At 33.5% G+C, this 72089-nt stretch overlaps 1 protein-coding gene across 1 annotated transcript; it reads left to right on the forward strand.

The window, feature by feature from the left end:
- The first annotated feature begins 4952 nt into the window (after positions 1 to 4952).
- Positions 4953 to 54799, forward strand: LOC113393282 (cardioacceleratory peptide receptor-like). Its single transcript, XM_026630091.2, has 10 exons — positions 4953 to 5093; positions 15546 to 15681; positions 38508 to 38611; positions 39568 to 39661; positions 42580 to 42675; positions 47994 to 48197; positions 50626 to 50727; positions 53142 to 53322; positions 53757 to 53901; positions 54448 to 54799. The coding sequence occupies exons 1-10, from the start codon at positions 4962 to 4964 to the stop codon at positions 54535 to 54537; spliced, it is 1284 nt and encodes a 427-aa protein (XP_026485876.1). The 5' UTR covers positions 4953 to 4961; the 3' UTR covers positions 54538 to 54799.
- The last annotated feature ends 17290 nt before the right edge of the window (positions 54800 to 72089 follow it).

Genomic DNA, 72089 nt, shown 5'->3' on the forward strand with positions numbered 1-72089 from the left:
AATCGATAGCACGTAAGAATAAAGAAAAACAAATCTTAGATTTACGCATTTCATCCTAATTATTTGCTATAGCTCAGCTATATTGTGCACTACTGAGAGTTTTTGATTAACAAATCTTTATTTATAATACAACACTATTACCCTTTAATACTTATATCAACTTTAATTTTACACCCAAAGTTTTTTTTTTATGGTTTGGGTTGGCGGACGAGCATATGGGCCTGATGGCAAGTGCTCACCATCGCCCTTATAATAAGCTCGAAAGAAATATTGAACAGTCCTTACATCGCCAATGCGCCACCAACCTTGAGAACTAAGATGGTTTGTCCCTTGTGACTGTAGTTACACTGGCTCACTCACCCTTCAAACTGGAATACAACAATAATGAGTACTGTTTTTGGCGTAAGAATATCTGATGCGTGGATGGACAGTTTAAACAGTGGAACAGTTTCATCGATGTTCAAAACGCTATTATTTTCGCAAATCCATAATGAAAATCATATATTTTGTATTGTTATGGTTGAAATAGACTATGTATATATATATATATATATGTACATACTATCATTTGTAATATAAAAATTTCATTCAGTGAGTCTTGAGTCTTAATCGTTGTTTAAATACGTATGTATAACATAATAACAATTCTTCGTGTTATGTGACGTCAGTTTGACGAAATTTCAGTGATCTTATATAAAACTAACTGTGCCCGCGACCTCGCGTGCGTTTGAATTTAACAAAGTAGTTATTGATTATTGATATTAATAGAGATTAGCCGGAACAAATAGACAACCAAACAAAAATTGAAAGATATGTTATTTTGGTATATGTACCGTGTATACATACATATGCATTTAGTAAAAAACGGTTACTTTATTATTACAAGCAGACACTCCAATATATATAGATCGTTACAAATACATTTATAAGAATAATATTTAAAACAAATAGAGCAATTATATATTTTTAATATATTAATTACAAAGAACAACCGACGACTTAATTAAGTCCCAACGGTATTTACATTTACAATGAGTACCTTATACCTTATTATATATACAAGTGGCTCGTCCGTCTAATGGTCAGTATATAGCCCTGCAGAGTTAGTAGTCTCGGAACAAACAATATTAATAAATATTTGGTTTTTGAGTGGAGACATTTTCAGTAGCAGTTCGGAGTCTTTTCAATCAAGATGTACCGATAGAAAGTGTCGTGATTGCTCAGTGGTCACAAGACGGAATTTTAAATGATGATTCTGAGTTCGAGTGAGTTTCCGACAAGCAAATTCTGAATTCATGTTCGCGGTGAAGGAAACCAGCGAGAGGAAACCTGCACAGTGTATAAGAACCTGTCACGTGTACCCACTTTAGAGCAGCGTGGTGCTTTAAACCTTCTCCACAATAGAAGAAGATGATTTTCCAAGCAATGGTACATCAATAGTGTGTTACTTTTTTACTGCTGATTTTAAAGAAATACGGGAAGAAATTCTCGTTTCTGTTTGAGATGTGTTCAAGCTCACATCGCCTTGAAACTAACCACAATCAACTTGGGACACATCTGTGTTCAATTTACCTTGAAACTCAAACTTGAGAACTATTCCAGAGAAACTCGAACTATTGCGGAAGTGTAGTGCTAATAATTATATTTTACATTTTGCAGATACTTAAATATAAAAAATCCTCGGTATTTTGCTTCCTTGGTAGGAATGACAAAATTCGTTTTGATTCGCGATTTGTGGATATATTCATATAGAGGCCTTTCTGGTATACTATGGTTACTTCCATAGTATGTATACTTCTATATATGTATATATACATTAGGACACTTCAGTTGATATCAATTGCAATTGTCTTGTATAAGAGGATTCGCGCAATTTATAACTATAACTTTAAAACATTTAGACTCCCAATCTTAATATATTATATATTAATGAACTTATATTTTCGAGTTAATGAGAGAAATGTTCAATTTATCAAAACATTTAAGAATCGTTTACGTGGAAAGGAACGACTTTATAAATTATATAAATCTTTGGAATCGATCGATCGACTCCAGGTCATTAGGTACGTTTTCTGTACTGACAACGTGTAGGCAAAATATCATGATGATCAGTTGAATTGTTATGATACAAAAGCATAGCATATAATCAAACTCGCTTTAGCATTTGACATAATATATATTAGGTATAAAATATAGAATTATATGTTTAATCGAGCTTTCATTAACAATGGAACGTGAAGTCAATTAATAATATGATGCTTATTAAAATGATCAAATTTAAATAGTATTTCAATGAATTTGTTTTCGTATAAAATGCAGCTCAAAAAATAATTGTTACTAATATTTAGTTCACTTTGTTGATCTTGTTGTATATATTTACATTGCGCCCAAATATTTTTCAAATTATTTGACAAATATAGAATTTGACACATATTGTTACGGACAAATATTTCTCTGTCATTCCGATCTATATCTATGTATATCTGTACTAATATTATAAATACTAAAGTAATTCTGTCTGTCTGTCACGCTTAAACCGCTAAACAAATTTACATGAAATTTGGTCTTGAGACAGTTATAGTATATATATCGTTAGTCATAGGACATAGTCTAGGACTTTTTAAGTCACTCCTTGGGGGGATAAATAGGGGGGACTAAAAAAAATTCTATAAATTTAGCTTGGGTAAAGCCGCAGGTTCAGCTTGAATGTGAATAAGTGTCATTGATTATTAATTATAATATCTTGCAAAATCAACGTCATTAGTTCTGAAATCATTAATTTCTGAGTATATACGAACGCAGTGTGTTCTCACTGGCGTCTAATTCTTATTCTATGAAAAAGTTTATTTCATCCGTTTCAAATTATTTCGCAATCAGTATCCCGGTTCATAATAATATGTTTTATGAGCTGCCAAGAATAAAATAAACATAATTTTTCATTTCGTAAACTGTAATGTATAATTTTACAGATAACAGTTTGCTGTTAAATAATCTTAGAGATATTATAAACGCGGAAGTTTATGCGACTCGATAGATTATTATTGGTATAGAAGTCGATTACGTAGTGCTTACACAAGTACCTTGAAAAAATAATAATATTGCAGGAAGTTTCAGTCTACACGAAGATTTTAGCAAATTTTTTATAGTGGAATATTACAGTATGTAATAAATCGATTTCATTTACATTACATTACATTAGCAGCCTGTAAATTTCCCACTGCCGGGCTAAGGCCTCCTCTCCCTTCGAGGCGAATGTTTGAAGCATATTCCACCACGCTGCTCCAATCCGGCTTGGTGGAATACACATGTGGCAGAATTTCGTTGAAATTAGACACATGCAGGTTTCCTCACGATGTTTTCCTTCACCGCTGAGCACGAGATGAATTATAAACACAAATTAAGCACATGAAAATTCAATGGTGCCTGCCTGGGTTTGAACCCGAAATCATCGGTTAAGATGATCCTTTAATTAAATAGCTATTGTACTAATAATATAATAATCACGAATGCATGAAGAGCAAGAAGGCTAGATACTATTTTAGCATTAAATCGCAGTTGAGATTGTGGCCAGTGGTTCTTAAACTTTAATTGGTGAGGGACCATTTGACATATTTTTTGTATTGCCATGGGCCACACATAGTTTGAAGGTAAATAGGGATTGTTTTATCTAGAAATAAAATAAGAAACTATGTAAAGTAAAATATTTTAATTTTTTAGACGAAAATTTAACACGATTTTTGTGATGGCATCAGATGTGACTCTTTACTGATTTCTGAAACCTTGGTTCAGTGCAGTATCCGCTACTTCACTCGGTATTCGCGTCGCGGGTCGTTGTGTCGATGCATTGTCACTTTTTTCCAAAGGTTTCGCGGATCAATTCGGGTGCTAGCGGGGACCAATAGTGGTCCGCGGACCACGGTTTATGTCATTATTTAAGGATGGTTGCTGTTGTTTGGACTAATTATTAATTCTTACATGATATAATTTTTCTGCCCTATGATTTTTTTTTATATCATAATTATAAAGATGCTTCTATGAATAAGCGTTACGTTATATGTAGTTCACGTTGACGTTTATTGCTTTATTTTTGTAGGATGGACGGAAATAACTTTTGTGTTGCAATTTTGTAACTTGAAACGGTGAAATCAACATGTCGTAGGATGTAATAAAGTATCTGTGATATATATTTAACTATTTATTTGCATATGAAAATTTGGTAAGATAATTTTTCACTCCATTTATTATCGGTAGGGTACAAATGAAAGAAGTACCTACACGGTGTTCTGAGATTTTTTTTAGCATTTTTCGGGTACCGCCATTGTGCTATTGGCTGTCTGAATGTACAATATAAAAGTTTATTTAACTAGTTTTTTTTTATTAACACATTAATTTTGATCTATTTAAAGTTCAAAGTCTTAAATTATAACTTTAAATACCTTTTTATAAACAAGAAAATAACGTTTTTTAAAATAATTGATAATTAACCATCTGTCTTCATAATAAAAAATAACAATCAACAATTACTTTTTCTCTTTTTTTTATGTAATACGTAAGAATACTTAATTATCACCGGTCATAAGAAAAAATAACTTATTTAAAGGATAGACAAAATTAATTAATAACAAAAACCAACTAAATTGATTTTTTTTTAATTCAGAAATTGTAAGTCCGTATCAACTTCGCACCAAAAACGTAAACCCACGCCCTTGGGCTCTGTGACAGCCGATCGCGCGTTCTTTTTTTTTTAAATACATAACGCTACAAGGAATTTATGCTTTAGGCGATAAGAATATTGAAGAAAAAGTTTGTGTATAGTTTTAAATCAATCGGTTTGTTGGAACTGGTTTAATATTTAATTGGAAAATTGCCTCAAACACTAAGAAGTTAAATTAAACAAATCATTTTTGGTAGTCATATCCGGAAATAAATTTAAATTGAAATGCTTCTATTGTTACAGAATCATGGATCCAGATCTCATGGTAGAAGAGATGGGGGATGTGACCACCACATCCCCGTACACCGTATTCCCATCGAACCATAGCTTCTGGAAGAATGGCACTGAAAGTAACCTCAACATATACTATTTTTATGACGTAAGTACTCAATGTAACAATAGTAATACTATAGGCAATACTATCGCTTAAAACTAATTGAAAGATTACAGCATCACTTAACTGGTAATTAATTAATGAAACAACAAAAAAGTTAATGACGTTAGCTTAGAATTCTTTGGTGGCTTTTGGTTTGGGCCACGTATTCTAGGCCAGTCTTCCTCCTTATTTGAGTCAACTAAGCAATGAATAAAAAATAGTAATAAGGATGAATTAAAAAAAGCTTAAGAGACGCTCAACGGAATTGAATCTGCCATTGTATGTAAAATTGAATTTATCTAAGCAAAGTATAATTATATTTATAATATAATTAATGACACGATAAAGAAGTTCAGATTTCCTTGCCGATTCCTCTTGAATCTACATTCCGTTACATTAAAATGAATCTTGTAAAATAACGATTCAAAAGTGCTTGTAAGAGCCTACTTGAATAGGATCTAATTTGATTTAATATTTAAGATATTTTTTTGATGTTATTTTATGATATAGGTAGGTGGACGAGCAGAGGGACCACCTGATTGTAAGTGGTCACCACCGCCCATAGACAATTTATTATAACAAATGACATGACAATAAATTTAATAGAAAATCTCCTAAGCTAGAGCCTTCTCAGTAAAGCTTATCTTAGATACATAAATGTTGCGAAAAAATATAATACCTGATAGATTTATAGTTGAAACTGATTTTACCACTACATCAATGTCAAAGAGGTGTGTTAACGCTTCTTTTGTACGACGTTTTATGATAAGATATAATATAAGCTTTAATAATATAATGATATACATTCGGATTCATATTTATGTTGCACATGAATATTTTGATACAAAAGATTTTTAATCCATATACATAAATTGTGACTCTGTCCGGTGAAAAACTTTGCAGGCACACTAAGATAAAAAATACAAACTAAAAATAAGATGCCAAAGCCACGGATGAGATATTATATGTATATATTGTCACGGGGACAAAAAAAAATTGTTGGTTGATTTGTTCTTTATCAAAAATATATATATTCATGAAATAATTCCATTAAAATAATTATTCTAAATTACACAAAAAAAAAAATCAGGGGAATGGGCCGTTGACGGTATCTGGTCATGAAAGGTAAGGTACTAACTAAGTAAAGTATCAATACACAATGTAATGTATATCAACCATTATTGCTTAGCAGAATGTACTATTTTAATTAAGCATTTAAATAATTAGGCATTAAGAAGACGAAGCAAACGAGATGAGTAATAGTATGAGTTGGCGTTCGTTTTATATTTCGAATTTAAAAAAATAAGCAGGACAGTGCAAACCCTGAACGCAGAGTCCAGAAATGAATTGAAACTGTTGTTTCAATTCAAGAACAAAAGCAGTGCAAAGCGGCAATCAATGACAGCAGCAGCAGCAGAAGCAGCGGCAGCAGCACTGGACAAGCAGCAATTCCTCCACAAAACAGCAGCTTCAACTCAGCAATACTCTTCAGTTGAGTCCACCAAGCAATATTATTATACTTTGGAATATAATTTAAAAGTACATATATATAAAAATAAAACACTCCCTGTGAACAAAACAACTTATTAATATCTTGCGTAAGCACTAAGAAGGTCCTAAGAATGCACTAGACACAGGTACAAGCAAAAATAAGTTATTAAAATTGAATAAAAACTCATAAGATTGAGGTTATTAAATTGGATATTTAAAGTGCCAAAATATGGGATATTATTGCTTAATTGGCAATAATACAATATAGAAAAGTAAGAACTATATTTATATTGACGTAATCATGCCTTTAAACGATTTAAATCACTATAGGATTCGACTTAGGTCACCCAGTACATGGACACGATCTATGTTCAGTTTTTGAGTAAAATATGAGAAAATGAACATAAATTATTACTGATCCATGTAGGACATTGATTATCAAAGGTAATTAATGCATGAACTCACCTCAGGAGTATTTAAATAAATGAAAAGATATTGCACGTGGCCGGTTTTTGTACAAAGACTGGAATTAAACGAAAAACTAATTAAATATCACTCTAAACACAATTAATCTGCCTCGATTAAACGAATATAAATTGTTTTACTCACGGTTTAGTAACCTGAACCTCTCAAAATTGGAAACATATGATGATGACGAAGGTAACCCTCCGTTAACATATAATTCGTGTATAATTAGAAACGAATGTAAAAACCAATATATGAAATGTAGAAACAATACATTAAATGCCAATATTCTGGAATATTCACTGAATATACTCAAGAAAGTATAAATTATTTTATCGTTTTAAACTGACAAGCGTCAGTAGGTGACCGGCGCCTGCACAACGATAAAATGAACGACGTAATTTGAATTTAATTCAAATTTGAATTGGCAATTAAATACATCAAATAAACCAAGAGAAATTTCTGAGTGTGCAATGACATTTAAACTACACGACGGAATTGCTCGCTAAGCTGCTAATGAAGTGGCAAGTCGCTCAAAATAGACAACTTCAATTGTATCCACGTAAAATATTCAAATAAAGAAATATAAGTGTACAGGAAATTACGCTGAATATTTCAGAAGATACGGAACGAGAATAAGCTGGATTATTTTGTCCTTTCAATTATTTTTAAGCGATTTGAACATTATTTTCTTAGATCTGTGTATTGATGAATGTAGTAAAAAACTTGTAATGCGAAGCGTAAGAATAATTATATTTTAAATGTGAAACGTTGATAACCGACTTACGATTAAACGCTATTTTGATTTTTTTTTATGGCATTGGTTGGCGGACGTGCGTATGGGCTACCTCATGGTAAGTGGTCACCACCGCCCATAGACAAAGGCGCTGTAAGAAATATTAACCATTCCTTACATCAGCTATGCGCCACCAACCTTGGGAACTAAGATGTTATGTCCCTTGTGCCTGTGATTACACTGGCTCACTCACCCTTCCAACCGGAACACAACAATACAGAGTACTGTTATTTGGCGGTAGAATATCTGATGAGTGGGTGGGACCTACCCAGACGGGCTTGCACAAAGCCCTACCACCAAGTAAAAAAAGATACGTGTAGCCTTTAAATGCTACAATAATTACAGTGAATATCGTATATCACGTTATACGAATATATTCTATGATGAGTTTTGAGTTTTTTCTGATATCTCTAGGGATGTTACATTTTATAAATAACATATTACTCAATACAAAATTATGTAACCTAATGATAAAAAATCGTGAACTTAGTCTTTGTCTATTTCCAAGCAGGATATACATATATAGTATATTTTATTGTACTATATTGATAAAAACTCTATAATCAAAATGATAGAAAAGACTAACTACCGAATTACGTGCCGATTCTTCTCGGTAGAATTTAGATTACGAACCGGTGGTAGTTTTACTTAATATATATTTTACTTAATATAGTTCTGTAAAATTACGATTCAAAAGTGCTTTTAAAAGCCTGGAATAAGGTATACCTATTTTAATTAAATTATTCATACAAAAAAACTTCACGGTGTGCATTTATAGTTCTATTTTCATTAGCACCAAGTTTGCTCACTAAACCCAGAGTTTTTATGAAATTTCATTTTTTTTTGTTTTATTTCATTTCTGATACCACGCACAATTTCATTAGTTTGCATTTCAGCGTAAAACTTTTGGGTACACGTGCTTATTAAGGCCCGGAAAAGCATTTTATGACCGTAAGGTATAATAATTTCATATTTAATGTTTGTATTTTCGTTGTATTAGGTCAATCAGGTACGTTATAAACTTTATAATTTATTCGCGCAAAGCAAATTTAAGTGAGAAACACAAATACAGGACATTAATAGATTATAAACATACCACTGTAGGGCTTCTTTCTCCCTTTGAGGAGAATGCTTGGAGCTAGTGTGGAATGAAGCCGGATTGGTTGACAAGAGGCAATAATTAAACAATACACCTGCTGTCAAGCGAAACCCACAAGTTCTATCTTGACCTCTCAGGTTAATGTCGTTTCCACTTCTACCTCTTATGTAAATATTTACCAAATAGAAAAAATAAATGAAAATAAAAAAAAACAAATATGCAAATTATTAAAAAAATAAACAAATGAAAATGATCATATAGAATTAAAAGTAAAATAAAAGTTATGTCTTGCAATATTGTTATGAGACGTTTGAATTGATGTGCACCTTTTTTCATTAAAAATTAACAAGGATGTGTATTTTAATTAAAAACACAGAGGTAAGCCCAGAGACCGAGTTTTTAATCCCAAACATAATCTCATTTGGACCGTAATAACTTTTTAAATCTCATGTAAGAAAATCTCGTAGCCCTTTGTATTCATTTAGATAATTCTAGAGAAATACTAGCAGCTCGTCCCGACTTTGTACGGGTGAAATAAGAAATTTATTTATTTTATTAAAAATGAATTCATGGAACATGGTCGCAGCGATCGATCGGGCTAATCACTCAAATACATTGGAAAAACATCATCGAATTATATTTATATAAATACGAACAAGGATAAATTCAAATATTTACTTGATTTTAATGAAAGTTATATTTCTTTTGTAACTTTATCGAAAAATCACAAAATTTATTCTTTATGATGCGTGCACAGGGTGGTGCTACAAAACATACTCATCCTCCTGCCCTTATCCCAATTTTACTTGGGGTCGGCGCAGCATGTCTTCTTCCATACTTCTTTGTCGGACGTCATCTCACAAGTAACATTCTTTCTAACCATATCGTCTTTCACACAATCCATCCATCGTTTCTTGGGTCGTCCCCTACCTCTACATCCATCCACATCCATTCTCAAAACCTTTCTCACAAAATGGTCCTCATTCCTCCGCATAACATGCCCATACCAAGACAGCCGGTTTCCGGATAGCTTCTCGGTTACCGGTGCCACTTTCAAACTTCCTCTTATGTACTCATTCCTTACTCTATCCATTCGCGTAACACCACACATTCCTCTCAGCATTCTCATCTCCGCCACATGCAATTGTCTTTCAGTCATCCCTTTTATAGCCCAACACTCTGATCCATATAGAACAGCAGGTCTGACGGGGAATACGGGGTCACAAATTGTTCCCGTAACCTGCCGCCATTTCATCCACCCTGTGGTAATCCTGTGCTTCACCGTTCGATCTATTTCGCCATCGCCTTGAATGAGTGAACCGAGATACCGGAAGTCGGAGCAGACTGCTACAAAACATACTATAAAGAAATAATTTCCGTCCAAGTCTTTACAAAAACAGTCAAGAAATTCGTAAATACTTTACATATGTATAAATGATCGTTAAACTTATTCAAAATAATAAAAGAAAAAACTGATTTCATCGTACAAAATGGCGGTCGATACTCGTTATAACTATTTTAATATTGATAGATTTAAAATTCAAAGCATTTGAAAATAATATACAATAATATAGTTATGTACTCTAATTACTTTTAAATCCTCCGCATGCCTAGAAAGCGTAAAAAATAAATCAAATGTATGGATAATGTTTGGTGAGTCAGTCAAAAATTAAAAGTAACATTTTCAATATCTGTAATCAAAACGCGTGAAGTCAATGGTTGCCGCCCACATGTTTATGGGGATTAGGGACCATAAAAACACTGAAAGGTTTCAATCGTGTAATGGACGTTACGCAGGTGTTGATAAGCTTATCAGCTTACACTGATACCGAATAATTATGTTGCGTACTTTTAATAAAGTACACTGATTGATGTACACTGATCAGATAACGTTTCTTTTAATTAGCTATTTTTGTATCATTTCAAATTCGATGAATTCGACGAAAATCGAAGGAAATGAAATACCTCGACTTGAGCCAAACCGCTGAATGTACCTTCATCGGTTTTGACGTCAAATTTGACGATTACTTTCAATTTTCATAGTACCTCCGGTTTGGAAATAAAATATCTAGAACCGTTCCGAGGGATTGCTTGGATTAATCCCGGCCGCTGAATTTCACCTTCACACTTCCAAATTTTGTCCGCACTACCTAGATGTCCGGAAATCCATAACTGCGCGATTTTTAATGCATTTTTTGCCTCTTCATTGGTTGTGCGCAGTTGAACCAGCTTTCACCGCCGGTTTTTCCGAATCGATAAAGGAAAGTCTGGCAACGGGTCCGAAGGCCTTACAGTGTGACAGATGACCATGGGTTGAGGTAGTCATCTTCCATCAGATGAGGCCCTTGCTAGTTTGCCACATACGTCATAAAAAAAATCTGGTGATTGTTTATCAGCAAATTTCTACTTGTCCATGTCGTATTCCACACATTAAAAATTCTCATAATAGTAACGCAATTCTTAGAATAATTTGCAAATTATCAATGTCTTAAAGGAACGCTCTTTCGCATTTGATAGACATTCTTCGATCTTCATACATTCGCATAAAAAATCATAAAAAATAAACAAGTATGTAGTATGTAATTTATATGTGTTCCGCCTTCAATTACGGAGGAACAAATTATTTAACATTAACAAATAAACAATTGATGTTTGAAAGAGAAAAAAAAACCACTTAATATTATACATGCACTCCCTTCAGTTTAATTCTCATACACAATAAATGTTACATCAATCTCCTTGGGACTCATCGTTACCTGGTACAAAAAGTTTGGTACTAAATTTTTTTCAGGGTATGAGCAATAACCATTACGAGTTGTAATAAAAAACATGCGTGTAATGCTCGTTCAGATGGACAAGAAAGAGAGAAATATAAATAAAAACTGGTCCAGTTTGATTTGGTTCGTTAAATATAACAATTTACCATTAAAACCCTGAGAGGTAATAAGAATTATTACAATAAAAACATCACTGCGTTTGAGTTTAGTCGTCAATACAGACCCTATTCTTCGACCGTCAAATAGTGAAACTTTAATAATTTGCGTTCCAGTACGAGAAATTGCTTTTACGAGAAATTATAATTACGAAGAAATAATGATTACGAGAAATATCCTGCTTAGAAATGATATACTAAGTCTATGCATTTATCTTTAATATAATCTTGTATTGAGTAATATGCTTTAAATAACAATATTGTTTTGAACTGTTTGTAATATTTGACCCAGGAAAGATGTATTAAGTTTGCGAATTTGGAAACTAAGTGTTACTAGTATTCCTTTTCGTGTCTATACAATGACACAAAGATTAACAAGAAAGAGTATACGTTTATACGTCTCACAAGGAGTAAGGTATTTGTAAAAAAATAACCAATGATTACAATGAAAATTCATTCACTAAGAGTTTCAAGACTACTCTTTTAAAACATGCATGAATGCCTAATGAATTTGTTATTCTGAACAGACTAATAGCATACGCAGATGTGCACTTTGCTGTGAGAATTCAAAATAATTAATTATAGGCTGTTACAGAGAAATCTTACAATAGATTTCGAACAATCGCCGTGAAGTTATAGGCTGAGGCTACGAATTCGACTTTACTTCGACAGTTCAAACGGGGATTCGGGGGAAACGGGGATTACTTCGGTCGGATTTTGGAAAGTTTTATAAAAAAATGACTCATAAAAATAAGATCAGATTTTTTATTTAAGATTAACGATTATATATAAAGCTTTTAAATTAACATGGTTATTTTTATTACTAACAGTATTTAAAACGGGATATTTACCATGTTTTTTATTTTTATTTGGTGGAGCTCGATATTTCGACATTATCTACGAATGTCTTGTTCACGAGAAAAAACATGGTAAATATCCCGTTTTAAATACTGTTAGTTATATATAAAGCCTTTAAAAATAGCTTCGTAATATTATATTTTGGACGACTACAATGTTATAATGGAATGAACACGTGAATTATAATCTAATGATAGATTTAACTGCACATTACGCATTTTTGATTTGTTAATATCTGAAAATTCTACAAATTTTCCAATCTCTGTCTTTATGTTTTATGTTGGACCGATTATGATGTTTTTTTTTGTGTGATCGAGATTCCTGGATTTAGCTTTAGCTAGTAGTTGACGCTAAAATCGAGTTCTATGGTTTTTATCACTATTTTAACCTTACATAGCTGGGACGAGCAGACGAGTTAATTAAATCAAATTAATTTGTCGGAGGTTGGAATCGGGAAATAAAAGTAATAAATCAGTTCATTATGTTCCTAGCTTATGTATTGTGAAATATTTGGCAGCCGTAAATAATGTTATATGAAGTTACTGTCAATATATTTTAAAAGGTATTACGTCGAGACATGTCATTTATCTTCGCGTAAATCGATGTGAAGTAAACAACAGTAAATGCTTATTTTCTTCAAATATTATTGACGCCGTCAGTTTATACTTGTTTATTAACAAACGAATTTTATCGAGAAATATCCTGGAGCAAAACTGGTCGTCGCGCGTGGCTTCGCTCCCGTTTAAGGGGTTAGTTGTCAGGTGTTCTTACTACAAACGAAATTTAATCAAATTTCGTTTACGGGTTTGGTAGTGAAAGAATTATAGACAGACAAACTAAATGACTTGCTTTCGCATTTATAATACTAGTATAGGGAGTATAGATACATACAAAATTAAAAACGTATATTTTTTTTACAAATGATTAAGTATCGAATTGCTAATGTAATTGCATTTCCCTGTTAAATCGCATCTGATTCGCTGGGCGGAAGATGAACCAGCTCTCTTTTAACCAGTGATGTCGCACTGGTTAAAGTAGGAAATACTGTTAAATTTGACGTTTATTTTTTTAACTATGAAAATAAACTTATTTAAAAAAAAAAAACTTTTAATAAATAATAATAGTGATTTTTGTTCAAATAATTATAATTAAGTAAATTATAACATACTTACATAAAGACTCAATGAGATCTCATTGAAATTGTACTTGATATTTTTATGACTAAGATGTTTGTAAAGTTGTGGATTTTTTATCATACGATAAAACCTAATGAGATTGTGTTTTGTTTTTTAACCGACACCAAAAATAGTTAACAATTTTTTTTTAATCGTAATCCGTTCAATAGTTGTTTATTATAATGCAGCTTAAATAATCTCACACTTGCAAACGTTCTCCTATTTCTCATGAACATTAAGTCAATTCTAAGCGTTTTTTGAAAATAAAAATTAAAATTTACATGATACTCATACTATAAGATATATAATACAGTGCATCTAGTAACGAATAAGAAATGAAAATGAAAACGAGTAATGACGTTAACTGTTTAATTTACTTGGTGGTAGGGCTTTGTGCAAGCCCGTCTGGGTAGGTTGTGTTCCGGTTGGAGGAGTGAATGAGACAGCGTAACAGACACAAAGGACATATCATCTTAGTTCTCATGGTTGGTAGTGCTTTGGTTTGATATAAGAATTTTTTATTATTCCATACAGTGCCACTGTCTATGGGCGGTGGTGACCACTTACCATCAGGTGGTCCATTTGCCCGATCTACCTATGACACAAAAAAGTAGGACAATTAGAACTTTTTTATTGATTCATTATATATTTAAATATTTTTTACTAGTGTAGGATTAGAATTATTAATATGTTTCAACGTGAGATCATATATTATTTAAAAAATCCATACAAACATTACTTACGGTACGAAAACACAGAAGTTGAACTGAGAATAAATTGCCGTGGGAAAGCTAAAGTATTTCTATGGATTTTAGCCAAATTGGTTTTCAATATGATTGCACTTACTAGCTGGTCAATTAGTTTCTGACAAGTGTGACTATCGAATTTATTACTAGAATGTATTTGTGTGAATTTTCCAACATATATAATTTTCCTAGTAAAATAGTATACTCTAGCATCCGCAGTTTTCCATTTGAGAGTTACTAGATATTCAAATTTAGAACAAAAATTATTCGAAATGTGATAGCTATATTTAATAGCATATTAAAAATTATATATTTATAATTTTATAAGGTAAGAATGACGGTGTGATTTTCAAACTTTCAAAAGGAACAATCGGCTCAGGCTTTTTTTACTGAATCATTTTTATGTCAAAAGTTTTCCGTCAACTCAATAAAATGCTTCAATAACTCAAATGTATATTGACCGCCTAGCAATCTGAACGTCGCAGGTTCAGTTCTAAGCTGGTGCTGTTATCGTACGTACTCTTAACACAGAAAAGAAGAATATTACTCATTGCTTGAATTGATAAATAGAGTTATTGAATTACTCTTTAAATGATAAAAAAATTTAAAAAAAACATACTACTATATACAAAATATATTATTTATATTAATTGTTATACTTAAGTATCGTGTTTGCAGACGATACATTTCGACCAAACAAATAATATGATCTATTTCTTTAATAACAGAGTTAAAAGATTATTTTAAAATTGAATAGGTTAGCTTAGGTTTTACTGGAAAATCTTAGGATTTACCGTAGTTCGAGCTTTTACAGTAACATATAGATTCATTATTTTGTAGCAATTATTTTTATTATATATCCTATAAGTACATATATGTATCCTTTGTTTCAGTCGGTCCAGTTCACGGTGATGTGGGTCCTCTTTGTTCTGATCGTGGTACTGAATGCGTCTGTCATTGCAGCATTGCTTTGCACCAATGCAAGGAAGAGCAGGATGAACTTCTTCATAATGCAATTGGCTATTGCAGGTTTGGACTTATTTTGTTTTCTTTTAACTTTACCATTATTATCTAGTATTTAGTATATTCTTACAGAATGAGACAATTTTTTTTAACACATACCTTTTATGAATTAGTCTATGCTATATCAAAATATAAACTGTAATTTTCTTATACGCAATATATTTAACGACCATTGTTAGTGTTATAAGGATATTCAACATCACAGTAAGCTTAATTATAACATACAAAAATAATTGTCTTAATTAGTGACACACTAATATGATGAATTTTCGAATAGAATCTAATATAGTATATAATTAAATTAGTATATAATATATAATTAAAATTAATAATTTACGTTAACTCATTTGTACTACGCCTTTGAAGATTTATATAACAGCTTTATGCAAATCTAATTTAATTCGAATGTCGTATTGTGTAGAGTACAGATTGCATTGTCACCAAACTTGTTTGCAAGATATCATTTCAATTGGGTACTGATTTGAATTTGAAGTATCGGTATAAAATATTTTTAACTTAGGCGAACTTTAAGAATAAATCGTTTGTTAATATAAACATTAGTGAATAAGGCATATTATCCAATACAAGATTATATAAATGATAAAAAAGCGTGGAGTTAATACTTCACGACTGTCAGACAGTATGTTTTTAACTTTGTATTTCAGATGATACGGAAGGATAATAAAAAGGAGTATTATTCTTCTTTTCGATAATTTTTAAAACGTTTTGAATAATTCTAATTCCTTAGAAGCGATTATTGATAATTGTTTTGAAGTAATGTTAAAGTATCAAGATTATTACACCAAATGTCAACACTAGAGTTTAAAACTTATAATGAGAAACGTATGAATAATTTTAAAAGTATTTTAAATGTTGGAAAAAAGGAATTAATGGGTTTCTTGCCGGTTGTTCTCGGTAGTAATCATAAAGCTACATTACTCTGTTACATAATTCAGAAGTGCTTGTAAAAGCCTACTGGAATAAAGTATATGATTTTGATTAGGCATATATTAACAGGTAGAGTTAAAGAAGTCAGTGAGATTTAATCATATTAAATATCTATGTGGACTTCAAAAGTCGTATGCCATATTTTATCCCTTAATATAAATAAATGATTTCAAATAGGAGTAAATAATAAGTTATTATTTCGTCTGTCTTATCAATGAGACTAAATTAAAAACAAACAATGAAAGGAAATATTTACAATTTATTTATCATGCAAATGTGTGCAATATTTGTGCCGTTTGCATTTTAAGCAATTGCTCAAACATTTCTGAAATATATAATACCCCATCTTATTGCCAATTGTGCAAGGAAGTTGGCAATGAGAATCGGAATTGCGATTTAAGGGGAAAATGCTGTTAGTATTCTTGTCACGAACGCGGTTATGATTCGTACAATACTTACTTAATTATTGGTATTTATACTTCTTTAAGTAATCTATTTAAATAAATCTTATATTCATATATATTGTATATATGAAAAAAAAAACAATTGTTATAAATTTAAATTTAATTTTATAAGAAGCAATTTTATTGGATATTTAATATTATGTGTAATAGTGCCTGATGGTTATTCATTAAGATGTAAAAATAAATCCCCTTTATGTCACTGAATGTGTCGACGAAGGTTATATTTTATAATTAAACGCAATTATTAAGCTGACCAGGACTATATTTCTTCAAATACAATTCGGTAACTTTTTTTCAAAATCACGCTTCCCGCGCTTCGTAACCGACCGCCATCTTATTTTTATGCCCCGCCCTACCGAGCGGCCACCAGTGTGCCCAGTTGATAAAAAAAATCATTCACCCGGTAAAGCTACTTTAAATTTAGGACAATTATTAAAATAAACCTTACACTCGACCATCCTGATTACATGCATGTCCTCATGCATGCACCAGGTGGAACCATATAAAACCTTACACTTGGCAGAACGAGGCATTCAAATAATATACTATACAGTATTCGATTTTATAGTTCTCGTTATAATAATTACAGTATTTTTTTTTTATATTTGCAAATATATAATAATAAGCTAACCGTTAATTCAAATTTATTCATCATCAATAAATTAGCAAGAGACATAATGCGTGTAAATGAACTAATAATTTCGCTATATAATTTAACAAAAGCTTATTTTCATCTTTGTAACTAAATAGAAACTTATAACTTTACTATCCTTGTAACCTTATAACCACTTATAACTATCCTTGTAACCTTGTAACCTTATAACTACTTATAACTATCCTTGTAACCTTGTAACCTTATAACTATCCTTGTAACCTTGTAACCTTATAACTATCCTTGTAACCTTATAACTATCCTTGTAACCTTATAACTATCCTTGTAACCTTATAACCACTTATAACTATCCTAGTAACCACTTATAACAATCCTTGAAACCTTGTAACCATTTATAACTAACTTTATAATCGTAAAATCATCTTAAAATCTGAACGGTTTTTTGTAAGCTAATCCTTTGAGATCTAGTTTACTACTGACAATATCCCTAATCCTACACAATTCAGGGTCCCCTAGTTGTAAAGTCAGCAGCCAATCCTCGTCGGAAATTGCCAGTACTGGTGGATATCTTACGTGGTCTGTAGTGTCCGTATCGTATGTAGGATTCCGGGAAAGGGCATCCACATGACCCATTCTTGTGCCTGGTCTATACTCGATATGACAGTCAAACTCCTGCAAGGCAATCCACCAGCGGGCAATCCGGGGTATCAGGTCACGTTTTTCAAACGTAGAGCGCAGTGCGCTGCAATCAGTAACCACTTTGAATGGCTTCCCTAAAAGGTAAACCCGGAACTTCTTCAATGCGCATATAACTGCAAGAGTTTCTAACTCATACGAGTGGAAGTTCCTTTCTTCTGGGGTCGTCTGGCGGCTGTAATACGCCACGGGATGAAATGCATTTTGACTGCCCATTGGACGCTGGAGCAATATCCCTCCTATACCTACTTTGCTCGCATCCGTATGGAGTTCTGTTTCGGCTGTAGGATCATACAATGCCAAGACAGGCCTTTCTACCAGTTTGGACTTCAGGACATCGAATGAGTCTTTCTGCTCAGTCGTCCACTCCCACGTTGCATTTTTCTTTAACAACTTAGTGAGTGGGTATGCTATCTGGGCAAATGACTGTATAAATTTCCGGAAATAACTCACAAGTCCTAAAAACTGGCGCACGTTGTGCACATTTTGTGGCAAGGGAAAATCCGCTACGCTCTGAATTTTGGCAGAACCTGGACGCATGCCAGCCGCGCTAATTTCGTATCCTAAGTAGTCAATTTTGGTTTGCAAGAAGCTGCATTTAGATAAATTCAGTTTTAACTGCGCCTTTTCTAACAATATTAAGACTTCTTCTAAACGAGTTATACATTCAAACGGAGTTTCACCAAAAATCAACAAGTCATCTAAATACACTGTTGCTTTATTAAACCGAGCCTGTCCCAGAACGTGGTTCATCATCCTTTGGAAAACAGCTGGAGCATTTGCCAGTCCGAATGGCATACGATTATATTCGTAGTGACCGTCGGGGGTCACAAAAGCAGTCAAATGCTTGCTGTCCTCCGATAATGGTACTTGATAATAACCTGACATCAGATCAAGAGTAATGAACCACGCCTGTCCCGATAACCTCGCCACTTCGTCCTCTATTATCGGAATAGGGTATCTCTCTTTTATGGTCAGGGAATTCAGCAGCCTGTAATCTACGCATAGTCGTACGCCACCGTTCTTTTTCCGCACGAGTATTATTGGGCTAGCGTAGTTAGAAGTTGACTCTCGAATGATACCCGCTTCTAACATCTCGTCGACCATTTCACGAACCTTCTCTCTCTCGTAGTGAGACAGGCGATACGGCCTATAAACTACAGGGCGCTGGCTGCTCAACTCTATGTTCATTTCTACCGTGTTAGTACATCCAAGGTCTGCCAAGCCATGCGCAAAACACTGTTCATGGCGCCGCAGCACGTCTAGAAGCTTGATCCTGGCTTCATCGGAAACCATCTCGTCTACTTGTACTAGACTTTCGTCGAATTTCTTAGCTGAGGTAGACTCGCTGCGAGTGCCCATAGCTGTAGAAATCTCCCCGCTCACAAGTCTATAAACTAACTCTACTCTTTCGGCCCTGGCGACCACTGAGTTTTCCTGAAGCTGACATGGGACGGCGCAGGGTTGCACTGTGACGTAGAATGAACCGTTTCTGACTTCGTAAACTCCGCCGTGAATAATGTATTGCTCACCTAGCTTGCCCACTACCTTTGTATCAACTATCATACTGCCGGTGAATAACGTTCCAGTTTTGACCTTGACGCTAGCAGTTCCTTGGAGATTACAGCGTGCTACAATACTGACCTTCTGAAGCCGTCCATTGTCATCATTTTGAATAAAGTTAGGTAGTTCTGAGTCAACGTGTATAAAATGTAGTCTATTCACGTCTTTAAAAACAACTACTTGAGGTTGTTCAGTGAAAGTTTGTCCTATAAGCAAGTCCTTCTCTAAGAACTGGTCCTCTACTACGCGGCAACAGACTGTCGCCCCCACACCATCTATAGACACGTTTAGATTTACAGAGCCCAATGAATTCACAAGGTTATTGCCGAAACCTTTCATAGTGGATGGAATCTGGTCGTGAGACAACCCGAGTTTTGCCAAACACGACTGTGCGATTAAGGTCACCTCACTGCCCAGATCAATGTACGCTTGGTATGGAGTGTCTTCTACAATTACTTCCTTCGTAAATTTATTGTTAGACTTTGAACTACTTATGAGCATGGTTTTCGCCACCCCGTCGGTTTCCCTCGATCCCGTCTCTCGTTTGGAACGACAAAGTTCAGCTTTATGTCCCACTTTGTCACAACGACTGCATTTCACTAGAGGTTTTGGGCATCTTGAAAACGGGTGCCCTTTCTCTTTGCAATTGTAGCAAAATAACCCAGGATTGGTTTTCATATTAGAGCGGTTATTTACTTTATCGTCATTCGTATTGAAATTACGATCCTTCAAAAACAATGGTTGAGGAGTGTAATGATCTCTATTATTGCTAATTAGGAATTTCAGTAGATCGTCAGGTTCATCGCATCGTAGCGCTAATGCGCTGGACCTTGTGGTCCTATCGCTGATACCGTGGATAACGCAATCGACTGCACGCCTGCCGCTTATATCGCATTGGTTAAGTAGTGAAAGTTTTTCGTAAAAATAGTTTTGGATGGGTTCGTTAATCCTACTTTTGCGTTTTAACATGTCTTCGAGTAACTGCCCATAATTTTGCTCGCAAGGGAAGGCGTTTAACAATTTGGTTTGCCATTCCGACCAGCTGTACAAAATCGAGCTCTGACTTTCGTACCATATTTTAGCTAACCCGGACAATTTTTGCATAGCAAAATGTACTGTGCTCTTCTCGTCCCAGCCATAGACCATCGCACATTCATTAACTTTTTTTAGCCAAATATCCATACGCTGGTTTTTCTCCGAAGGGTTAAACTCCGGTATGATGTTTTTGCTATCTCTATTCAAAATTTGTGTGCTATGGCTCGGCTGCGACGGAAAGATATCTTTAATAGACTTAATTATTTGAGTTACGTCTTTAGAAGAAAAGGATGGGCTACGTGACCTTTTAGAATCTCCTCGGTAGTCTCGCTCGGGTACGCGACTGCTGCTGCGGTGTTGGCCGCGTTCGTGGCCACGGCTGCGACCACGGCTGCGGCTACGACTGCGGCTACGGCTGCGGCTTCGGTTGCGGCTGCGGCTCTCCCGCGTCGCCCTTTGTGGCGACCCGCGGCGTACGCTCCGCTGACGACGTTGCTCCACGTCTAGTTCTCGTTGCAGCTGAAACTCCAGTTGGTGAACCCGCTTCTGTTCTTTCCTCAGCGCCTCTTCGCGATCCTGCAGCCGGCGGCAGTAACTACGGCTGCGTCGACTGGAGTCGCGATCACGCCCGAGAGTGAGGCTGCGCCTGGAGCGCGATCGGCCGCGTCGGGGAGTTTCTGCCGTCCGTCCAACATCGTTTGATTCCGAAATCATCTGAAACTCGTAGCCGGAAATTGTGTGCATTAGATATAAAATCGGGCAACGTGATTTTTGTTGAAAAGACAAAATCCTTAATATCATGAAAAGTATGCGTCCTACGCAAAAAAAATAACGAAATTTTGATCCACCTTATAAACACCCAGACACAACAATAAGAATACCCATTATTATATACAGTCTTTTTTTTTCTTTTTTTTTTTTTCAATTTAAACTTTTCTTAGTTTATACGATAAAACTATTTAAAATTAGATGGGAAGTATAACATCAGCTTGAACTTCGAAGGTAAGTGGCATTTCGTGCATATCATGCGTTCCATGTAGGTAGTCTATTTAACAAGACGGTTTCAACATTTTTTTTTTTTTTTGCTTTAGCGTTTGGTTCGGATAATATATATCACTATAATATACTTCTAATCGTGAAAACAAACTACCAAGTTTAACAATCGGCCTTATTAGGTCATAATTAAGTTGCAGGCGTGTACTTACATTTTTATTGGTTTATCCCACTTCTGAGATGTAAAAATAAATCCCCTTTATGTCACTGAATGTGTCGACGAAGGTTATATTTTATAATTAAACGCAATTATTAAGCTGACCAGGACTATATTTCTTCAAATACAATTCGGTAACTTTTTTTCAAAATCACGCTTCCCGCGCTTCGTAACCGACCGCCATCTTATTTTTATGCCCCGCCCTACCGAGCGGCCACCAGTGTGCCCAGTTGATAAAAAAAATCATTCACCCGGTAAAGCTACTTTAAATTTAGGACAATTATTAAAATAAACCTTACAAAATTATTTAAGCTAATGGATGTAAATAGTCACTGGGTCGATCCTGACCCCTTGGGCTATTGTTGTACCCCACTCCTAGCACAAGCTTAAAGCTTAATTGGAGGGGTAAATAGGAATATTAGTAGTTCCTTTTGGGGCATTGCTAATATTATTAATATATATATGGGATTATAGTGAGTGAAACGTTTTAAAAAGAGTGATATTTATTTAATAATTTCTAAACAAAAATAAACACGTCTTACATCGGGTTACGTTCTATGACAGCTGTCTCGTGTCACCATACTTACAAAAAATAAATCCTTTAGTAAGGAGGTGTAACATTAAAAAAAAATAACCTAACTATCTTAGTATACTATATATATATATATGTATATATGGTATACTAAGATATATATACATATATAGATAATATATACATCAATATAAATCTATATATATATATATACATTTTTTTAATATTATTTAATTAAGAGATGATTTTTTTAATAATTAAATCTTCAGATACGTCATCGTAAAGAATAAGTTCAAAAGAAAAGTTAAATTGGCTTATGATATAAATTTGTTATAGCTTAAATTTTTAATTTTATATATTTCTTTGTAATTTACTCTTAGTGGTCGAATGCGGTTCTTAAAAACTAATAAGCTACATCTTAACAAGAACAAGAAAAACATAGCTCTCAATAATAGTATTAATTTATTCTCAACACCTCGCCCTATTGTCGCCGCTAGTGACAGGAGGGCTGTTTAACTTTTTGCCCAGAGGATCGGAATTGCGATTCAACGGGGAAATGCTGCGGGTATTCCTGCCACCATTCCACACGTCCATGATTATACAGTAACCTTTTTTCGTTAACTTATTTGTATTTAGTTAAGGACTTGATGTTAACAATTCTTATATACACGAATAAAGAATATATTGTCTAAAACTATAATAAAATTTAAAAGTATGAAATCAATTAGTTTAGTAGTTTTGGTACGAATTCGAGAAAACGCATACAAAAATTATCTCTTTACAATATTAGTACAATGCAAACTTCTCCGTAGTAAATTTAAATCCATTATTAACTTTTTTCGTATTGTTATAATTTAGTTACATTTTATCTTTCTGTTGTTTTCGAGGGTTCCGTATCTCTAACGGAAAAAAGGAACACTTATAAGATCACTTCGTTATCCGTATTTCCGTCTGTCTGCCTTTGCGTCAAGAGCCTTTTAGGCATGCGGTCAGGTATAAAGTTGCAATACCAAACACTGAGGTCAGCGGACTCTTGGAGCTGTAAAAAAATGAAACTTTTGACTAGAAGTTTGATTTTTTTCACAGATCCAAGAGTCCACTGACCTTCTAGATTTCTACAAAGTCTACGCAATAAAAAGATACGGCCGGTTATGTCAAATTTTCCTAACATTCGGAAAAGGGAATCAATCTCTATAGTTTACTTCATTTTGACCCAGCACAAGTTTAGGATAAAATCCGAAATACGTTGATTGGTTGTTACATTAGTGTATCTTTATTATTGTGCGATGGTACGGAACTGTTAGCTCGTGAGTCCGACTCACACTAGCATGGTTTTTATTTATTTTTATAAATGATGGTAATAAAGTGTAGGCGTTTTGTGGCTCCTGGTTACTATTCTTTTATACATAATATATATTTTTGTCTTATTTTATATTTCACTTTTTGTTAGGTTCTATGTAAGTAATCCTACTCTGGCGGACTTTGTGCAAGTCTCCTGGGCAGGATCATCTACATAGAACTTATCAAAAAGTGAAATATAAAATATGAAAAAATAATAGTATTCACTCTTCAGACATTCATACATACGTACATCATAATTGCACAGTTTATTATATATAGCAGGATAAAAGTGTGCCAAATTGTAGTATTTAGTAAGTAGTAAGCCTTATAATATGTATAATATTAATAGTTAAAAAAAATAGCCACCATAAGACGCCACAAAGCAACAGAGACAGAAATTTCATGCTAAAATAATATATATTATTGTTTTTATTATAATCTGCATATATCCACCTTATCAAAAAAAAAAACTGCCGAGTAAAACCACCGTCTTATCACGAGATTTCTGAAATTATAGGTCTTATGATTTAAAATTTAGCATTTAAATTTTAATGTGGGAGATATACATAGTTTGTGCGAATTTTACACTTTCGAAGCTGAGACTCGCAGTTAGTAAGCAGTAGTAATGTGTTGCAATAATTTAATTTACGCGCAACACACACACACACACACACACACACACACACACACACACACACACACACACACACACACACACACACACACACACACACACACACACACGAGGAAGTGGAGATTTGGCGGAAAGGGCGTTTGATGGTATATGAGATGAGAAATAGAATAATTAGTAGCGCCCGGAGCTTCGCTCGGGTGTTCGGGTTTGGTCATCAGTTTGTAAGCATAATAAAGGCATACTCATATTCAAGCTTGCTACATATCAAATTTCGTTAAATTCAGTTCAGTGGTTTGGCTGTGAAAGATCAGCAGACAGACCGACACATAAAGTAACTTTCGCATTAATAGTAATAGTAAAGCCTAATCGTAACGATCTAAAACGTATCCTTAATATGAGATTAACAAGAAAGGTACATCTTCGTAAAAATATTGCTCTTTCATGCTCTCGTAATCAACGTAACCCCTAAGGGAGCACCCGGATTATGAACAACAGCCGCACATAACTTAATCATAATGCCGTAATTACTTGGATAAACTCCGATACTTGTTCTATTATAATATCGCTAGTTACGAAACCTCTTTTGTTTTAAATGCTCAATTTTACATTTCATTGTCCGTGTCTATAATATTAAAAAAAAAAACCGTTTTGTTAATGGATCGTAGAATTGTATTAATTGACATTTGTTATTAAAACACAAGTATGGGTTATATTCATACATTTACTTTTTTATTTTTCGTAGACTGATGCGTAAAGCAAGATATACATACTAATAGCATCTATGAGTATGTGACGTCTCCTAGACTCAGCAGAGAGATATTTGCGTTTATTAACATTTGGATTTTCTTGGTTACTTTTCCATTAATATGTTATTCAGTATATGTTAGTTTGATGGTGATGGTGAGTAAAATAAACCAGCGACAAAACATTTATTAGACACGTATATTAAAATAACAACAATGTTGTTTATGGGATTTCCAATTTACAGTCTTCATTAATACTTCGAATGTTTGATTTGGTGCTTTGTGCTTGTTTGGGTGGGAGGTACTCATCAGATATTATGCCGCTAAACAGCAATATATAGTACTGATGTGTTCCGGTTTGAAGTGTGAGTAAGCCAACCAATTACAGGCACAATGAACAGTTCCCAAGGTTGGTGATCCATTGGCAATATAAGGAATGGTTAATATTTATTACAGCGCCAATTGGTGAATACTTACCACTAGGGGACAATTTGCCCATCCGCCTACCTGTCTACCAAAAGAATGTATCCAACCAAGCATCGTCGTAATTATCACAGTATATAGATTTGTGTACACGAAAAAAGAGGGGGTGGGGTGGGGTTGGACATGTGATTAAAATGGAAAAAATCCCTGAAAGAAATTGTTTCTGTTTATCAAATCCATTTATACATTAGTCAAATCAAATCAAAATACACTTTGTTCAAACTGGCTCTTCCGAGCACTTATGAATCTACCACCGGTTCGGAATGTACACTCTAGAAGAAAGAGTGAGAACCGGCAAGAAACTTCGCAGTTACTCTTTTCTGACAATCAGTTAACTGAATTACTTATCGTATAATATAACCTCCATCAAACAATACAACATATTATATATTACAATGACAACATGTATATAGGATTGTCCTTTTACAAATTATGTTGAAATAAATATATTAAACAGGCTGATTTTTTTTATATTATATTAAGCTGTTATTGTTATATGTTGTTAAGTAATTATTATTTACCCTTAAATATTATATTAGGTAATAATATTATCAATATTTATTCGCTATACGCAAAGCATAATTCTTGTAGGACTTCATGAAGGTTTTTTCTGGGAACGAAGTACTTTTAATTATACCTCTATATACATATATAATAATTCTCGGTGAGCCTTATTTAGGAGTTTCTTAACATACACGCGTAAAGAAAAATTAAATACGTACAGATAATTAATAAATTAAAAAATAATAATAAAATTAGTGACAAAATTAAGTTGTGACAATGCTGGGTATAGGTTGTCATGTTTTTTTTGACAATGCTGCTCCTCTAAGAGTTTGTGGATATTCAATTTACATACCTATGTTTTATAATGTCGTTCAGAATCAGACCTGAAATTTATTTCTCAACACCACGCTTATACCGTAAAAAAGTAACAATCAAGTTAATTTTTTAAGAGCATTGTCTGTTAACTGTCACTAACGTGTTTTAGAAAATAATGAATAATACTGGAAATGAAAAACAAATGTCTCAGGATTCTCATTCCAACGTTTACCCAAATAAATTTGTTTACCGCAATTTATATTTCATATAAAATTTTCAATGACGTCACTTGTCCTATCATTGAAATAGGTGTTTATTAGGTTACGCGTTGTATACTATATATTATTATATACAATAGTCAACAAAAAAAAAAAATGGGTTGTATCATTGTTGGATGCCGAGATGGCCCAGTGGTTAGAACGCGTGCATCTTAACCGATGATTTCGGTTTCAAATCGAAGTTCGAATTTTCATGTGCTTAATTTGTGTTTATAATTCATCTCGTGCTCGGCGGTGAAGGAAAACATCGTGAGGAAACCTGCATGTGTCTAATTTCATCGAAATTCTGCCACATGTGTATTCCACCAACCCGCATTGGAGCAGCGTGATTGAATATGCTCCAAACCTTCTCCTCAAAGGGAGAGGTGGCCTTAGTCCAGCAGTGGGAAATTTACAGGGTGCTTATGTAAAAAAAATGTAATGTAATATGTACATTGTTGGTGGCTATCGCTAACTATTCGTATAGATGCTAACTCAAACATACGCTTACAGAACGTACGTAGTAGTTTCAAAATAAAATATTAAAGAAACATTAAAAATATCGATTTTGAGTGCAGCTTACGTCTCTAAATATAACATTTCTGACACGTCATACATATGTGCTATCAATGCCAAATCTAAGCAGTCGTTTTCATATTAAATACTTCAATTTTTATTTATATAAGTTAAAAAGTTCGTAGCTCGTTTATGAAAAGTATATTTATAGTTTGAAAAACTGTTAGACCATGTGGAGATAATCGCACATCGAACGAACTCCAAACTTCCTCATATTTCCACTCATATTTTTAACACTCCTATCATATTTCAATCACTTTGTTATAAATGAAGTAACGCCTTTAATCTAAACATCGAATTCGTAAATAAACGCCGCATTCGACCGACGAATAAACTGGTAATAAACTCGTTTCGAAACATTTCCTTCGTACAAATTTGAATTTTACGTTCCGGTATTAAAGAATATTTAGCGATTGGTTAGGAACCATATTTTCTAGAACCGAACTTTTGTTTCGATATAAATAAAGGGGATTTACGAGATTCACTCGCGACGTAAACTTAAAATAGTTTATTTTGAGGAGCGTACGTAACGAAATTTGCCGTCGGGTTTTAACTTTGAAAATAAGAGCGGTCTTGTGTTTTTGTTCACAAAATGTTAATGCGTCGTAAATAAGAAAATTATGTGAAGCTAAACGTGTTTGATGTGATCTATTTGACACACTGTGGCTTCGCACGGGTAGCACTGAGTAAATAATCGATAATAGTATTATCATGGACTTATTTTTGAGATAAAATCTTTACACCTATATAACACGAACATTTCTATCTCACATCATGTTCGTATAAGTTTATGTAACAACAATATTAACACAGCATACAAAACAATTGTATCTGAGTTGATCCATAAATATCATAAAAATGTTAGCTAATTTACACAATATCATAAAGAGATAATATTTGTTTGGTTGTATGTAGGGGGTAATCTCCGGAATTAATGATACAATTCTAAAAAAGTTCACTGGTATAAAGATGCGTTATTCCTAAGTGCTATATGTCATTATATAAATATCATATAATTTTCTTCACTATCAAATCGAATCCGTGAGAAGCTTGGTGGGTTTAATACTTAAATCTGTCTATTGGTGAGATCGTGTTGAAAATCCACATAGCAGTTCTTGACTTTAGTAACAAATGTGATTTGTTATGGCCAATGGTAGAAAAAGATTTTGCTAAAAGTCTATAATAATCTTTGTTTCGAATAAAATCAGAATCAAGAAACTCCGGCTTCCGGACAAAACAGACAAGTTTCGCTTAAAATTCTAATGTATTTAATAGAGCTATTTCATAAATTGACTATAATGTATGAGAACGCTAACGATGGTCACTAAAAATACATTAGCGTTTGATAATTGATGGTGAAAAAGAATTGATTTTAGTGACAGGTCTTTTTTATGGCATAGGTTGGCGGACGAGCAAATGGGCCACCTGATGGTAAGTGGTCACCACCGCACATAGATAATGGCGCTGTAAGAAATATTAATATAAAAGATCGCCAATGCGCCACTTTCTAAAATAAAATGTTTAATTCAAATAAAAAAAGTAAACTAACAGCCATTGAATGCATCACAGCTGGGCTAAAACCTTTAGAGCAGAAGGCTTGCTTATTCCACGACGCTGTTCCAATGCAGATTGGTAGATACATATGCCATCAATTTTATCCTTCCTCAGAAAATTTTCTTTGACGACCGAGCAAGATATGAATTATAACAACAGATTAAGCACATGAAAGCTTAATGGTACCTGCCGGCTTTGAACCCACTATCATCGTTTAAGATTCACGAGTACCAGTAGTCTATTTCAGCATTGTACGTATTATTTGTCTAAATTCAACTGAATTAAATAAAATTGGCGCGCTGGTTAATTTATAAGCCAACCAATGTCAAGGTACGAAAACAAAATAAAAGCATCGCGGCGTACCTTAAAAAAATACGTGAAGAAATCGTATTATTTTCCGTCTAGACGTTAAGAATTACAATCTCAAATAGATTTAAAACTACATATAACACGACTGGCTGAGTCGTAAATGTCTGATCAACGGTCACTTTGTATTATTCACGCTATAAAAACGTCAAATGTCGAAATAACACGTCTTGTTATCTGTATAAAAAAAATATTTTCAAATGGATTTTTAAACGCCGTGATATATGTTGGATTTTATCTTTATTTTGACCACGTGTTATCGTAAAAGTCAATTCGAAATGTATCAACGATGACGTAGACGACTTTTAACAACCGATGCAGTATTCTAGGTATGTTTGATGTCAGCTGTCAGATTGAGGAGTCAGCAACCTGGAGAATGTAGTCCATTTGCCGCAGGTTGCAGACTCGTGTGCTGAAAATTTATAAGGCCAATAACATAAATACTTTTTTGTTCGCTCAACCTGAGGTTGGACTAAGACCTCAAGATCTGCGGCCTTATATGTTAGTAAGTAGATCAACAAGGCAGTAATGATTAAAATTAACAAATATTATATCTAACCTTTACAAAAAATATATATAATAAACACACATTATCTATATTGATCTCTTATATATCTTGTAAATGACATATGTTTATTTTTATTGACATATTACGTCAAACTTTTTGAAAAATACCGTCTGGGTTTCTCTGGGACTCATCAGATATTCTGCCACCAAGCAGCAATACTTAGTATTGTTGTGCTCCGGTTTGAAGGGTGAGTGAGCCAGTGTAATTACAGGCACAAGGAACATAACATCTTAGTTCCCAAGGCTGGTGGGGCATTGGCGATGTAAGGAATGGTTAATATTTAAGACAGTGCCATTGTCTATGGGCGAAGGTGACCACTTACCATCAGGTGGCCCATTTGCTACGCCTACGTACTACATAAAAAGCAGTAGAAACATCAAAATAAGTAGAATTTACGAAATAACCAATTTCCAGTAAACTACTTTTTTAGTGCCGTTGTTAACTCGCCATTTGAAATTTTGACTACATTTTATATCAGTATTATAATTTATTTATAAGGTTTGATTGCGTATGCGACCTTAATATTTTAAGATCTAATTATGAACTCCAAAACAATAGCACGGGATCATTACTTTGACTTAATTAGAAATATATAAACAAAGGTTGAACCTGTGACCTTGCCCACGCTAAATTTATAAAATGTTACCTATACAAACTGTCACCCGCCATTTCACCCTGTCGAGGGGTGAATTGAAAAAAGTAGCCTATACCCTTCTCCCCAGAGAAGAGTCCCAACTCAAAGTATCTCCGTACCAAATTCTATCTAAATTCAGTGACCTTAGCTTGAAGAGATAACAGACAGAGTTACTTTCGAATTTACAATATTATTATAGATATAGATTATTTTCTGTTAGAAACTATAGCTCATATTAAGTATGTCTGTCAAACGTCAGGTTATTCATATCTATGTAAAAATGTTTCCCTATAACAAAAACTTGAGTTACGTGCTTTCTAACGTACATATTTCAAGAGAAAATAATGATCATATAAGAGATATACACACGATATTTCTTTTCACAAAAACTTCATAAATTTTTTCGTATTCGTCACTCGTATATACGCGGTACCATAGTAATGTTACGGCATATTATGTATATATATGTTATTTTATAAGACAGAAAAAGAATTGGGTCATACGAAATATGTCTTCACTATTGTCTGTTGGTATTTCAATTTGACAATCCGTGGACACCATTGGGCAAAGAGCCTTATTACAGAATCAACTAAAAACTACCGGTATGGTTGTTCCATTGGTAGTAGTTTTTTTTTATCATTGAGCACAATGATATATTTCAAGTAATATATCATTGAGCACAATGATATATTTCAAGTAATATATATCTGGTAAATACATTTTACTTGGCGGTAGGGCTTTGTGCAAACCTGTCTATAAGTAGGTAGTTACCATCCACTAATCATATTCTACCCCAAAACTTTATTAAGTAATCTTGTCTCGACGATCAGGGCTTGCTGGACTAGAGCCCTGATCTGCCGACCTTGGGCGGTCGCCGCTGTTCCTCGCCTTGACCTGGAACCGGTACACCTCCGCGAGCACATCCGCCTGGAGCTCCCAAGGCGGATCGCCCGCGAGAAGTGTCGCCGCAGTCCACGACACCGACCTCACTACGCCGGCGTAGAGGCGCCGGCACAGCGACCCAGATCTTCCTACGTTCGGTAGGAGGCGGCCTATGGTGGCAGCGGTGATAATCTCTGCTTTGGTGACGGAGTCGTCTACCCCCGTCACCTTAATATCCACTTTTCTTATGGGATGAACGACGCTGGCCACCCCAATCAGCACTGTGCGGAGCTTGTCAGCTAGTTTTTCTACCTGGTCCGACTCTCCGCAGCTCCAGGACTCTGGCTTCCGTTGCCAAGCGTCGGACTTTTAACCCGTCATTGATCCCGAAGTCCTGCAGTTTTATGCCCGCAATCCAAGACCTGGGCATATGTGACACCTTTCTGCTCCGCTTCCGGCTGCAGCGTAACCACCACTGCACTGGAGTAGTCAGCTTGGGCTTAACCGCCTGAAATGCCTTAAGCAACGTATGCGCCAACGTGGCGATTGTTCCAGCCGGAGGGGAAGCCTGTTTCCCATTCTTTCCCTTTTTAACCACAGTGGACTAGGACATCTACTTGACCATCTGTGGCGGAATCACCTCCGGCGCGATCGGCGCCGGCGCTTGAAGGGCCAGTGATAGGTGGCGGTGGAGCAGCTGGTGGCACCCGCTTAGGTACGGGTGCGGAATTCGGCGGTGAGCCTTCACCTCGGACTTGAGGCTGTCCACCTCTTTGCGCAGGTGTCCATTATCGGCACGTAGCTTTCGAGTCTTCTCGGCTTCTGTCCGAGACGCTAAGGCATCTCCAATGGCCTGTAGTGCGGCCGCCGACTCCTTCAGCTTCTTGGCATATCATCCTTTTAAATTGGAGGACTTTTGTGCCACCTCCAAAACCGCAGTGCCCAGATCAATCACAGACTATATAGAAGTTTTTCAGAACATTAGTATTGCGAACTCCATGCCTTTTATGTTCTATTTCTTTACTTCTACTATTATTCGTTAAGGAGGAATACGCCTACATTAGATTTAATTTTTTAATTAGCAAAGCAAAAAATTAATTGATGAAATGTGATAATATATTTTTGTGAAACAATATCGTATATAACTGGCTTTCTGTTCAATCATATTTTTAATTAGAGATGAAATACAACGCTATGGAACATAATACTACTTAATATAATATATAATTTGAAAATAGAATTATTAATTTCACCTTGACATATAATATTTTATTTATTTAATGTTATATTTCATACATAGATATAGCGTCAATAAAAAGTAGGTAATGTTTAAGCATAATTTCTACTAGAAGAAAAGAACATTGGCTGGTTTGTGTGTCATAACGATGAAACAATTATATACTTGGTGCAAGCTTGTCTGAGTACGTACCACCCACTCATCAGATATTCGATTGCCAAACAGAAATACTCAGTACTGTTGTGTTTCGGTTTGAATGGCGAGCGATCAGTGTAACTACACAAGGGACATAACATTTTAGTTCCCAAGCTTAGAGGTAGTGGTTAACGTTTCTTACAGCATCATTATCTATGGGCACTGGTGAACACTTGACATCAGGTGGCTTTGGCTTTGACATGATGCTGTCTTGGTACCTTACAGCCACAGCGCATCGCAATTTAGTAACAGACAGTAAGTATCCCATAGATAGGCAGTCTTCTGTTCGTCGTCGTCTGTTCGTTGTCGTTCTGTGAGTCTGTTCTTGAGAGGATGGGTTAAGAGCTTAGTTAACTAAGCTCGAATGGGATTGGTGAAAACACAAGTCACAGAATTTTGGCTGACATTGGGAGGTCTCATTGCGATGCTTTCTTTCATTGCACATGATGAATAAACATTAATCGATCACTTAAAAACTTTTGGTAAATAAGTTTTTGGTTTGATCACATGTTCTAAGGAAGTTATTTCGGCATTACTCGTACTAAAATACCACTTTCATCCATATATGTTTAAATAAGTCTTAGTGTGGTCTTTATTTTTCAATCCTATCACTCTGTTTCCAAAATTCCCATTGCTAAAATTGAAGTTTTAATTCCCATGAGTATTATTTCCGTTCTAATGACTAAAATCCTCTCTCATTCTACATTATTTTACAGCAAATCCTTTAGAGGACAGACTGCCAGTCTTGAATACCTCACTATTAAACTTGAACAAACGCTTGCAGTAAAAACTTTAATGACTACTTTTTTGTGTGTCGTTGTAGAAGCTGTTACATTTTATAATAGTTCCCTACTTTATTCATACTGTTACGTGTAATTCGATATTATTATTTCGGACGTATCTTCTGATTAAATACTATCTTTTACACCTAAACCTTACTGTACTATATCCTCCACGCTAAGGTTGCTAGTGCTCTGAAAAATATTGTTCTTCAGATGCTTGTATTATACACTAGCTGCCCATTTTCAAATAAAATTAAAAAACGCCTGCTCTCTCCACTGCAGTTAAAACTTCCAAAAATAATTTCTTAGCATATGTCTACGTTATAAAATAAACTTAAATATGTTCAAAATTTCAGCTGACGAAACTCAATAATCGGCTTAGCATTGATAGCTAGTCAGTAATAAACGATTTTATAAGTAGATACCGGTTTATTATTTATTTCCTAAATGCCTTTATTATTTTTCGGTTTGTAATACTTAGATATAAATATAGTTGGAATATATTAATACATTTCAACAGAATTCATAGATTATGGTAAGTTTTTGGCTACATCCTCTGACGATTATGTCATTATGAAAAGAGGCAAATATGTTGCCTTTAAAATGTCTTTTTTTATTTCAAAGCGACGCTGTCGTAATAGTTAACAATTTCGCGTGAAATGAAAAAAGTTCGCGTATAATAGTTTATATGACGTGATCTGATGTTATATTTCATTTCCACTTTACTGCAAAGCCTTGGTCTGAGAAATATACTTTTCCAATAATGTCTGTTGGTCTATTTGTTTTAAGCTACGCTAACTGGTTACTTATGATGGTCATCATTATATAACATAAAATAGTCCCGCAGCGTCTGTCTGTCTGACATCGATAAACTCAAAAACTTCTCAACAAATTATCAGACGCTTTTTACCAATGAGTTCATGGGAAGATGTAGTGTGTAGTCTGACGACGAAAAAAATGAAAATATGACGACGGTGACTGCAAATGTCAGAGAAAATCTTGCAGATTGAATATATCCAGCAAATTGAAACGAATACTAAAAAAATATTCATACAAATATTGTGTGACAAATAAGTTACTACAGTTACTATTTATGTTTGTAGTATAATATGTATGTACTTATTGGTTCTTTTTTCTTGCTTAAATTTTAATATATAGTTATTATTTACACTGAAGTTTTTTTAAGCTTCTTTAGAGTAAACTAGCAAAAATTGTCACTTAAGGTAAAAGTGTTATGCCTTTTTTTTTTTTTGTTTAACGAGGAGGAAATGCATTTACGCATGCCGCCCGGTCGGGGGACCGGGACGGGTATGTGGGACTCAACCGGGGCCTAATGCCCCGTGCCAGGGCACGCTGAAGCTAATGCCCTGTCCTACCCACTAAAACCATCCTCGGGTTTCCACCATGCCGCCGAGTGGTGAGGCAACGGGATCGCCAAGGGCATGCAACCGCGACCCCACCAGCGGCAGCCGCCGTAAGGCGGCTGAATATTCATGGAAAGCGCGCCTAGTGCGCGCCTTCCCCCTCATCCTCCACGTGGGAATGTGACGAACTCCCCCGAGTCCGCCACTGGAGGCTTGGCGTCAACGACGCCCTGCGGCGGATAAGATGGTAGGCTCCGCCGCTGACCGCCGGTGTAAAACACCTGGGAGGCTCGAGTAGCGAGCCCTCCCACTCCCTCCTAGCCAACGAGGCCACTCACATGGTCCGCCCTGACGCCGATCAGGAACGTACCAGGAGCGGCCCCGCGGTATCCCTCCCGCCAGTCTTAGCCGTGGCCGACGAGCAAGCTCAAACCGGCCTCGTTGCCCAGGGTACACCACGAGGAGGTGACTGACATGTACCCCAAAAGTGTTATGCCTCCTCCAGGTGACCTTCAACTCTTTTTCTCTTTCTATTGGTTATTGTTTTAATTCAAACACATTTAATAACAATTTAGTCATTATTTTACATTACATTATCAGCCTGTAAATTTCCTGCTGGGCTAAGGCTTTGAGGAGAAGGTTTGGAGCATATTCCACCACGCGGATTGGTAGAATACATGTGTGGCAGAATTTCGTTGAAATTAAACACATGCAGGTTTCCTCACCGCCGATCACGAGATGAATAATAAACACAAGTTAAGCACATGAAAATTCAGTGGTGCTTGCCTGGTTTTGAACCCGCAATCATCGGTTAAGATGCACATGTCCTAACCATTGTGCCAGCTCGGCACAATTTAGCCATCGTCATTTAATTATTTTTAAACGTTATCAATTTATTTTATTGTGTCTGTTATTTAATAAAACATATCTCGTGTTTTATTTGTTTTCATATACTTAAAGATTTTTATTATTTCCGTAAATTTATGATAACTTTATGCCTGCAATGTTTGTTCATCCTGAATAAATGTTATCTTGTTTCGTATTATATATTTTTAATGAAACTTTTTTTTTTTTTTGTATCTTGTTTGAAGTAGTGCTGTTAGCTCTACTGGCCTTTACAGCGTCACCGAACGTTGGGGCGAGTGTTAAAACTCTGCCTTCAGGTGAACCCTTTCGGGCTCGAGAGTGACGTTCGTCTTGAGGGTGTCTCCTATGAGATCGCACCTCGGCTCAGAACGTAGTCGGTGCGGTAATGAAACCATTGTTGCTGTAATCTTTATGTACCGTAAAGGCTGTTGCAAATATTTTCTTAGCAATTTCGGCTGTCTATAAATCTATTGTACAATTTTCTAAGTTGTCTGTGTTAGTTTTGGCAACGTTAGGCTGGAAACCATCCAGACCGGCGTTTTCTGCTTTAAACCGGAAAAAAATCCCTTATTCATATTAGTTCGATGAAGTTATAATTTTTATATACCACTGTTATTATTATTGAAATCATATAATATAGGAATGCAGGATATATTATAATTTTAGAAAATAAAAATATTTTAACAGTTTAATTGTTTTGTAAATTACTTTTTTTCATCGTAACTGTTTTTAAAACGTCAATAGCGCAGTGGTTGTGTGCAGCGATGTAAAAAGTCGCAGGATTGATACCCTCGGCTATTGTAGTCGCCACTCCAACACAAGCGATAAGCTTAGAAGGACGGGTAAATAGGAATATTAGTAATTCCTTTATCAATTTGGGGTATTGCTACTATTCTGAGCCGAGATGGCCCAGTGGTTAGAACGCGTGCATCTTAACCGATGATTTCGGGTTCAAACCCAGGCAGGCGCCACTGAGTTTTCATGTGCTTAATTTGTGTTTATAATTCATCTTGTGCTCAGCGGTGAAGGAAAACATCGTGAAGAAACCTGCATGTGTCTAATTTCAACGAAATTCTGCCACATGTGTATTCCACCAACCCGCATTGGAGCAGCGTGGTGGAATATGCTCCATACCTTCTCCTCAACGGAAGAGGAGGCCTTAGCCCAGCAGTGGGAAATTTACAGGCTGATTATGTTATGTTATGTTATTATGTAGTGACAATTTAATGTCTCAATAAATTTAGTGGAAATAAAACGAAATAAATGTCAATAAACACACTGTTGTCTTTCAAAGATTTTATCGGTGAACGCGGTGAGATAAATATATGTTCCTGTTTCATTCTAACAAGCCTTTAATTACAAACTCGTGTTACTCAAACTTTATGGAGGTTGAAGGGAATTCCTTGTTGAGATAAACTTGCCCTTAAAACGTATTGTTTTATTATATTTATTGCTATAAGATAGCATAATAATTGTAAGCATATATGCAAATATGATATGATATTTTATATAATTGTATAAATAACACGAGCTTACCAAGTTGCGTTTGTAGTTTGTTGCATTACTCATGGTCAAACCATTTATTTCGATGCCATTCTTTTTCAGCTTTACTTATATTTATTATTGTAACATATTATAGTAATACTAGCTGCTCTTCGCGACTTCGCTCGGCTATATTACGTATATGATTTTTGGGAAACTTTAACCGTTTACGCAGCGCACGCAACGGTTAAAGTAATACTCTCAAATTTTCCCCGTTTTTGCAACATTTTTCATTGATACTCCGTTCCTAATGGTCGTAACATAACAGATAAATGGGCTACATATGATTGAAATATTTTTTCAAATCTTACGAGTAGTTCCTGAGATAAACACGTTCAATCTAAAGAACGAACAAACTCTTTAGCTTTATAATATTAGTTTAGATGTAAATACGAAAGTAGCTCTGTCTGTTTGTCTGTTAATTCGTCACGACTGAAGAGAATTAGACATTCTGGCTGCCTCGGACAGAGTCATATATTAAATACATTTCTCATGTAAAATAAGAAGTATTCTAATAGATATATTGTCATTGCTTTTTTTTATGATATCGGTAGGCGGACGAGCAAATGGACCACCTGATGGTAAGTGGTCACCACCGCCCATAGACAGTGGCGTTGTAAGAAATATTAATCATTCCTTACATCACCGATGCGCCACCAACCTTGGGAACTAAGATGTTACGTCCCTTGTGCCTATAGTTACACTGGCTCACTCACCCTTCAAACCGGAACACAACAATAATAAGTACTGCTGTTTAGCGGTAGAATATCAGATGAGTGGGTGGTACCTACCTAGACGGGCTAGCACAAAGCCCTACCACCAAGTAAAATGCTTAAATGTCACGTCTTGCAAAAGTATATATTTTTAAAATTTTGTAAAGTCCTTTCAAACGGGTAATAATATTAATTGAATAATATTTCATTGCAGATTTATTCGTGGGGCTGATATACGTTTTTGTGGATATCGTTCAAAAAATTACCATTGCGTGGCTGGCTGGCGAATTCATGTGCAAAATTGTGAAATTCCTTCAGGTAATATAAATTATGTAGATGATATGTGGATATAATAAATTCTCTTTTTAAATTGGTTAGACTCGACCGACATTATTTCCAAATTTTCTATACTTGACCTGTTTACGTTTTATTATATGAAAAGGCCTATTGATAGTTTTATCGTCTTGTTGTTTTATGATTGCATAAAAGTGTGTAAATAACAAAAGTATTCTGTGGCTCATAATATTAGCTACATAATACTAGCTGTTCCCGCGGGTTTGCCCGCGTGGAAATCAGTTTGTGACTATAAGAGTACGCACACGTTTACGCGCACGCGTCTGGTTTGATTTCCAAATAAATATATTACTACTGAAATAAAATATATGTTAATTTTTAATCAAGTACATTTCTATTGGTGAAAAGATTTTTTTAAATCGGTTCTGTAGTTTCAATGAAACAAACAAACAAATCCTATATATTTATAACATAAGCATATATATAGAGATGATTCTATTATGACGGAGGTATTTTTTTATATTTCTTGTTTTATGACTAAACATTAAATTTATTTATTATTATTATTATTATATATTCTCAGTTTTTATTGCCATTCTCTGTTTATTCTTGGGATATTTATTTGGGATAGGCGCGTTTTTTAATGATTTGACGTTTGTTACCTGTTGTTATTTATTAAATAGCGATTCATTTTATTACATGTTTTTAGTGACGACAAAACTATCATTTTTAAATTACGAAAAGTTTTTGTCCTTATTTATTTTAGTGATTTCTAAAGAGGAATGCTATTTATAAAAAAAAGGTTTTATATAATTCAACAAAACCTACGTAGGTATCACATATTAGAATATGTAACGGTACCTACCCGGGTAGCCGGTAGGCTAATGATTAATTAATTGTTGCGTATCGGATTTAAGTTTGTGCATGCAGTATATCGCCGATATATATATTTTTAAACCTAATTCATGTATTTGTTTTAGGCTGTGGTGATGTATGCATCGACATACGTGCTGGTAGCCCTCAGCATAGACCGGTGCGATGCCATCACGAACCCCATGAATTTCTCCGGCAGTTGTGAGTATTGAATATATTTTCTTTACTTATTTAAAACTTTATAATTTACAAGAAAAGAAACATTGCGTTCAAAGGTGAAACAGCTTTATCTACACAATATTTACTTTTGAAAGGTAAGTTTAAACCATAATTTCGTTATGGAAAGAAGCTAGAAATTTAACCTTGAATATTAAATAAATTACGCGAGACACGAATGCCAAGGAACTTTTAAGCTCTCTTAATTTACCGACAGGGAAAGATCGCCTAGAGGCGTTTTCAATTGATCAATCAGCTGTGGCTGGACCTAATTCTCTTAAAATTGTATTTTTATTAAAAACAAGAATCCTCAATTATATTTTTATTGCGATGCCGATATAATGTTATAGCAGCAATACATTTTTTTTAAACATATTCGACTCAAAATTAGATATTATGCGCCCCAATATTCTAGTTCTGCAGGGCTTTTCTATCAAACTCGAAAGACACCGCAGAACACGATGCGACATCAAATATAAAATTTATAAGGTTTTAATTATACCTACGTGCAGCATAATATTCTATCAACGTAAATCAATGTAATAAAGAGTGAGATCATTCATAATAAGCCGTTTTTTTAAATATTGATTACATTTTTTAAACTAATTTTTAAAATAAATAATATTCTTCCAATTTTTTGTTTTTTCATTACTTCGGGTCTGATTGGTGCAGAGTACAAAGATGTTTATTCGTCTTAAAGCAAGCAAGGCGCTTAATTATAAATAAGTTTCGTTGACGATGTCAGAGAGCGTATTTAAAACGAAATTGTTATTTATAAAATGTCCGCAGTCTATTATAAATTGCATTCAATATTACAGAGTTAATTTACGTAACAAAGGAAATTTTCATTTGTTGTTGAAATGTTTACAAGTATATTGCCTGTCTTAATTGTTTTTATTTATAAACACAGCCCTTAGGAATGCATATGGCATGTATTGTTGCTTGCAAATATCTTAAAAATATAGCTACAATATTGTTCAAGATTAAAATACTAGTAATAATAGATGTATGCATTATAATTAGAATATTTATACATATTATAGTAATTATGTGTTATATATCCTCTCCTGGAAGTCAACAAATATCAGCTCCAGCCTTTCGTATCATTTGTAACTGTGTTTAATAATAAAACTTATTTATTAATGATCTTTTAACAATAGATTTGAATTTATGAATCGACAAAGTAAAAAATATCTGCGGAATTTAATTATACAAAACAATGCGGGTCCAAGAAGAATTTATTGACTTTGTGGAGATAAGAGTATCCTTATATCTCGTGTTCATACAATAATTATCACTGATTCCAACAAAATGTATGTTACTGTTAATATATATACCATTGTTGTTAAAATATCAAAAACATATTATATATTTTTTTACTTTGATTTATTTTGTCACGACAATAAAGTAAATATTCAAAATAAAATTAATTAAATATTAATTAAAAAAAACTACACATAAATATTAAATGTCTGACGGTATTTCTCTGAATAGAGATAATAATGCCTTGTGATATTATAAAAAAATACACACATCAAAGATACGCGTTGTCGTGGCTGTCTGAAGCTTCTTGACTAAATGTACAGATGTTTTTTTAGGTAACTAAGTGTGGTATACGGATTCTCGTCGAAAATGTTTCGTTTTAATTATATTTAATAATGCTTAGTTCCATATACACACTTATATTGATGAATAGAATGACTAATGAATTTCTTACAGATTGTTTTTTAGTGTTTAAATTTAAATTCCATTCTTGTACAATTACGATCTATTTTATGTGTAATAAATTATATTTTACATTTCGCATTTGAATTTAGAATATATTTTATAAATTTAAGCCCTAAAGTAAATTCTTGAACATGACAGAACTAACACAATTAAGGCTAGGCTTGGATAACTTTTAGTTTACACAAAGTCAAATAACTCCACGAATAGTTTTAAGATATTTAACATACTGTATAAATTAATATACATATGAATATAACCTAAATAGATTACATATTACATAAATATATCTAGAGAAATATTTATATAACTGGATCCAATGGAAGTGTTAAAGATTTGAGTCTCCTTAATATTAAAAAATATATACGTAAGTCAATAAATGTTTCACAACAGAAGGAATAAATAAAAAAGCATATTAGGAAAAATATGTGTGTGTGTGCACCAAACACAACATTTTTTGAGTGTCTGAAAACTTTACTCGAAGGAAGAAACTTTTATTCAGAGACGCGTAAGTCAAAAAACATGATGTATGAATCTAAAGGTTGTGGTTCACTATACAGAACGGTATCTTATACAGAATGCTGTTAAATAATGCATAATATTTTATCTAAATATTTACAATTATTATGTACTTAATAAATAGAACATACATTTCCTGTAGATATTAGTTATTTGACAATTAAATTTTTTACGTTATATTAATAAGATGATATTTTGCATCCAAACAGTTTTAAAAAATATATATTCTAATTTAACAAGTTACAATTATAATTAAAATTAATATGTCTGAGCAGAGGCGTATGCTCTAAATTAATGTTGTTCTCTTCAGGACATACGATCCCAAAGTATGAAATGATACAATAACCGATATTCTGCTAATCAAGCATTAACTTCTATCGTCTTCGTGCTTTGAGCTAACTTAACTACATACAGATGCAACTATTATTCTTATTTATATAATATAAGGAGTAAAGCATGATATATAATTATTAAAGATTGTCGCTAATATGTTAATCGGCAGTCCTTAATTTCCAAATATATTATTATTATTTGAAAAATCAACTCAATCGTATTTAAAAATAAAAGCGTTAAGTTAGTTACAACCTTTATATTATTTAAACAGAAAAAGTGTATGGAGTGGATTTACTGTGGGTACTTAACTTTTTTTTTTTTTATAGGGAACCGTGCAAGGGGTCTCATCGTGTCAGCCTGGCTTATTAGTATAGTGTTCTCCATTCCGCTTCTCATACTATACGAAGTGAAGGAAGTACAAGGTGAGTAATCGATTATTCTTAGCTATCTGGGTAGGTACGACTCATTATATTTATACTGCCGAACAGTAATACTTAGTATTGCTGTGCTGTGTGTGTGCGATTTGAAGGGTGAGTGAGTCTGTGTAGCTACGTGCGCAAGGGACGTAACGTCTTAGCTTTCAAGGCTGGTGGCACATTGGTGATACCCGTATGATTAATACTTACTAATAGGTATTTGTCTTCTTAGTTGGAAACGACAATTTTTTTTTTATTCATACCTAGAAATTTTTGAATGTCTGTAGATCAGTATTTATGGTTACAATTGACGTGGTTTACAGTATCTGTGTCTCAAAATGAGGCTATGTTTTCAATAAAACATCAAAACATTTTGTTAACTGCGGATATTAATCGTTTTTGTGTTAAACTGAACTAAATTTACGTAATTATTAATTAATTGTAATATTTTATCAACGGCGAACTTCGAGCAGAGACTTGTGAACTTGTGTGTGCGAACTACCCACTTTCTAATAAATGATAATATATAAATAAATATTGTTATAAAACAATCACCACAGAGCCGTTAGATTTCTATCCGCCTGTACAGTGTAGACTGTTCGACGTAAGTCTTAATGCACATCCCACGTATTTTGTCAAGGGTTAAAAATAAGTATTATATTATTAAATTAATTTTCGTCAGCGCATTCGCTCGCATATTAGGTTAGGTTAGGTATAAAAATGTATCCTTTGTAATTCCTTGGGGTTCAAGCTTACTTCATTTTAAATTTCATGAATCGTCTTAGTCGAGAAAGCGTAACAGACAGACGGACAGACAGAGTTACTTTCGCATTTATAATAAGTAAAGAAGTATAGATATAGCGAAATATTGTTTAGCTGGTACGTTACGTTAAGAATTTAAGACAATACAAATCAATAAAAAAAGTTTAAATAAGGAATATAGACCGTATATTTTCTTTAAAAACTTCTGGTCTAAATAAAAAATGTGATCAGTAATTTTTCAAATGCTTAAAATTAATATGTTATTTATTTTGATAAAGATTAATGCACTGTGACAACTACAATCTATCCTCCCGACTAAGTCTTCGTATATTTTTCCATTTATTAAGACATACATTTATTTATTTGACTTAGTCGAGATAGATATATCATACCGTCCCGGATTTTTCTTTAGACATTTTGAAAGTCTATAAATCTTACGAGCAAAGTTTTCGTGTATCTTATATGTTTTGGCAAATAAGTATTTTATCAAAAAGACCAGATCGACGGTTTTCTTTTCGACGTTGACGTAATAATAACGTAACAAAGCCTTGAAATTGCCGCGTTATATGATAACATAATATACTGAATTACATATATAATTACTACTATTAGTTATCAACGACTCTGGCGCAGAATTAATGGGTCTGTTATTAAGATTGATGGCCAGTGATTTATTTAGTAGTTAGTATTTCGAGTTTGAATTTAAATAATCAATTAACCCATTTATTCTCATGTGATGCATGGATAGACAGAATATATTAACGGTGTGTTAATTATAACATACTTGATGTTATTAATATTTTACAATTAATATAAATGATTGGATGTTATGTTCACACCATTGAGATGAATCTTAATATAATTGTTCTATATATGTTGGCGAAAGATTTTAGTTACAAGAATGTAAGATTTCTTCTTTATATTTCCTTCGATATAATAATAAAAACTTGAAATATATTGATGATACTATAGCCCGAGATGGCCCAGTGGTTAGAACGCGTGCATCTTAACCGATGATTTCGGGTTCAAACCCAGGCAGGCACCACTGAATTTACATGTGCTTAATTTGTTTATAATTCATATCGTGCTCGGCGGTGAAGGAAAACATCGTGAGGAAACCTGCATGTGTCTAATTTCAACGAAATTCTGCCACATGTGTATTCCACCAACCCGCATTGGAGCAGCGTGGTACCATACCTTCATACCTCCATACCTTCTCCTCAACGGGAGAGGAGGCCTTAGCCCAGTAGTGGGAAATTTACAGGCTGATTATGTTATGTATAGCCCTAGGGCTACATTGTGCTGTGTATTGTCAATATATTTCAAGTAAACAAGCATTTATGTATACAACAACTGCGATACGCTACAAAATGATTGTAAAAAACTGCATTGTGACAGTCAAGGACCTTAATCCCTTAATTTAAAATTATGTATAAAATATTCTTCTTTTCAATTTAAATTCTCTTAAGGTACAGCAACTCTTAAGGTTCAGCACTTACCACTAAAGTTTTAAAGCTGTCCCAAACTACTGCTAGGTCTTATGTTGGCGTTTTTGTATTAAGTAAATTTAAAGTTGTTATCGTGTATTATCAAATAGAGTAGTCTACTCTCTATTTAAAAATTCGCGCTGCAAAAACATCCACGATACACACGCGATGTGATGTATTACGAATTTAAGCCGCGTAAATAATATTTACACTGGAATTACTCGCCAACACATTTCAGGGAATTAATTCTTTGGCATTTGTATAATAATAATTTATGCAATGTTTAAGTTTCGTTTGTTAAAAAGTTTTGTAAATCACAGATTAAAATAGAGTCTTACAGATCTAACAAAACACTTTTTATTTATTATAATGCTTTATGACACAATTAAATTTCATTGTACAGTGATGGACTAAACGCTTTTGCATCAATTACCAGCCAACTGCTAAACTTATAAGAAAGGTTGTTAATGACTTCTATGATTAAATAGATTTTCATTGATGACAAATTAATGTCTCGTTAAAATTTTAACTGTTTATACAATATCATAAAATTCACGCTTGTCATGTCAATATTCTAAATTTAAAGCGAAACCGGGAAATATATTTAAGTAATAAGAATAAGAAGGTCGAAAGTCTTAGCATTCCGTGAATTCACCGCGCAGGGCCGGGTGCATTGTGTAGTAGAGGGAGGAATTCCGAGCAGTTCCAGGAACTTGCAAATAGGGTTAGTGATTGAGTGAGCCATTGTATTGTGCAACGACGCTCAGCTTCACCGTTCGTGTTGCCTTCCTGTCTAGTTAAATTCGGTAGGAACCTGTTAATACAGCTTTAGATATTTGTTGAAAAATAAAACTAACTGCAGTTCTCGATAAGCCTTGCTTTTAGTTGGTTATTGAAATATTTTACTGGTAAACCTCTCGTTCTTACTTTCACTGTATATAAATCAACCAAATAACCATTTTGGTTAGCTCATGAATTCGTTTTTTTTTTTTTTAATTAGATAGGCGAACAGCGGTAATTTTAATCTTTCCATACATTTCCAATGCGTCACCGACTTCGGGAACTAAGTTTTTATATCCCATGTGCCTGTATTTAGTTTTCAGAAATATTCATTTCTCACGTTTATATACTGAAATCTTTTCCGAAAATTTTACTACTATAAATTATCAAAGAACTTATACAGGTTTGCAAATATTATCCATCTGTATGTCTCTACATGTGTACAATACTATATGCTATATGCGTCCGTACTCTATATCGTAGTGATAGTAAATATTTTGAATGAATGTTGGGAGGTATTATGAGATGGCCCAGTGGTTAGAACGTGTGCATCTTAACCGATGATTTCGGGTTCAAACCCAGGCAGGCACCACTGAATTTACATGTGCTTAATTTGTTTATAATTCATCTCGTGCTCGGCGGTGAAGGAAAACATCGTGAGGAAACCTGCATGTGTCTAATTTCAACGAAATTCTGCCACATGTGTATTCCACCAACCCGCATTGGAGCAGCGTGGTGGAATATGCTCCATACCTTCTCCTCAACGGGAGAGTAGGCCTTAGCCCAGCAGTGGGAAATTTACAGGCTGATTATGTTTATGTTATTATAAAAGTAATGAGACGTAGAGTCGAATTTAAATTGAAAAGTGTTTGTTAGTTAGTAATTCACATATTTCAATAAAATGAAATTTAATCAACCTTATATACTAAAGAATTCGACGTTAGTAGCTTGGATTTATTATCATTTATGTGTTCATTTTAAATACAAAGACAAACTTTAATGATAGGTTCTGAAATTATTGATATATAAAGAGAGTTTTAGTGGAAATTAATTCTTATTAATACTAATTTATAATATTATTATTATATAACCCTATGAAAAAAAAATAACAAAATAAATTTATTTTAAAAAGAGGCATTCAAAGTATATAAATTTAAACGCATTTAACAAAACGTTAGCAAACGCTTATCTCAAACTAAAGATTGTTGATAATCTTCAATTCCCCAGATGTCAGACGAGACAGCAGTAATAAAGAGCACTTGAAATAATTTTGAAAAGGTCATTCACCTTTAACATTTTCAGTCGTACCTGAAACGTCTCTTGGGAATTTAAATAAATTTTCATCCAGTCTTTATAATGATTACAATGATCAATAAAATGTAAGAAGTATTTGGCAAATTTTTTTGGCCCTTTGGTTTTTGACAACGGTTTTATTTTTAATTTCGTTGAATATTTATATCAAATTCATACTTATTTCTTAATTATATTTAAAAATATGATGTTAGGTGAAAACATTAAATATATCATCTGAGCGGAATATTTTGTTTTGCAAGTCAAACGGTGAAAATTACTGTTGGCTAAAAAGTACTTATTATGCAGGTTACTTTAACAAGAAAAATACAAGTACCAGCGTTATCATACTAAATATCCAACTATACGTTCAATGTGAATGCATGAAAATAGCTCAGTTGTATAAAAAAAAAAACATTCCAAAAACAAGTTTTAATTTATTTCGTATACTAAAACATCGTAGCTGCGAGATTGTATTGTCAAAGTTGTATAGCGCCAGAAGTGTATGCATATGTTATAGCATACAAGTGTACGACATACTTTGAGCTCAATGAAACTGGTTAAAAAAACCAATAGCAATTTTCAACCCCAGCATAAAAAAAAAACAATTTAAAGTAAGACTGCTGGGCTAAGGCCTTTTGAGGAGAAATCCTTCGCGCAGAAGAAATTTAATCAGCTTATTTCATCATGCTACTCCAATGCGAGTTTGTAGATTTTCGCCCGATACATACTAATATTCTTGTGAAGTTTTCTTTCACCAAGGAGTACGAGAAAATAAACACAAATTCGGTGGTTGTAGCCTGAAGTTGAAATCCACCCACACTTACTTCCATTTGAAGTTAAATAAAATGATTTTTGAAAGAAAATTTAATAACTATTATTATATAGAAAATACTTTCCGGTATAAGAATATTGAACTCGTTGGGCATCTAGTAAGGATTTCTTCTGATTTTTCATCCTATATATAAAACCCTACAATCAAGGTATATGTTTGCTATTTTGCAGGTCAGCTACAATGCTGGATAGAATTAGGCACAGCTCGACGCTGGCAGATCTGGATGACTCTGGTGTCAGTCATGATCTTCGTACTACCGGCGCTTGCTATCGCCGCTTGTTATGCCGTTATTGTCCTGACTATTTGGACGAAAAGCAAGGCTGTGGTCATGAGTCCACCTATCAACTCCAGAAGAACAAAAACTTTAAGAAATGGTAAGTGTTTGCAATTATTAGTAAAACCTAGGATTTGGTGGGGCCAGAGAGGTGTTGAATGAAGGTCTCCTTCTGCGGGAGTGTCATGTCACAGAAAGAGGTCGCGTAACAGGAGAATGCATCCGTTGACCGTCGGAGAAAACCGGGAAATTGACATCTACGCATTATGCGCACTTCCCTTCGCCTTGAGCACCGAAGGGACACTGAGATTGGATTACTTAAAATATGCAATGTTTTTTTAAAAATTGACATATTTTTTTAATTAGGCACGGTGCCAATTCTTAAAATAATGTTTCATTTAATGTTACAAATTTGAGCGGAAATATTAATACCGATTGATATCAAGACGTTGTCAAACAGAAACATGAAACGACACAACTGCGCTTTTGTTAAAACAGGAAACAGACAACCATCTGATAGATTGCTAATGACCGAATCTGTGTTTTTTGTTACGAATTTGAACGATGACAAATTCAAAAGTATATACAGTACATACAGTTTTCGTGATCAATTCTTGCACGGCGATCTTTCTTAAAGGAGACTAGAGAATTATACAAAAGACTTTATAGTACGAGAATGTGCAAGTTGCAGTGTCGATTGTCGTAAGATAAATTTAGTCCATAGGAATGACTATCCAATAAAACGGAAGAAATGGCAGTTTTATGGACCTTCTAAGATATGAGCATATAATACAGCAATTTATTAAACTCAGGAGCTTTCACTCGGCAGAATAACCCAACACTAGATTTGAACAGAAAAAAGAGTACTGAGTTGCTGGCCGGTTCTTCACGATATAATTTGCATTCCAAACCGGTGGTAGCTTCACATAATATAGTTTGTTAATGACGATTCAAAAGTGCTTGTAAAAGCCTACTCGAATAAAGTATATTTTGATTTCATGCTGTACAAGCTGCGAGAACTCGTAGGCGATTATATAATAGCATAAATGTACTACATACCTTATATATTAAAGATTATCTTGTATATAGTATGCGGTCACGTCAAGCGATTAGACATCATAACGACACCAATCAACAGCTTACGACGATAGTCTCAAATTGAATCAGCTGGTCGTGAATTAGATTTATCGTAAGAACACATTGAACATATTCAATTATATATTTATGTATAATGTGTATTTATTGTATGTACTTATTTTTCTTTATTAGTTTATTTTCTCCCCATTATGTTTGCCTGAAAGAGATTCCGTCTTAGCGATAAGGTCGCCTCTTGTACATCTTGAACAAGAAGCGGCCTTATCTGTATTTTATTTTTATTTTATTGTATTTTATTCTATTGTATACGCTCATTAGTTCATTCTATTATTTTGTTTAATTGTGGTCGTTTTATTTTACTTTTTAATATAGATAAGAAAACAATATATATACATATATATATATATATTATGAGTTATCAGCATGTGAATTATGTGAAAAAGTAGCCTTTGTCTTTTCCCGGGACTCAAACAATCAACTCACTAATTTTTTATTTAAATTAGTTCAGCAGATTAAGCGTTAGCGAGTTACTTTCGCATCTAATTTAGTTCTAGAAGGCCTTTTTTTATTAAATCAACTATATCATTGAGAATTGTGTACAATTACTGTATTTATTTTGAGTTGACATCTGCTTCATAAACATAACTTAGCGATAACTCTCCTTGGATAGGCTTTTTGTTTAATTCTAATGTGATTGGATGCGCTTAAAATAAAAATCCTCAATCAAAAATATATTTCATTCGAGTGAACTCTTACTACAACTTTTCTATCATCATTATACATATATACATACATATATATAGTCTTTTTTAGTAATTATATATTGTTTAATTTATAATTCCTGTATGAAAACTTTTTAGTATCTAAATATCAAGAATAATACGTTTATTATTGATATTTTTTTTATGTTAAACTTCAATTGGTGCGTTATGAAAAAAATTTAAAATGAAGTCTTATGATACGCGCACACAGGGTGACTTGCTCACAAGACCGTCGTTAAGTAACAAGTTGCTGGAAATATTATGTAGACAACGTCTAATTTATCTTATTTTACAATGTTTATAGAACTACAAATGTATATTGTGATTATTTAAATTTTTTTTCGAAAAAAGAAGAAAATCATTTATCATAAAACTAATTATTATTTAATTTTTAATAAAAATATTAATATTATTATTTTATTGTAATTAATTATTTACGTGCAATTAAGACATTTTTATCAAAGCCGAAGCTTCTTACACGAATACATAATTACACGCGCATTTTTTTAAATATGAGTTATATATTTATTCATTGTTAAATATAAAATAATCTACAACATTTTATTGACATCCATGGATGAGATATTTCACCCCAGGATTGCATAATTACGCACCATTCTCATTTTAAATAAAACGTACTTTTTAAAATTTCTTTTTAACTTTTTTTTTCAGGGCAAGTGGAATGCGACCCCGATTCCAGACGCGCCAGTTCGCGTGGCTTAATACCCAGAGCTAAAATCAAAAGCGTCAAAATGACTTTTGTAATTGTTTTCGGTGAGTGACTTAAAATAATACAATTCACGATGGCCTGCTGACCGATTTTGACCATATCGTACATTATCAAGAGAGATTAGCTAACAGTGAAGGATACAAAATCGTATATTCTATTTCTTCACTGACCTTATCCAGTCGGACGGAAAATCGAATATGATCGGAAGAGTTAAGGTGCCTTAACAAAGATTTCACAAGCTTTCTGATTACTAAATATGTTTAACAGACCCCTTGAAGAAATATTTATTACGATAAAATATCATAACTGCCTGGTCAACAATCTCCTCTCTTCTCTGATGAAGTTTTGCGGCTCATTCCCTACTCTCACCGCTGATCACGTTAAGCAGAATTGAAAAACATGACGATTATGTTCAGTGGCGCTAGAGTGGGTTCGAACCTGGGTCGGTTAAGATTCACGTATTAATCCACTGAGTTATACCGGTTATTAAAATAATAACAAAACAAAAAAATATTTATGTTACGCGTCTTGTTTAACAAGACGCGTACATTATATTTCAACACGACGCGATGTAACATAAAAGCTTCATAATTGATAAATTGTTATTAACCGACAAACGGACATGCGATATTTTCCCATCACCAGCATGAGATTAAACGAAGCGCCTCATGGACTACATATATTTAAAAATAAAAATGACCGCCCTCTATTCAGTTCAAGATCAAATACATACATATTTATAGATCACGATGTTTTCGACTTCCTGACATGTTACATTACGCATCTGTTGTTTTGATAACACATATTTTTACGATTTTCTTACAAGTTTTTACGGTTTTCTCTGGCCATTGATACCGACGGACGCCTACGTTCCCGAAAAAAGTTCCCAGTTAATATAATTATATTCATTAGCGTATTTTATTCTAATAATTATTATGTCGCTTTTTGTGTTTCCGTGGCTCAGTTTTTCTGTTAATTATTCTAATAATTTTTCATACCCTTCTTTTCAAATTATTTATTGATATTAATAAAAACCTGTGTGTAGCTGAGTATTAGTTATATATTTTCGTTTGCAAATGGATTTTATTAATCAATTAGCTCAAATTATGCAAATGCGGACAGACATAAAGCAAAATGGTACTTTCCGATCAATCTACTTCATGGTAGGGCTTTGTGCAAGCCTGTTTAGGTACCACCCACTCATCTTATATACTACCGCCAAGCATCAATGCTTAGTATTGTTGTGTTTAAGTTTGAAGGGTGAGTTAGCCAATATAACTGCAGACCCCAGAGACGTATCATCACAGTAAGGAATGGCAGAAGTGTCAACTTACTGTCAGATTTTTGCCATCCTCCTACCGATGCGATAACTATACTGAACTAACAAATCAATATCCAGTTCAATCCAGTTTCATAACGCTAAACGTGTATATAAATAATTAAGCTCAAAGTCATCGGTGCACGAATATCCACGTGTTTCGAATGCATTTCAGTCACATGCGCTATCATTAAATTTCATAGGGAATCTTGGAAAATTATACAAAGAAGTTCGGAGACCTTAGTAGTAAAATATATATTGAATGCTTGGAAAACTAACTGAATTTTTAGTAACGATGTTGTTATTTATTTTATAAATACATTACGTATAAAGATATCCTATATGTTTGTGTCTCATAGTGCTGTATATGTACAATATTTATATGTATGTATAGAAAAAAAACAATAAACGCCCGTCGTTTTCTTAGAAACTGACGAAGTTAATAAGAAAAGTTGTAACGTTAGGTTCATTTAAACGTAACAAGAAAAGTTGAAGATGAGAGCGAGAACAAAGATATTAAACACATGCTGTAATTAAATGTCATTCATTTATTTCATTTTAATTGAAGTAATTAATATAAATCCATTGCTCAACACAAGGTTTGTAAATTTCCTTTAACTATCATTTAAGAATCTTTAGATTTTAATTCAAATTAATGTATCAATAAAGGCGGTCACGAGGGACATAACATCTTATTTATCGAGGTTGGTGGTGCAATGGGTGGTAGTGATCACTTGCCATTAAGTGATCCGTGTGAGCCGAGATGGCCCAGCGGTTAGAACGCGTGCATCTTAACCGATGATTTCGGGTTCAAACCCAGGCAGGCACCACTGAATATTCATGTGCTTAATTTGTGTTTATAATTCATCTCGTGGTCGGCGGTGAAGGAAAATATCTTGACGAAACCTGCATGTGTCTAATATCAACGAAATTCTGCCACATGTGTATTCCACCAACCCGCATTGGAGCAGCGTGGTGGAATACGCTCCAAACCTTCTCCTCAAAGGGAGAGGAGGCCTTAGCCCAGCAGTGGGAAATTTACAGGCTGCTAATGTAAAAAAAAGTGATCCGAACAAAGTGATAGTAACAAAACTTTTGATTGTTCTAAAAGTTAATTATATTATATTTTTTTATTTTCAGTGTTCGTCCTATGCTGGTCTCCATACATAGTGTTCGATCTCTTGCAAGTATACAATCAGATACCGTTGACGCAAACGAACCTTGCCATCGCCACTCTCATACAAAGTCTCGCGCCGCTCAATTCTGCAGCAAATCCCTTGATATGCTGCATGTTCTCGCCACACATTTACTCAAGTTTAAGGTGAGTTACTTTATTGTAGTATTAAAATATTTGTACCGTCAACAAAACATATTACAGTGATATGAGTTACATGAATTATTGTCTTTATTAATAATAATAATTAGTATAACGTATGTGATTTATTATATGTAAGTAACGGAACAATTTATTTAGGGGAAATATAATTAATTATTGTAAGTGATTGGTATATCAGCTCAATGGCACTGGCAATTTGATAATATTTTGATTTCCAAAATTGTCTTGATTTGATATTTTATGTCATCTCTGTTAGGGTTAAGTTTGTGTTAACATGAAAAGAGTAACTTCATGTCTAAGGCAGGCTTTGCTTGGAAGAATTGACATGTCGAACCGTATGGGAAGTTTTTAATACGACATATATTTATGAACTACTATGATGTTCTGGATTTTCATGAAGGAAATTTCAAATGTTTCAGACGAGTACCGCCCTATCGCTGGCTCTGGTGTGGACGTCGTCGGAGGCGGCACGTACGCGGAACTGTGCGCTCGCGTTCTGATTCCACCGCTAACTCCGACTTACTGAGTTCCACCCACGCGAGACGGTCGCATTCCGTCGCCACTGTAAGTAAACATGTCAGCATGTTAAACATGGACTAAATTCATTTCAAGTTTTTATAGCATTCCATAGCATCCATATCTTACGTAATGCAGACCCATTGTCACAGCCCGTCACAACTACGGACAATGGTACACCTGCGTGGGACACGATTGCAGTTCTTGTTGTTATAATCTTATTTTTTCTCTTTATTGTCAATTCTTTGTTTATATTAAGTAATGTTTTTCTTTTATCTACTTTTCGGTCTATATATTATGTCTTAAATAAACCTTTTTATTATTCATATCTATTGTTGAGTCGATATATATATTTATATATATATTATAAAGAGTTGTTTGCAAAATTGTGTCATATCTTGTGTTTTTTTTTAAATTTAATTTACAACATCCACGGGCTCACAGTTGTCCGTGCCTTTTTTTACATTTTACTTTTATACATTTTTATATTTTTACTGAACATCAGCAGATCTTCGCTGGATTTCGAGCTTGTCGTCTTCTTGACATTTGTTGTGTTATATGTTATTGTTTTGATAAATGTGATTGTATTTTCAGATACTAAACCGCACCCGTAGTAGCAGCATAACGCGAGCGCAGGAACAACGCCGCACCCAGCTACTAGTGCTGTTGCCGCCACGAGACTGACGTCGACCCGCCGCGCTAGCTCGCGACGTTATGCTTTAACGAATATTATTATGTATACGCTTAATGATACCCAAATTAAGCATAGTGATTGGTTAGTATTAATAAGCGTAAATTGTTTTATTAATAGTATATGTTAACAATATATTGGTAAATTATATATTATTTTCCGAATTTAATCATATGTCAGATCGTATTTATTTAACACGCGAAACTATCAACGTAATCACATTTAAAATTTTATTGTGACAGTATCTGGCAAAAATGTTAAAGATTTAAATACCGTGAAAAAGAAGGCTATCAAAATCGTGATGCTTTCTAATCTAAATAGACGTGTTGATCATACCTTCGGCTCATCTTTCTGTTATTTCATTAGCATTGCAATAACACTTTGAATTAAGGGTAAGTTTTCGTCCTTGTATTATTAATTTATCGTAATGGGATTATGAATTGCTGTTCTAGATGGTATTCCGTTAGTCTGCACTAATACGAATTTGGTGTTTCAAATCAAACGGATCTTGTTAAGGCTCTGGTCCGCTCTTGGTCGAGCGTTACGGTCAACGACACCGTTAATATTGTTATCAATATCTAAATTTTGTATATAATTATTATAAATACGAAAATTTAATATTATTGCCATTTCAGCTACGCCATACGAATATTTATATAGATGTTATATTATTAGAGTTAGTTATCCCTGCGTTGTATTCGACAAGAGATTTGCCCTTTTTGGTTACGTTTCAGTCAATTGCTTTATCAAAAATTCTGAACTAGCAAATCTGAATTCTAAGTTTAAAATAGTAGCAACTACAACTCAATGATAGATTGATCTATTCACCAGCTAAGCCTGTATCATCTTGCCTATTATATCGATAAGCTTAAAAATGATTTAACTTATTTGAAAAAGTCATCTATATATATATATACTACATAACATAAATGAAACGATTTGGTTAATTTATAATTTGTTATTCGTAATAATGAATATACGTTGAGGTGCGAGCACTTTCAATTGCTTCTAAACGCCATCACGTGATGTGTTAGTGACATTGTCATACTTATCTCTCAAGTATATTTCTATAAGAAGAATTACTTCCTAAGTGTTACTTTATTGGCCTTTAATAAATCATTTATTTCAAACTATATGCCCATATTGTTAGTAATATTTTTCTTGTCGTAGTGCTGTAGATTAAATTAAAAAAAAAATAAGAGAACACTGCTTACAATTGCTGCTGAGCCATTCCGTAAAAGATTGCAGAGCAGTGATTGGTATATAAGAAGTCGAGTCTGCTGGCGAGCGTGCAGAGAACTGATTTTTTGTTATGTGCCTTTATATTTTGACATATTATTATTGTTAAGGGGATACCTCGGACATTTTATGGATTTTTCACTTCAAATATTGCTTTGGGACATATGCTATGTGATATTTAAGATTATGTTTTTTTTTTATAATATGAACAATATTTACATACTAAAAACACGCAATTTTTTTTTTATATAAAAAAACATTATATTGAAAAGGATGCGATCTATTTTTCATAGCGTAAAAAAAAGTATTTAGTAATGACTGAAACTTAAAACGAAGAGCCCATGGAAACTGATTTATATTTTTTTTTCCGAGATACCCTCTTAAAACAAGTTCCTTTTTTCTCAATATGATTTATTATAATTTTTGAATTTTATAATTAATAATAAATTTTATGTTTGCGTTGTACCTAACAATATTTTAATAGGAAATAGGAATAAAATTAAAAAAGTAGTTTTAATATGTATTTGAAAATCGCCAGAATTAACTTACAACAACCAAAGAGTTATATTTATAGCGTTTTGTATAATTTTTGTAATTCTAGTATTATTATTTAATAAAATATAATGTAGCATAAGTTTTAAATATATTCATAATTTATTCAATTTCATTAAGAAAGTCTTTGCAAATTGTCCTTTTTAATTATTTAGGTAAAAGCAACATTGGTACTGGTATATATTAAAAAAAAACTATCCCAACCAAGACCAGTTCAATTTTCAAAACATCAATTATTGACTAAACACAATCTTGACATAAACCTTTGTTTACATTTTTTTTTTTTTGATTTAATGTTAAGATTTTTGTTTTAATATATAATAAGACTTTCTAATTTCGAATTGAATGAATAAAAAAATATTTAATTTATATTTAGTGTTCGCTATTGATTAGAATATAAAAATCTTATAAAATTAAGATCAATTATTTTTCTAATATGATTATGTAATTAAAAATAAATTTATATCTTAAATTTAATATAATGGCACTAAAATTCTAGTATCGTTAAAGTGTTCATATTGTAATCATATATTTCTAAATATTTAATATAGAAAATAATCGAATTTGAAAGCAAATCTAATTTATATTGTGCACAATCATTTCATTTTATAGGCCTTCTAATACTTGCTATCCTTATCGACTTCCACAACTGAGAAAGAGATAGAAATACCCCTAGTATTGCTGTCAAACTTATTGTTGGCACTATAATTATGTAATATATTGTAAATAATGTTGGCCGGACAGAAATAAAGCAAATATGTTTTTTTTTTCATAATTGAGATTTACACACATTTAATGTATTATTTTAATTTCAGTTACCTTCATAATTGAGTATTGTTAAGCATATGTATATAGTTTTAGACTAAAATTATATACGGAAAAGTTTTTCTAAGGGTGCTTCTGAACGGGCAATATTAACAATAATAATAAATAAATTAAGAATATAAATGTAACATACGTTACATTCGCATAAAAAATTAAGTGTCCGTATAAATTATATTAATAAGAAACAGATACGTCTCGTCTCGGGACGTCCGAAAGAAGTGATAACTTAAACTAATCGCTGCCGTATGCGTAAGAGAAAAGGAAGCCAGACAGACTTGCGCCGTCACGCGTTACGTAACGAAGCGGTTTACCCTCCCATAAGAAGTTATCACTTCAAAAGAAAAAAATACGGATTGAATTGGAACGAAGTTGCTTTTGGTTTATTTCAAGTATAATATCGTCTGAGGATAATTAAATGACAATTTTTTGTTAAAAATCACTCTCTGGATTAAAACAATAACAAAAAATATGTATGAATAATATTATATCAAACCGTCTATAATAGACAGAGATTGAGATAGAGAGGGAAAGTCACCTCGAGGTGGTGTAACGCTCTTTCCTTACGTGACGATTTCTGCCAATTTATTCTACTGTAAGCCGCGTAAAAGAACTTCGTTTCAATAGCCGTGATAAGTAAAATTCAAGATTCACATAAGTATTTAATAGCAAACTGCTATTAGACACAATTCTTTTTATAGCGTAAAAGTAAAAAACGATAGTGCCAATCCTGCAATATTTCAGTATATTCGATATTTAAGTAAATAGAGCGATTGTCTAGCATCACTCAATCTTGCATCCTTTGACTATTTATACGTAGATACGACTACCAAAGCTGAGAGCGCGAAGAAAAAAATATTGGCCAACAAGTATTGGCCACTAAGTATACGCACACTAGGAAAGTAGTATGACGTTTAGTGAGTGTCGAGCGTAGCTGTCACGCACACCAAGATAATAAAGTTGGTTCGTTTGTTTTAGTTCTGCAACTTAATGAACGGAAAAAATTGTCATAAAATTTCAGCCATAGCATATAATTGCTTAAACTAAACATTTTGTTCGCTTAGAAGCACCTTAAGCTACAAATTAAAGCAGCTCTGGAGTTCGCTTTCATTATTTTTAATGACAGTTTCAATATTTTGATATTTCTATTCTATTCTATTTTATTTTTAAATCGAACGTATATTGTTTCGTTTTTCAAAAAAGTCTAATTGTAAAATCATTAAATTTATAATGAATATATAAAATCCATTATAAATACATTTTTAACATATTAGCGTTGTCAAAATTTCAGAAGTATCAAATATAACGTATTAATTCGTATTAATATTTTGTAAATAGGTTTTATTCTACTTATAAGCCATTAATCAAATATGTGTACAATTATTTTTGTACTGTAAAAATATGTTGTGTCTAAAACGATTCTTATTCAAGAGATTATATTATAAATTGTATCATGAGTTGCCTCTTTTTATTACGATACTACCACAAAAATCCATTATTTCCAAATAAATAAGTAATTGGTAAATGAATCAACGCATTTTATAATCACCGGTAAAAGGGCTTTGGACAGTACCCATGTTCCAGTCTACCACCACTAAGAAATACTTTGAGTTGCCTTGCTCCGGTTTGATAGTAGAGTAAGGCAATGTAATGATGATGCTGATGCTGTCTGGATAGATTTCGGTTATGGCGACCAATCTCAATTTACTCTGTTGTAAGCCACGTAAAAGAACTTCGTTTCAAAACGATCGATATATTATTGCAATATCTGGCTGATAAACAATCTCAATAAATATGTATCTATAATAACTACCAACCCACATTGGAGCAGCGTGGTGGGATAAGCTCTAAACCTTCTCCTCAAAAGGAGAGAAGGCCTTAGCCCAGCAGTGGGAAATTTACAGGCTGTTACTAACCAAATCAAAGGAGGACCAGCCAACTACGCAGGACATATTATTATAGTACACAAGTCTATTTTTATTACCGCAAAGGCTGCAGAGCTGGGTCTAGTCGCAAATCTATTTATATGGGGGGGGCCATTGGAGCTGTTGTTTCTAGAATATGTAATATTCCCCATTCAAATGTATAGTCGTTTTGATACATCTTACTTTAGGAGTAGTGAAATTAATACATTTTGTCTTCTTACTATTTAACAGTAAGTTATTAATACTAAATCTATATACTATTTCAAAGTATTGTACACATAGTCATACATACATTTAAAGACGTCTTTTTTATTTTCATCATCATCATACTATACTATCTCGTGTTTGTTACCTGAAAGATGGTACAGGTCATTTTAATAAACAAGGAAGAGAAATGGACCAAGAATTGCTCTTTGGGACCCCCGCAATAAGTGGAGCCAAGGAAGAACTCTTTCTATTTACATCAACTCTGTGAAAGCGTTAATTAATGTTAAAATGTACTAAGATTTGAGAAGGTAATAATTTTTCAAAGATCTTGCGAGTGTTGGTAATACAGTATGGGCTTATAATTATTGGGATCTGAAGTACTACCTGATTTAAGTACTGGGATTACATTACTGTGCTTCATGAGGTCAGGTAATACGCCAATTTTAACACAATTATGGAATACACTTGCAAGGTAAGGTCACAATCACATCAATTATTAACTATCTTAACAGAGATCCTCCATAGATTGACCGTTTTATTAATATCTAATGATTTGAAAGAACTTATTATATTCTTTACACTCACAGTATTTTTAGTTAAAGCCTGAATTACATTATTCAACATTATTTTTTAGCAATGATTCATCGAAGGTAGAAGAGGATTGAGCTACAGTCGTCACAATTAGAAAGCAAGTCAAAAAAAAACCATTAAAATATTCTATAATAAAATATATTTATAAAAACTAGAACGTAGTCAATTTATCAGATATCATTCATATTCCAAGTGGAACGAAATCAAGTTTTCCGTCAACAACTTTCTTTGCGGTTGCAATATATGTCGCATGGAAATATTGGAATACGAGAAATTGTATCACTAGATAACTTTTCCGAGAAATGCCTCTATTCAAAAGATATATTTAATTAACAAATAAATAGTACGTAGTAAAACTTCGAAGAACTAAGGTGACAAAGAAGCTAGAAAAAGTGATACTAAAAAGAAAACCGTAATTTTAAATCATTGCAAACGTCAAACCAATGACTTGTGACGTGTTTATCTGACTGGCAGTGAACATATTTATTTATTGAGTGGTAGATTTTTGAGGCTCAGTAATCAAGTATAACTGTTTCTTTCTTGAATAAATATTTTAAATTTGAATCTTGACTATCTACTCGTAAGCAAGTTGACAATAAATTATTTAAATATCGGTTTGTTCTTAAATTAAAAATTATATCATTTGAATCAAGATAATTAATATCACATTTGTTTTCATTTTTAAATATTTCAAAGTAATAATACGTTTAAATCCATCGCTAGCTAGGCGTTATCTAAGTTGTTGAAGATAATACAATTCCAGAAATTTGCTTAGTATCCTGTCCATAGCTTAGTAACAGAAACATTTCAAATAAGATTGTCATGTATATTCGTTTGATCCAATAGCCGCACGAGACTTTTACATATGATGTTGATCAAAGACATTGGGCAAAAAATTTCGCTATTACGTCTTCAAGCTAAACTACGATTAAATAAAGATTGTTGATTAAACATTCCATTTTACTTGAATAAGTGCTTAAATCACTGTTACAGTGTGTTCACATCGGTCACGAAATAAATTAGAATATTAATTATATACTTATTTTGATGGCCTCCGTGGTCGAGTTGTGTGTACACCGGTTTTCATGGGTACGCCGCTCCGAGGTCCCGGGTTCGATTCCCGGCCGAGTCGTTGTAGAAAAAGTTCATTAGTTTTCTATGTTGTCTTGGGTCAGGGTGTATGTGGTACCGTCGTTACTTCTGATTTTCCATGACACAAGTGCTTTGGCTACTTACACTGGGATCAGAGTAATGTATGTGATGTTGTCCAATATTTAAAAAAAAAAAAAAAAAAATAAGAATAGTTGAAGAGCATTAAATTGTAAGCACCTACTGATAATATTATCTTTGATTTTATACTTATATCCGTGTTCCGGTTTGAAGAGTAAGTAATCATCATCATCATAATTTCAGATGGAATTCGTACATTGCTGGACAAAGGCCTCCTTCAAAGATCTTAACAATAGCCTGTCATGCAATACTCGCATCCAGTCGTTTAAAAATTTTCTACCCCCACGACCATCGGTTTTACGAACTATGTGCCTTGCCCACTGCCACTTCAGTTCGGATATTCTTTGGGCTATGTCGATATTTTGATTCACCTGCGGATTTCGTCTTCCTGATTTGGTTTAGTAGGGAAATTCTCTGAAGGGACCTAAGGACCCGCTTTCAGGAACTTACGCCGGATCTGACCATGCACGCAGGATATGTGCCATCGCTATTGCCCTCTGCAATATTTGCAGGAGAGTCTTGTTGAATTATGATTTATATAAGATTATATCGTCATTGGGATCGATCATTTGTTTAACTATTATTATTAATAATTATTAAGAATAAATAAATATATAATATATGTAATAATTTTGATAATAGTTAACATTTTGCGATAACTCTAATAGTACTTTCAGTTGAAAAACACTTAAATATAAGTACTGATAATAATCATTGATATTTATATAAAACTTTGCTTTAAACCACTAATTGAGTTATTTCAAGTGAGGTTTTGTGCAGTAAATATGAAAATGTATTACAAATTATTTATTGCATTTGCAGTGATTTTAATTACTACGCATATTTGTCAGTCTACTGATTTAAAATTGGGCAGCAGTCTTAGAGCAAAGTTGTATAGCAATAAGGAGGTTCAGCTCCCCGCTATAGCTGGCGTGGTTAGAAGTCAGATAGTTGAAATTGTACCGAAACAAAAAATTAAGGTTTGTGTAACTTTGTATACTTAATTAGTCATATAAGTGACAGTGCTCGAAACTCAAAATAAATTTATGCACCACAACATCACTAAAAAATGATTGAAATGGTAAGATTGACACATTAAAAAAGGTACCAAAAATCAAATATTGACTCCTCACATAACCACCTAAAATACACAGGGAGCAATTTACTAATTGTCATTATTGGCATTTTGGCAATAATATTTTACCAAATTTGCAATCTACACAAATATTATAAATACGAAAGTAACTCTGACTTTCTTTCTGTCTATTTATGCTTTCTTGGCTAAGCTACTGAGCAGATTTTGATAAAATATTGATTAATTGGTATAAAGGATTGTGTACAAAATTTTGAATTCTAAGCGGTCGAAACCACGGGTTCAGCCAGTAATCAAAAAGAATTCTCCCCGTCGATTGGGTACGTTTCGTTACATAACGCAAAAATTCAAAACGATTGGTTTGTTTTAGTATGAACATAATCTTTTGAGGTAAAATTTAATTTTTTAATAATGATTTTTATTTTTCAGGCTATAAATGTAACTGATTTGAACAAATCAAGTGAGAAACCAACAATAACATCCGGCGGAATTGGATTGGAGTTCGTCAACATTAAACTCAAGAGTAACCGTGGAAAGAGTCTGAAATACAAAATAGCAATATATGTTTAACTTGTTCATCTCATGTCTATTCCATTGTACATAACGTAAGCTGTAACAAACCAAACTATTGCCATCTCTTTTTTACAGATGGGATTAATATGCATAACAATACATACATACATGAGGTATTAATTTTGTCTTTATTCTTACAAAACTGTTTTCGTAAATAATAAATTATTCCACCTTAATGTTCTAAAGCTTACCTAAAATTTGTCTGGACATTCCTTTTGAGATATATCCTCTATAAAAATAAATAAACATCAAGTTCAATTATATTTTTTATTATTTTAAGAACCTTCTTTAGGAAAGTTTCATCGAATTAGAAAACGTTTAATACCTCCAGGAGATTACTATTCAACTGAACAACATGTACATACGAGTTGTCAGAAGAACTGAAAAGGATACAGTTTACCTATGTCGTGCTCACCACCCTCCTCACACGCGTACCCAAGGCCGGAAACGAATGTACTAACGCCTGAAGCATAGAACCATAGTGTTCCACTGGCTACGATACAATAATCTTAACAAAAGATTGCGGGTGCAAATCTGGACAAGCCCCTATCAGTTTTCGTGTGCTTAATTTGTGTTAATTTATTCGTTTGTTTGTCTAGTGGCTTGATATAAGTCGAAAAATCCCGAGTTTTGGCTTCAAATCCCAGGGTGGGTCGATGTTGGGTTTTACTGCCGAAAAATTCTCAATAAAAGCCCGAAATCTGGTAGTTGGAACCGTGTAGACTCCCGTACCTCGGTAAGCATTATACACCGTTTGTACTTGAACTCTTTCCGGTCGAGTAAGATTTACCTTCCTATCGGATTAAATAAATAAATATTGGACAACATTACATACATTAATCTTAACCCAATGTAAGTAGCTAAAGCACTTGTGTTATGGAAAATCAGAAGTAACGACGGTACCACAAACACCCAGACCCAAGACAACATAGAAAACTAATGTACTTTTTCTACATAGACTCGGCCGGGAATCGAACCCGAGACTTTGAAGGGTAGTACCCATGAAAACCGGTGTACACACTACTCGACCACGGAGGTCGTCATGGATTATGAGAGTAATGGAGTGGATAGTGCACCTGCATACATATGTCCTACGTAGCTGGTTGGTTTCTCATGAGTTTGGCCGCCGTGACCGGAATTCGGCAGGGCGACACCATCACAGCTTAACTAAACGATTTTATATACAAATTCATAATACAATCAATCAATATGCGAACAAATATAAGAATAAGGATAAGAACAAGTTTATTCAGGAAAAACATACATTGTAACCATTTAAAGAAAAAAACAACAGTAAATTCAACATTAACAACTATAAGAAAACAACAATACAAGAATGAAAAAAAAAAAAACACTTTTTTATAAATAAAGGAACACAATCTTATCATATGATGTCCGCAACCGTGTTGTGTCCCGAAAAGGTGTACCCGGTATACCATTGAGATTTTATGTTGGATTTGAATAAAATGCTATTTTTCAATGGTACTCTTTGTGACGACCGATGACAAAATGATGAATAAAAATTAATTTCTAATATATAATTATAATAATATAATAACAATTTTATATAAGTAATTCTATTCATACTGCAAAGAAACTATGCCAATAAACGCTAAACAATTCCGTTCGCTACGTAAAACAAGTATTTTCTAACATTAAGGAATAACATAACTTCTAAGTCCAATTTGTATAAAAGCGATAACAGATGATTGGCCGTTATTTATCGAAGAAACAGCGCTTTCGATGCAAATCTCATATAAGTTTCGACCTAATCTCTAACTTTGGAAATATAACAATTTATAAACTGTATGAACTGCTTATGTTATGAACAACGTTCTTTACTTACTCGTATTATCATATGTTATCAGGAATTCAATCATGAACTATTTATTATTTATTGATTAAATTCATAATTATTAATTTAGCTATGATAATTCGTTTTGTACAGCGTGAAATAAATAACGCATGATAACTCAGTCTGGCCAATTTTAATTCAATGTGCTGGGGTGCAAACACTAAGGGCGCTTCTCCTCATGGCCTCACCGATGATAGTCGAGACTTGGAGAATTATTAAGGTGCCTCAGGAGGTATCTTATATATATTTTATGGTAAGGTATCTTATACACATAATATTATATATTAGGTATATTCAAGACTGGGCTAAACTCAGTGGTAATTACGCGGGCTTGAACCCGCATCTTCAAATAAGATTCACATTCAGCCACTGGGATATCTCTTAATCTTAATATATCTTAATAAATTGTGATAATTATTACTTCTAATTATACATGAATTAAGTTAAAAGCAGGAGTAACAAATTCTTAACATAGTTGGTCTCCACCGGTGACATGAGGCCTAGTTCATTATTCACCCATGAAATTGGAATTTTGATGGAGGGGAAACGCACCTCACATTCTTGCCTTGATTGTATAGTAATTACTTAAAAATAATGGTTATGGAATTAAAAAAAGGGTAAAGTAAGTACGTATTATTTGTTATGCGGGTAGGACGTGTCAATTAAACTGTATTTTATTAACATACATATGCTGTTTAATTTGAAGAAATCATTAACAATATAATTTCTTACCGATTTTCTAAACTCCCTAACATTTAATATCATCTTGTGACAATTCAAATGTGTTTAATTTTGGTAAATATGCAAGAAACTCGAGAAGTAAAAGAGGTATTTATTCTTTGAATTAACTGCCTTTTAGATTCAAATTAAGTTTTGTTTCACGTCTAGTGAAACCGAGTGATAAAGAAGTTCCAAAACTATCTACCTTCTACATGTATATCTTATACACGTGGCAGTATTTCATCCGACATAATATGCATAAATCCTCACAATGAGATTTTAAAAGAATTTGAAATCTACTTGATGTAGGGCTTTGTGCAAGCCCGTCTGGGTCGGTACCACCCATTCATCAGATATTCTACCGCCAAACAGCAGTTCTTAGTATTGTTGTGTTCCGGTTTGAAGGGTGAGTGAGCCAGCGTAACTACAGGCACAAGGGACATAACATCTGAGTTCTCGAGGTTGGTGGCGCATTGGTGATGAAAGGAGTGGTTAATATTTCTTACTGCGCCATTGTCTATGGGCGGTAGTGAACACTTACCATCAGGTGACCTATTTGCTCGTCCGCCTACCGATATCATAAAAAAAAATGATGAGATTATTATCCAGACAACTTGCAAAAATCCCTACCACCGAGTGAAGACATGAACCCTGATTTGACCACATGGTCTTAAGCTAAGAATAATATTTTATATCTAATGGACTGTCTGCGATCTTTTCTTCTGAATACGTGGATTAAACAAAACTTGTTAAACGAACCATTATCACTGTGTTCATAAATTTTAAGCTTGAAATTTCGATCATTAATTTATTTCGTCTAAATGGCTGTCAGTGCTCGAGTAATGAACGAGAAAGGTAAACTCAAATATTCTTTAAATGGCTTAGAAATTTACGATAACAGAGTAATTACAATTAACAGATCAGTAAATCTTATAAATTTTGAGCAATTTAGTTAAATGGTAAGACAAAATATTATTTGATAACTAAAAATAATAACTTTTTTATTTAATTAAAATATGTTGGTTATTTTCTAGTCTACCAAACAGACCATCTTGTGGTCACCACTCTCATTGGAACTAATAGTCAACATACCCGCCCGTGAATCTTCGCGTTTATTCAAAAGATTTTTTTTTAATTTCGTTTCATTGTAAAATGCAAGACACTCATCTACACTTTGCGCCAAAATTATGAAACATTATTTGAATGAGATTTTTTTTAATGTAAAATAGTAAGAATTGGAATTTTACGATAACAATTTACTTTAACTTTGTTGACGTTTTTCAGCCGTAGCACCACTCTCGAACCGGCCAGTAACTATTTTCCGTTCTCTAAAATTAATTCTTTGTTAAATCGTAACAATATAGTAAATTGCAATCAAGAATCATCTTTATTATTCTGCACATCTACGGCTGGAGCTCTTCAAAATGAGACCATAACCGATTTTTCATATGCAGCTATCGTCCCAATTACTGGGACAAAAATCGGCTTACACTATAAATTTGTGGAAACCATCTAACGTTATTGATGATGACAATGTCGTCCAGCCGATTTCAGTTACGTCGACCAATCTCATGGGAGACCAGCCAACTAGACCCCATATTAAAATGCAAATGTTGGCGCGCAAATACAGGTGCACATTATATTCCATCAGTCTCATAATCCGTTGGGACGACAAACTCGACACGACCGGAAAGAATGAAGGTGCAGCACCAAAGTTTTTACCTTCTTTCCGAAAGACGAGAGTGTACACAGTTCTAACTTCCAGACTTCGGGCTAGGATTTGAACCTCGAATCTCGAGAACGATGGCCCTATATCAAGCTAATAGACTGGTAATCAACGTTAATTTGATATATATGAATATTTTTTTTTTATTTTATTTATTTTTTTTTTTTATTTATTTTAGGGAAACATACAGCATAGTATAATACATACAATTAATACCAAAATAATTCTAACATATGCCAAAAAAAGTTTCCACTGTTGCATTAAAACATGAAGTGAACTAAAACAAGTAATAAAAGTAAAATATTATGAAAGTATATGAAATACGGTTATCAAACATGAATTATTCCAAGATTAACAAAAAAAAAAAAAAGATACAAAACAATAAGCTTCAAATAATATTAATGATAAATAGTGTTTTTTAAGACTCGTAAGAACTTAAACAGATTAACGTTAATATGTCGCATCCTCCGCACGGTCGGGCTCAGATCGCTCTTCCTCCATTACTCGGTGCTCAAATAAAACCGTTAACGGACTTCTCAATATTTTATTTTTAACGGAACAAAATCAGTAGTAACAAATTAATGAATGACAGCTTCATCAAAAATGCAGTGTTGCCGTTTCGCAAAATCGATTCCATCCAATTGTCAACTTGACATTTCGATATCGAGAATTTATTAACTAGCAACACCGAGGCATAGTTCTTGATCGTATTAAAAATATGGCGTTGCTCGTTCCTCGACAAATATAATATATGATGGAATTATTCTTTTGAAATGAAAAACCGAGGTACTATGTGCCTGTCTTCTTGGTGCTTTGTTAGTTCTTGGGTCGTTAATTGGTATATAAAAGTTTATTAAGGCCGTAATAACATACTTATGGATTTATTTTTCACGAAGCAATTAACCTCTAAAATACCTTTCAGCTCAAATGTATTTTTAATTATGCCATAAATTAAGGTTAAGATTAATTAAGAACTGTAGTCGCATGAAGGTTGCATGCAATTATTTTGTTATTATGAAAATACTATTGTTAATTATGGAACAGCTTTATTTTTAAAAAGAAAATTTAAAGTAAAATACGTTTTGGTTCTAAATCGACTTGCAATAATTTGTTTTGAATTGCTGTTAGTTTTTTCGAGATCAAATAAAAGCTCATATATATGATTTCTCTCTTACAAATATTACGAATGCTTGCAGGAAAGCGACTGTCAACTATGCACAGCTGTCAACGAAAACTGGGAATCGAACAATATGAGCTCAATATTTTATATGAGCCCGGATTTATTTTCGACATTTCAACACGAAAGGAATTCATAAATTTTCATGTTGACAGACTTTTGCATTTTTAGCACGTAAATTTATTACCTTGATAATATATATTTATGTTCGAAATTTAAATTTCAATATTTTACATAATAATAAAGTATTTTATTTTTGTATTAGATTTAGACTGTTAATTATGATAAGTTATGTTGTAGCTGCTTAGTGTGTGTAACGTATCTTTTATTTTTAATATTTTTTTAAATATAGAACGCATTTTCCAGCGGAGTATAATAAGCAGGCAGGTAGGTTAAAATTAATTCCAAAGGAAGAATCTAAGGCAGCCGTTGAAGTATAGATCATTATTTTATTTTTTATTTTTGTTAAGGTAAATGCTTGGAGCTCATAACACGACGCTACTCCAATGCGGATTGGTACATATATATATATATATATATATATATATATATATATATGTATGTACATATATGTAACAGAATGACATAACACCTAACAAAGTAGTATCTTGGTCTTTATTAAGAACTAAGTGTACGGTTCACTGAACGATTTCTACTAAATGAAAATTTAATTTCGCTAAATTTACAAGATAAATTTGTTCGCGCAAATAGTAATTCATTTCAACCGTTTAATCTACATTCACTCGAATGCTAATCTTAAGATAACATAAATCTTTACATAGTATAAAACAAAGTCGCTTTCTCTGTCCCTATGTCCCTTTGTACGCTTAAATCTTTAAAACTACGCAACGGATTTTGATGAGGTTTTTTTTAACAGATAGAGTGATTTAAAGAGAATGATTTTGTATGTATAATACGTTGACAATATAGTAGATAAACACTGATAATTTTAGAGGTTTCTAATGTGATGTCGTAAAAAGACACATTTTTTGAGCATAAATTGCAAACGCTGGCTGAACACTATGAGATAGATCAAAATAATGTACTACAGAATTGTACACCGCAAAAATGTCTAAAAAAAGTCCGCGATGGTATGTGTCTATCTGTTAGTGATAACCCACAATAACATTTTTTTGTTATTTATTTTTTACCACAAATATTGGCTAATTTTCGAAGCGATTTTAATCTATACAGCATTAATCCTTATCCAATGAAATACCTTAAATACATTGTTGATTTAATATTGATCTATATGGCCCTTTACAGCATATGATTTAAATGAATATTTTCAAAGATTTTACAGATTTAAAAATTGCGGAACGTAGCGTTTGCGATGGTACCGGCCGGCCGGGGCGGCGAGAGCGTGCTATAGGCGCGTTGAAGGTCGCAGGCCGCGGTTCTCCCTGTAGCACTTTGAATTTAGCAGCGATCGGACGCGGTTTTTGTCGGAGCTCTCTAGCGAGGGAAATAACAATCCATACTTCCATATTAATATTATAAATGCGAAAGTAACTTTGTCTGTCTGTCCGTCTGTCTCGCTTTCACGCCAAAACTACTGGACCGATTTAAATGAAATTTGGTACACAAATAGTCTAGAGCCTGAGAAAGGACATAGGCTACTTTTTATTTGGAAAAAAGTGCTATAAAGGGTTGAAAAGGGGGATGAAAGGTTGTAAGTTGTTGAAAGTATTGTCATGTTTAGAATTTTTAGAACTAGAAGCATAAAACTTATATTTTAGCCTGTACACTTATAAAATAACATATCATGACACCCACTCGGAAGGGAATTTTGGGTATTCTACTCCTAAATGGGTGAAATAGGGATTGAACGTTCGTATGGATTTTTTTAAGTTAGAAACATGAAACTTTATTTTTGGGATACTGATTATAAAGGAGTAGATACTTATTTAAATGTTTCTGCATATTCTACCCCTACGGGGGTTATATAAGGGTTGAAAGTTTGTATAGAAGTCAGCCATTTTTTAAGTAACAAACATGAAACTTTATTTTTGCGCTACCGATTAAAAATGAGTTGATTCGCATTTAAGCGTTTCTGGATATTCTACCCTAAGGGCTGAAGTACACACCAATGTGGTATACAAAGAGGTATTACATTAACGTAACATTTTAAGTTAATTTGTAAATATATTCATATTCTACGCGGGCAAGGCCGCGGGTAACAGCTAGTTATCTTATAATTTACACTTCTTATGTAACTAGTTTTTATTCAAGTTAAATAAAATTCCACTTCCCTGAATAAACCGAATATTATTAACCTAACCCCATTACATTATATTAAAAAAATTTACATTAAAAACTTAATAGTGATTCACTTTTGAATGCGTTAAACTAATATGTACCTAAAAGCTACCATTTAAAGCTCGTTTTACCAAAACAATGAAATTTAAACATTTAATTCATTGAGATATTGAAGGAATATTTTAAGATTAGAAAATCATGATATACGTTCAGAAAAATTGAATTCTTGATTATTTTTTTTATGGCATTGGTTGGCGGTCGAGTATATGGGCCACCTGATGATAAGTGGTAACCACCCCCCATAGACAAAGGCGCTGTAAGAAATATTAACCCTTCCTTACATTAACTATGCGCCACCAACCCTGGGAACTAAGATGTCCCTTGTACCCGTGATTACACTGGCTCAATAGCATACTTTTAAAATTTTATGATAAATTTATTTTTGCTGAATTTAAGTCCGAATGCGTAAAAAAAGGTACGGTTATGTCATTTATAAAAAAACCAGATAAGGTGCAGACTATAGTATAGTGCACAAACACAAACACAAGTGCATCCTCTATTCTCTCATTCTCATAATATCGGATTAGGTAGGGAATACACCCGTTTGGGTGGCACGGTGAATTATATGAGAAAATACCATCGGAAACCTTTTTTTTTCCTCACATATATGAATACATTCAAAGTATTTCACTCTGATTAATAAGGAATTTTCACATTAACCTATCTGCGTTCTACCCGATAGATCGCGAACTTTTGTTTTATTGTAGCTTAGAAACTCATTAACCCTCTGAAAGTATTATTTATTGAAGTAAATTCTTACAAGCATCATTGAATAATCATTTCACAAGATCATATTAAATGTTTGACCACTGGTAGAATCGACAAGAATATCGGTAACTCTTTTCCTCAAATTAAACAACATATATGCAATTAGTATTTATTCGCGGTTTCAGTGGCGTTTTAGGGGTTAGTCATTGGGTGTAAGATATAAAACACACCACTGGGTCAGAACTCATTGACACGATAGCCAAAAGCTACCGTTGACGAAACGCCCGGGCAAGGAGGAACACCTCGAGACCATTTGCCAAGCAGGAGGACCACACTCTTACCCTTGGTGTTTAAGCTTGTTTCATACAAAATGTTGTCAAATTCAGTTCAGTGATTTGACAGTGAAATCGTAAGAGACAGACTTACTGACAAATTTCCTTTCGTATTAATAATAATAGTACAGTTAAAGAAAACAGTTTTACGCTTTACGCTTTTCATCATCAACACCTAGTACTTATAAGATTATAAATTAACATGGTTATTTTTATTACTAACAGTATTTAAAACGGTATATTTACCATGTTTTTTATTTTTATTTGGTGGAGCTCGATATTTCGACATTATGTTTTGTTAATATCTCGTTTTAAATACCTAGTACTTAGTTATATGTCAGATGACGGTACCCATAAACACAGCGCTCAGCTTTGTGCAGCCACAAGGACGTCTCACCAAGGAGCATGCAATATTGCACATTGCAAAAGTGTGAGCGTGTTGGAGCAGTTGTGTGACCGCGGAACGCTATTCGCAA

This window comes from Vanessa tameamea, chromosome 6, assembly GCF_037043105.1.
Source record: "Vanessa tameamea isolate UH-Manoa-2023 chromosome 6, ilVanTame1 primary haplotype, whole genome shotgun sequence".
In the NCBI taxonomy this organism is placed as follows: domain Eukaryota; kingdom Metazoa; phylum Arthropoda; class Insecta; order Lepidoptera; family Nymphalidae; genus Vanessa; species Vanessa tameamea.

Coding starts and splice junctions, on each gene's coding strand:
- LOC113393282 (XM_026630091.2), top strand. CDS start 4,962: ATGGATCCAGATCTCATGGTAGAAGAGATGGGGGATGTGACCACCACA. Junction 5,094..15,545: donor ACATATACTATTTTTATGAC/GTAAGTACTCAA, acceptor CCTTTGTTTCAG/TCGGTCCAGTTCACGGTGAT. Junction 38,612..39,567: donor AAATTGTGAAATTCCTTCAG/GTAATATAAATT, acceptor TATTTGTTTTAG/GCTGTGGTGATGTATGCATC.